The sequence below is a fragment of the Ylistrum balloti genome, unplaced genomic scaffold, assembly GCF_031769215.1.
Source record: "Ylistrum balloti isolate Yb309-2 unplaced genomic scaffold, AGI_CSIRO_Ybal_v1 Utg369626, whole genome shotgun sequence".
In the NCBI taxonomy this organism is placed as follows: domain Eukaryota; kingdom Metazoa; phylum Mollusca; class Bivalvia; order Pectinida; family Pectinidae; genus Ylistrum; species Ylistrum balloti.
Window position 1 is genome coordinate 1,511,036 of NW_026781894.1, and position 72,089 is coordinate 1,583,124.

At 35.0% G+C, this 72,089-nt stretch overlaps 3 protein-coding genes across 3 annotated transcripts in view; all 3 read right to left on the reverse strand.

Annotated features, from left to right (window-relative positions):
- Nucleotides 1–17,279: 17,279 nt before the first annotated feature.
- Nucleotides 17,280–57,872, reverse strand: LOC132551747 (WD repeat-containing protein 64-like). Its single transcript, XM_060215884.1, has 31 exons — nt 57,722–57,872; nt 40,551–40,681; nt 40,286–40,394; nt 39,850–39,956; nt 38,786–38,815; nt 35,522–35,632; nt 34,965–35,191; nt 34,564–34,704; nt 33,971–34,104; nt 32,927–33,054; nt 32,489–32,573; nt 32,075–32,223; nt 31,742–31,865; nt 31,296–31,459; nt 30,677–30,895; nt 30,209–30,333; nt 29,071–29,205; nt 28,737–28,860; nt 28,291–28,390; nt 27,898–28,106; nt 27,479–27,584; nt 26,752–26,813; nt 26,346–26,458; nt 25,786–25,903; nt 24,888–24,979; nt 24,531–24,648; nt 23,612–23,662; nt 22,441–22,521; nt 22,080–22,169; nt 20,855–20,872; nt 17,280–17,471 (listed from the first exon to the last, which is right to left on the reverse strand). Exons 1-31 carry the CDS (start codon nt 57,870–57,872, stop codon nt 17,280–17,282), a joined length of 3,744 nt encoding a protein of 1,247 aa, XP_060071867.1.
- On the reverse strand, nt 37,221–38,258 carry LOC132551027 (testis-specific serine/threonine-protein kinase 3-like). The gene has a single exon (XM_060215132.1). It carries the CDS (start codon nt 38,256–38,258, stop codon nt 37,221–37,223), a length of 1,038 nt encoding a protein of 345 aa, XP_060071115.1.
- An 8,868-nt stretch (nt 57,873–66,740) lies between the features above and the next one.
- The window catches only part of LOC132551386 (uncharacterized), a 6,060-nt gene continuing 711 nt past the window's right edge, over nt 66,741–72,089 (reverse strand). Inside the window, exons 2-7 of the mRNA XM_060215530.1 lie at nt 72,053–72,089; nt 70,603–70,650; nt 69,104–69,154; nt 67,709–67,804; nt 67,426–67,551; nt 66,741–66,905 (exon numbers count right to left, since the gene is read on the reverse strand). The exon at nt 72,053–72,089 is cut by the window's right edge and continues 60 nt beyond it. Coding sequence (XP_060071513.1) covers nt 66,741–66,905; nt 67,426–67,551; nt 67,709–67,804; nt 69,104–69,154; nt 70,603–70,650; nt 72,053–72,089 — 523 coding nt within the window. The remainder of the gene's footprint in view (nt 66,906–67,425; nt 67,552–67,708; nt 67,805–69,103; nt 69,155–70,602; nt 70,651–72,052) is intronic.

Sequence of the window (72,089 nt, forward strand, 5' to 3'; positions counted from 1 at the left end):
AAAAAATTGTTTTTTACCACATTTACACATATATGATAAATGATAAAAAAATGTTAATTTACCTTCGTTGCAAAGAAAAGTATGTCGAGAAAAATTATATAAGTATATTCCCTAAAGGAATTGAAGGTGTTTATTCATAACAGATATATGGTTTGATCAGGATGATAAAAACAATGGAGTTTATATATTTAATTGATATTCTGTGATAGGATCAGTAGACAATGTGCTGGTGTATATTGTCCTGGGTGTGACAGGGTAAGACCAGTGAAGCGTCTATGTTAAAGCTATTAAGATGAATTATTGACGGGTAACTATTCCAGGAAACATTATATCCACGTGTTATATTCTTAAAGGAAAGAACTGGGATAAAACTACATTGTTTAGTGTTAATATCTAAAACCGATGTGTGAAAACTGAGGCCGAAAACAATTTACATGTTCGGGATGAATTAAGGTAAGCTAGGAATTGATACAGGTTACCAATCAATACATTAACCAGCTCACATCAACACTGAATACACATCTAGAATTTACCATTTCTGAAAAATAATGAAATATTTGCGAACCAGGTACAAGAGACAGATACCTTGTATTTATGCCAACACTTTGAAAGAGCCTAACTTGTTATATATACAATAGATGCAACCGACAGATATGAATATACGCAATGAGTCTCAGAGGTTGTGTCTCTTTGGTCAAATATTTATACTTAAATAGACTACTGTACACATACGCCTACAAAACCATTCATTTTTATCTATAAATTCGTCGAGTGGAAAGATTGTGACAGTCTATTTCATTTCAATCAGACAATTGCAAATATCCATCGTGTGATAGTATGGTACAACATATTTTACACCGTATCGGTACCGAACAGTAAAGGCATTTTTATAATAAAGCACATCTCACTCTATATCAGTCCAGATTTACCTTACTAACTACATGTAATTGGTGAATACAGATATTCTGTCATTAGTACAGGACAGTAGCTGAGCGATAGCCTATTCTATAACTAATTTGTATAGCTACATCATACCAATTACAGAAACACTGACAAATATATGAGTTTCTCAATATACTTTTAGATTTCACAATAAAGACGAACTAGCCAAAGATATGACAAATAGCCATCGATGTGTAACAGTATAAACAATACTCAATCATTAGGTACTGGATTTGATATGTAAAAAAAATTACCGTTAACACTTAATCTTTACATATAAACACACATATTAAATGATAAAAAATGTAAAATTACCTTGCTTCCAAAGAAAAATGAGTCAATCAAAATGATATGCAAATATATCAACTGGATATGTGCTTTGAACACGATAATTTAGACAATGGATTCCATCTTTCACTTAAACACCTGTGATATGACCAGAGGACATGGAAGCCTCACACTCCGTCATGACATATGAATCGTTAGCACTGTGTGCTGGTCTATATTGTCCTGGTTGTGCTAGGGTATGATCAGCAGTGAAGCGTCTATGTCAAAGGTACCCGGATGAATTATTGAAGGGTAACTAAATCAGCAAACATTATATCCATGTGTTATATTCTAAATGGAAAGAACTGGAATAAAACTACATCGATTAGTGTTAATATCTAAAACCGATGTGTGAAAACTGAGGCCGAAAACAATCTACATGTATGGGATAAATTAAGGTAAGCTAGGGATTGATACAGGTTACAAATCAATACACTAACCAGCTCACATCAACACTGAATACACATCTAGAATTCACCATTTTAAATGACTTTTACAATCAGGAAAATCCTTAATTGTACAATTATTGAACAATATTACAGTTTTTCCTTTTAAATCCACGTCATTATTCAAAAACTTCTGTGAACTACTTTCTATTGACAAGTGCATTGTATCAGTAATAAACACTTTTAAAGTTATGAACTTGTAATGTAGATATTCATGCCGCAATATCATGTAGCAATCAGTATTATATGCTGTTGACAAGGACATCCTTTCGTATAAGAAACAAATATGATTGTATCCACATAGAATTCGCTGTGTTCCACTGCATTGAAGACGACTGTTTAGCTATGCAAAATCACGGTTTTCAAAACTATCCTCTTTAACAACGTCCAGTCGAATAGTGGCAAGGTTCAGAATATACGCTTGTGCTTGGCATTGTTTCAAATTGTTAGATATGCAGAAAAAAATGATTGGATTATAGGGCTAATGTACCTCCCAATTTAGATTTTGACTTTTCTTTCGATCACTTTGTCTATTCCTCAGTCGACAAATAGGCTTCACACTTTAGGCTTTTATCACCACTAACGAGACCTAGAAGAACGAAACAGCTGTATAATGCAGTTTAATTTATTGTTTGACTCTAATGCATCTAACTCTAACTTCGTATTAAAAGGTGCCAATCATTTCTGAGTCGTTTTAACAATCTTCTTTTTTGGCATTCAATCCTCTCTTACATGTGGCAGAAATTACATTCCCCAACATTCGGGCACTCAAAATCATCTTACTTTGATGGTTATGTCACCGTATTTTGTTATCGTGTCGGTTTACTTATTGAAAATAATAATTCCACAATTTAAACACCATCAAAGCCTGTCTGGTCTTTTGCACAATCTTGCTAAAACCTGTACACTACCGTTAATGTTGTCATTATTACGATTTTTCATCCAATGACCTTATAGATGTGTATTCAACGATTGAAATTTTGTAGATAAATGGCAAGTAGTGTTTTTATGAATTAATTACTATTTTTCTCTACATATACTGCTTTCGGTATTTTCAATTGTGTCCATAATTCTACAATTATACGACACAATTTGATAGTTCACAACGTTCAAGCATATCATCAACACTTTAACCATTAGTCGGCCACTTCGCTCAAATGAATCCTTTCAAAAATAATCTTGTTTGTCTCCATATTTCATTTTCAGATTTTGCTTGTGTCATTTGTGTTAAAATTTTGTTTTATCCAATAAGTATTTCAAGCGTTACGCCGAAGAAATGGCGTGTTTTGTATTGATAGTTATATGAACTTACATGCAGAGAAAACTCTGATAGGAATTGGGATAAGCTATCTATTAGTTTAGCTAATGACGTTAGAAAGAATTACGATTTTCTATTAATTTACTGTACGGCCATCAACTGTACTTAATATTATCCAACCAGAGTTAACTTTACAATATACACAGAACAACAAAGATGGTAATCACATATAACCAAACAATTCAAATGCTACTGGAAATATTTGGATATAACCCCCATCCACATCCATCCTACCTGTACTACAGCCTGCAAACAGTATGTATCATGTAATATTGGACTGAAAGCTACTAGATCACTAGACAAACAAAGGTAAAAAAATAATAAATTGACTGTATGAAAAGAGGTATTAAACCTATGGTTATATAATTGTTCATATCTAACATCTAGCTATAGAAAGCATCCAAATGATAAAAATAGCGAAAAGTGGTTAGCAGCTATACACTTCATTTTAAGTGCAAGTATTGCCCGAACAAATTCATGACCAGAAGTCATTTACTTTATGGTCTCACTAAGAAAATAAAGAAAAAAAAATTGTCATCATCCAATAATGCATTCATATATGTATATGCAGATACGAAATGGAATATGTTTATTCAATAACCTGTACTGAATCAGAAGTGATTTGAACCTATACGTACGTATATAAAATTTAAAGGCATATGCATTGCTAAAAGCCACTTAATCAACAGCCATGCAAAACACTATACAAATCTAGTGAGACTACTGTGAACACAGTCCTATAAGAGAAACTATAGGAATTCGGATATACATTTTGAAGGCTCAAAATTTCTATGTACCCATATTATATACTATATATATATATATGTGTGTGTATATATATATATATATATAATATTATTATTATATATATTACTCCTAGAGATTTTTCCATAGTAGCTGTAGCGACTGGTCCGATCCTAAATTCTATATAATTGTTTAAATTTTAGACCTGCCCACTTGAGAGATAACTTGGAAAGCTTGTACAAGGCAGTATTCAGGTTGTTTACAATAAGCCGACACTACATACGTACCTGACTGACAATAATGGTGTTCAAAATGTGAAATGATTATTTTCAATAAGTGAGTCGACTCGAAACAAAGTTCAATCGTATGTTAATTTTGAGAATCTTTGAATGCAAATTTGAAAAGAGAATGCAGAGCAAAAAAAAAAAAAAAAAAAGGATTAAACTGCAATATACAGGTGTTGCGTTCTTCTAGGATTCGTCAGTGGTGGTAAAAGCCTAAATTTTGAAGTTTATGAGTTGACTGAGTAAAAACCCAAAGTGATCAAAGAAAAGTCAAAATCTAGACGGAGAGGAACAATAGCTTTAAAATTCAGTATAATTAATAAATTTCTTATTTCTTATTATTTTAGAAGACAGTCCAGTACATGTTTATTAGATGTTATGTTGCTTTAAACATTTGCAATATTTTACAACAGAAGTCTGTTCAAGTTAACATTCCACCATACTTTCAAGGTAGAAACACCCATGTAACTTCCTACAGTTAATCCAAGCCCATTGCATCCAAACTTTTCAACTACAAACAAACGATGCAGCCACTGAATGCAGATGAATTTTGAACTAGTCCTCCATCAGCTAATTCTTTCTCTACTTACACTTATAGTCCAACTGGGCATATAATAACCGGTGATATAAGCATTATTCATTCGGTCTATCATTCGTAAATAATTTGCAGCTTGAAATATAAAATGAAAACAAAACTCAGGTCGCCATTCCTTCATCGTGACGTTAGATGTCGAATTCACACTTCAAGAGGTTTACATGACAGGTATGTTATTATTCTGCAGGGAAGGCGTCCAGAAACTTGATCCGTGACTACCAAGTTATTTCAAAAAGAACTTAGGAAAACCCAAATATGCAGTATGTTATCTTAAATTAAAAACTAAAAAAAATGGTTAATCGTGCTTTGACTCATGGAAGTAACAGCTAATCTAGGGGACTCAAAGTTCACCAGCAGTGTCAAACACCTTCAAAAATGAAGGCAGTACAAAGACACACATGTGAAAAGCACTTTTTAAAATCATCTAGCTCTAGCCCGAAGACGTTAGTACAGTAGTTAGATGGACAGTTGTTCCTCCTGCATAGGTACTCCTAAAGATGAAGCTACTTCATTAAATGTAAACAAGGCGTGTTTGTAATTAAAAATTACAACATATAAACAAAAACCCAGATCATCTAAAATATGAAAACAGCCTTAGACTCCACTGTATGAATGAACTGGTTGTTTCGAACAATTAAAAAGTTTAAATACAGGGGCAATGTGCGATCAAAATAAAACTGATCAACGATTTTTAATTAAAACAATTCATAACTATTGGAATGTACTGGAATGATTTTGTAGGCTTGTTCTATATCCGTTTAAGCCATTATTGAATTTTTGCCAAATATTAGTATTTTAGCCATTTAATTAATTCTTGCCAAATATTAGTAACATTTTAACTACATCGTAGATGGTCTGATAGGAGTCTGACCTACATTCTGGTGATATGCCATCAGTTATCTAATTGAAACTTGGTGTATAACTCTACCAGCTGTTACTTCCTTGTCTGCCTTCAGATAATGTACCTTAATGTTATCCCTTGGCCCATTTCAAATTTAAACAAGGAAGTTTTCATCGGGATATTTCTCTAAGAATAATCATAGTTTGTTTACATAATATAATAAGCATCTTATTCAGCATCACTTCGTTCTCCGTCCTCTTGACAATATTATTGGCTATACTAAACATTCCGAACATTTGAATGTTGCTGGTATGACCATTTACGACTTAGTTCCCTAAATACATCATTGTATGTATTCAAGATTGATTGGGTACGCCATCGAAACGTTTTGATCTTGTATGTTGATTTTGTCACTTTCAACTGAATGGGACCTTTTCCATCCGAGGCTGTTTTTATAGAATATATTTATTAAAAAGAAAACTTTATGAAGACAAGTTACATATACTTCCTTTCTTTGAATACCAAGACATTTACTAACAATGTCAATCGAACACATACCCTCTAGAATTGAAGATCAAGGACACTACAGGTTTTTCTACATCTGCCGCTCATCTCAATTTTCTCCTGCAACGGAAGCAACAATGAGAGCTTTGGACATAGGTTATCTGATAATCGTGATTAATCGCCCAGTTCAGACTCAAGTAGCAATGTTATAAACTTAAGTGTTTAAATAAAGCACAGACACCTCTAATATTTGATGTTTTGTTCATAGATCAGTCAGAAGTTACTGTGACGCCGGAAGTTATGTAATTCGAACCAAAACCGGGTTCAAACACAGCCGCCAGGCCTAGATAAGTGTTATATGTCGGTGATATCGTGTTTGGGTTCTCCTAGTATGAGCATTTCATAAAGTATCAAGGGGAAATACACATGACATATTCATACTCAAATATTAACTTTGTCTGGAATAGGAAATTATCTATGAAAACAAACTGATGGTTTTGAAAAATGACATCTTTGTGAACCGTCTACTTTTCAATTCAATACCTTCTGACGAAGAATTTCCTTGATCATGTTCATTTTGAAACGTTTCAAGGATTTATGCATGAATATGTAACAGGTTTAATTTCCTGCAATGATTCATCATGAATGTATTGATCCAAAGTACACACAAAATGGCGTCACGACGAAACTATAATACGCATTTTATAGCTATTTACTGACAAATGCAACGCGTATATTTACATGATAGTTCAATGATGTTGTAGAGTATAGCACGTTACCAAAACTAAAGGTCAGGAATTAATAATTGGTTTTTCTCAAATTGATAAACAGTTTCGTTTAGTTGCGTTGTATTTGGAAACATATGAGTTTAAATCTTCTGTTCTGTTTAAAGTATTAATTCAATGTAGTACACTAATCACTTTTTGTCGACATTTTCAATAAATGCTTAATGATTCATATAACATACATAACATATCTTTTCCGTCCCTCTCGCATCTGGTGATAACATGAACTGTTTAAACAGGAATACTTCTGATTTTATAAAAGGTCGAATTTATCAAGACGTTTAGAGTAAAAATTATCAGATCACCAGATGAACCTTGCAACCGATTCGAACTTTATAGCTTCACACACTGTCTATACTCTGAAACTTTCACAGTGTGTTTTTGTCTTCCTTTGACACTCCTTTGCAAACAACACATAATATTGTCGTTTCTATCATCAGCCGCCAACAGTACAATTAGTTTTAATATCATTATACATCTTACCTTAGTAATTCAGAGGTTTGATTGTTAAAACGCGATGTTACTTTCATTTTGTTCACAAAATATGTAACTGCCGCTTTTGTTTCGTGCTTGTTCGACTTTTGTCAATGAGCGGATCGTTATGAAAACTTGGCATTTGAAGACATTTGAATATGAATATATTTCCATATGATCAGTCTGAAAAATACAATAATTGTATGCATTCAAAATGTAGAATGATTTACTTAACAAATTCTATCATCTCTAAGACTTCGATAAGAAGAATTTTTGCCGTTGGTGGGCAGGGGGCACCGTCAGAAATTCAATCACTGAATTGAAAAAATGTAGGAACGCTCTTCAAAGCCGTATGGGTTACGCAGTGGCGTCATCGTCAAGTGATCCCCAATCAATGAAGTACAGGTATCAATGTAAACAAAAAACAATAAATCAAAATTTAAATCCGTTTCTTCAGACATGGCAGGCATTGTTGTCTGTTCTCGTATAGGATAAGCTGATATGTTAAGTCATATATCATTCTTATCATTCCACTTCATATGTAATGATTTAGTCGTTAAACGACTGTTCATGTGCTTAAAGCTGTGCATGTTACTAAGGGGACAAGTAGTTTTGACCTGAGCGTTTAAACGTTACTAGAAACTGGCACAAGGACATGTATTACTTTTCCATTCTGATGGCTATCAAAGAGTAAAATCGTGACCAGTGTTATAAGTATTTTGTACTGTAAGTAGGACTTTTTATTGTTTAAATTTATTTGGTTCTGATGGTTATTTATCTCAGTGTTACCAATTAGGTACGAAATTGACTTTCGTTTTATTCATATATGCATATACCTGTGAGATCTAACATTCTTGGATTCAGACAGATTGTAACAACATGATATGTACAATATAGGTGTTTTTACATGATATTAGTGTTTTGAGAAATGTTTAAGACATAATGATTCTCTATGAATACCTATATAATTGTGCAGCAGTGTAAACATATGAGATAGCACATCTGTCAAATCCGTTGTTTAAACAATGAAGCAAGATGGTGTCAACAGGATAACTACGGGTATATAATATTTAATGTGCAAGTTTCTTGATATTCGCCCTTCACCAAGGTAACCGGCGTCTGATTCGTTGATTTGATATGGTATTAATGTGCCAGATCCTTGACATGTGCCCTTCACCAAGGTAACCAGTGTCTGATTCGTTGATTTGACGCCGAGGTCTAGTCACATGTCCTCAGAATGTGATTTCCCCTGGATCCTACGGTATTCGCCAACATTAAGATCACCTGCACAAAGCATTGAATTATTTACATAGATTATTGATCAGATTCGTATGTAGTTTGGTTCAGACTAAAATGTGGTCGCGACAATAAGGTCAATATTGTCTTCATACAGCACAAAGATAAAACGATGTTAACATCTCCACAACAACAAGACAGGTTTTCTACAGCGGAAATACGTAGCCATTGGCAATGCTATCAGAACAGCATGAGACATTTGTGTGAAAACATAATCAAAGAAATTTTGTAATATCATCGATGTTTGATATCTTTACAAAACAAAATTCTATTATATGTCAATTTTTATTTATTTTGATTGTGCAGACCTCATCAAAAGCAAAATAAGAAAATATTTACCAGTTCAAACCAAATTCAATTAGGACTTTTTTTTCTTTTATTCGTTGAGATAGAAACAGCGATAGAAATTTTCAGTCGAGTTAACCACACATGCTGATTTTTTCTGTGACCAAACGAATTGTAAAACCTTCACAAGGCATAGTACAATGGTCAGTGACTGACCTACTTGTAAGCTGTTTTATCCTGGCGTTATCCTGTCAAATACAGCAGCCCAGATTTCTAAACTCTTTGTACACAATTTTAACAAAAAGGCCAATGTTTGCTTAGTAAAATTGAATACCAACATGGCAACATAACGATTATTCAAACGCACATTCCATAAAACTAGGGCAACATATGAACAAAAGATATCTTTACACGGAGACTCCTGATAAGTACATGGAAAATAAGACCAGGTGTTCCGGAAGAGTAAGCGTTTTCTGCTTCATCGACGACACCCGTCATGTAAACCTTGGTCAGGTTCTCAAATGAGAACAAGGTATACAACAACGGAACTAACGAGCATCAAATACATCTAGCTTCATGTCTCTCAAAGAGAATATAACATCACTACGACGACCATATATGTCCCCATGATTTTCATAAACTTGCATCTTTTGAACCCTTGTGTAACGAGTTTGTCAGTCAGTTGACAACTTCTTGCACGAAAATATCGATAATGGGAACAATGGGAACAGGCTCTTGAACATCGAACATTAACTGTGACATGTAAATAACATAGGTTGGAGATGCAAGGATATTGCACTTTAGAAATGGAAAATTCACTATAGGGAAATTGAAATCATCACATTTATCATACAACTTGATGGAAAGCTTTCCATGTTGGTTTCAGGAAAAATCGAGATAAACAAGACGCCACCAATATGATAACTTTAACATAATATATTAGAGACCTTGAACATAGCCATAGAATCAAGCCTATCATACTATTGCTGATCTGATGACTCAAAGCGTTGTATTTTGGATTTTCCTCTAACGCAATTCTGTATTACTAACAGTTTACCCTAAGCACGAGAATATAGATTTTTGAATGGCACCCATCAGCCGACATAGTTATCCAAGTAAGCATAAGATCGACCAATAAAAAAAAATGCACCCTATTTCGCATGAACGACCAAACAGGCTCTCCTCCAGCTAGACAAGTTATAATGTTGGTTTTATTATTATTATTATTATTTACACTCTTTGAATTGTACATAATACCATATTTCATTTTCAGTTTTATGACACAAGTGGTTGTCAGGAGGTGAATCCCGATGTTGTGCAATGTCATGCCACATTATTTATAAATGAAACCAGGAAAGGATTTACGGAATATGCAGATGCTGACGCATTAACACATTGTTTAGAAATGGAAAATCAGACATATATATTAAAATTATCATTTAAGGATCAATTTAAAATATACAAGTCCTTCCGACGTTTGAACGAATGGATATCTTTTAACTTCAATAGCATGATATTTTCATCATTGATGTCATATTTAAGCACAAATTAAAGACAACAAAATCTGATATATGGCAACGAAACGAAACCAAACGCTGTAATAACACGCGATGCATGTGACTTGATAAATTCATTTGACTGTCCTTTATCCATACTCTCAGCAATGCCTTACATACACAAGTCTATAAAATAAAGATTTTTAAATATTCTTACATGAAAGACAACACTTTTGCAGTCTTAATTATGCAATGTTGAAATATTATAAAACAAGGAGGATTGTATAATAAACATTATGCAATCTTTTCAAAGAAGAAAAATTGTCTAATGATGTATCAGTATTACAGTTATTTAGACTGCTTATTAAAGAAAAAAATACGGACCTACCTCGTTTATATTGAATAAGTACACTTCACAGGAGATATATACAGCGTTTTATTGCTATCAAATCTTGGTTACAGTGCTATTATGATCAAGAAGAAGCGTATTTCATAGTATATGGATTTTATAGAACTCCAAACAACTTATGATGTTCAGCTTGTTACTTCATTACTCTCGCCTAAAAAAAACATTTCTTTTACAAGAACATTTTTCCGTTACATACACCATCACACCAATTCTCAACTGAAAGAACGTTATCGTTCACTTGTTATGAGTGTTATTGTCTCCAACAAAGGTGAACGGTGGTACAAATATAGGGTTATGCACTATACTCTATAGTGGAAGAAATGATAAAAATGATTAATTTTTGTTTGACATCTTCATCAAGCTACATTCCTGCATCCCCAATTTATGGACATGGAGCTTGACTCGTTTGATGCCCGTTAGTTTGCCTGTTAGTTCCGTTGATGTATACCTTGTTCTTATTTGTGAATGTGAAATTACTTCTTGCATTGACTGAAACTTGCATGGCGGGTGTCGTCGATGGGCAGGTAATTACTCTTCTGGAACACCCGGTCATGTTATCCTTGCTCTTTTCCAATAGTCTACATGTGAATTTTTCTTTTGTTAACATGTTGCCCTAGTGTTTTTGAATTTGAGTTTTGATTATGATTATGTTCACATGTTGGTACTTTCTTGATTTTGCACTATTTGATAGTGCCTTTTATCATGACAGATATCTGCACACTTTGTGATGTGACACTTTTGTTTCTGACAAAAACACTGGAAATGGAGCATTGTTCACATTGCTGAGCCCGTTTGCTGTTTTTGTTTTAAGATATCGAAATATCTAAAGGAAATATAATAAAAAGTTACCCATTGATGAAAATCAACTAACTAGATGGCCATTTACATAGCCAGAATTCAATTATGCTTAAAATCAATATGTCCGTGCTGAAATAATTTGCCAATCGATATGCTGAAACATCATTTATCAATAGACCTCGTTCTAAATGGAAACCATGATATATCGATTTGAAACAAGGAACTTCATAGGAAATGTTTCTGAACGTTTTTACCGACATCGATTTTCAATTTGTTTGCCATCGTCCATTTTCGATGCGAATCTCTGAGTTTTCTATCTTTCTGATCGATGCTACAATCAATATGCTATAGAAATGGTTGCGCGTAACCATGAAAACGGTTAAACAAAGCAACAACACGCTTACATATTTGATTTCATTTCATAGTTATATCAAATATGAATGTCATCGAATCGTTTTATATCATTATGAGTGCAAAGTCTATAGTTAAAATACAGACTTCAATTTGGATCTGTTTGCTGTTCTTTTGACAGTACCATGTCACTCCAGGCAGGAGGAGTATGCTAATCACATACATCAAACTACGTTAAAATCCATATCTATGCCTTATGATTATATTTATAATGTGTGTAGCATTATCTCGCATAGCCACATATTCATTCCATTGCCATTTTGTATAGTACTTTTACTATTGATTTCCCTTTCTATGATCACTGATGACTATCAAACCGTTACCCGGTTCATCATAGCAGTTGATTATCCGATAATGTTGGTTTGTTGCAATACTTCAAGCTAATTGGAAATCCGTACCAAAAAAAGCAGAAGAAATAATCCTTGGCTTTATTTTACTTTATTAGTCATGTCACATTGAGATACAGAACGTCATTTTTGTCACTGTGAATTGAATAGTCATTTTATTTTGGAATATCCATACCGATGAAATATCTTCCGTATATACGTGATAAAGCAGGAAAAAATACCTTATCACTGACAATCATTTATGTGTTTCTAATCATGAACAGATAACGGACGTCAGAGTGCGGTGAATAAACAAATTAATGCACGTGTGAACAAGTCGATGGATATCTTGAAGGAAGGCTAACATTTGACCCGAAATGATGACGTTTTGATAATTCAAGACAACGATCACAAGAAACAACAAAAATAATTGTTTAAATACACTTTTGATCATATCACATACATGTGCATTTGAATGCAGTAAAGCTAAGAAAGCCTCCAATGTTTGACGTCAGTTGTACACAGCTTTATTGAGGGAAAAAAAATTGATTTCTGAACGTTATTTCAGGAAATATGATGGCAGACTATATCACCAAACGATTATAACATACTCTTCACTTTTTCAAAATAGTTCCAAATACCCAAGTTTGATTTAAAGTGCGACAAAGTTGGAGATGAATACCGGATTCACTTTTTACATATTCTGATAATATGATTTGTTTTTGTCTTTAATCACTGTTATGTTTTTATTTTTTTCCATAAATGAGTTTTTACATTCATTTCAAATAACTGTAGATGATTAGTTGAGTTCCTGTTCAAACCATCATCTGTTATGAAACGTCACCTTGGTATCACATATTTACGAGGTAATTTTTATATTCTGGTTTTCTGTAAGTCCGGTTTATGGCAAGCACGATGAACAGTCAAAAAGGCAGTTTAAAATCTTATCCAGATATTAGCTACTGAAAAAAAAGCTAAAGGTAATATGTTTAGTTGGAGGAGCAACACAAACCAATCATCGTTAGATGGTCACTGTAACCCTGAATGTATTCATTACTAATTATATAACAATAAATTACATGAAAGTACTCAAGATAGGTCTATGTTAAACGTTACAAGTATACGATGGTTTTTGTATACAAATAAGAATAAAAAAAAATAAATTTAGCACAGTTTAGAAATAAAAAAGTATTGTGTTGTCAGTGTTAAATAAAATAAACAATCATTTCACGATCAATTAGTGTAAAATAATATATCACAGTTTGCTTTTTTCACCTCGGTATAAATAATAACTATTTACAAATTTATTATTTAACATATAGTAATCAATGCAAATGCATACACTTGATAACTTATAGTTACAAGCATAATTTGCACTGTACAAAAATTATTTTATACAAATGTCATACTTTAAGTATAAATATCATTACATAAACATGTGTAAACACCATGTACAAAAAGCAAAAAGTTCAAATATGAATATCATTATTATACACATTTTCTATACACGTCCTACTTACATACTGGCTTATGTACAAACAGATCGTGGTGGTACACACATTAAATGAATGAAGTATCATAAACTTTTAGATATTTTTTTATATGACAGATATATACATATCAAACAAACCTTTGAATCTTTATACAACTTAAATCAACATTAGAGCAGATGTAAACAATCATACTGTACATATTTGAACATACAAACACTATTCCGAAACAATAAATAATCATATCTTAAATCACAAAATAATACTTTTTAATGTATTTCCAAGTGTTACCATCACTCACACGTCGTCAAAGTCACCGATCCATTAGTACGTACTGTATCAGTCCAAATAAAATACACTGTATTTCAGTGTGAAATCGATGTTATGTCCAAATTATATTCATCGTTATTTACATAAATATCAAGTTACTCCAGTTACTTCTGTTGTTTTCTTTCTTCAATATTTTCAAATAATCTTGTAATCTTGTAATGAAGCGTTTGCACGGGTTTCATATGTTCAGCTATATGGGAAGTTTATCACTTCGCTTTTCTCCATTCGAAAGGACATGAAAATGTCGTACACTTGTCTTATAAAGCTAAAAAGTTTACGTAGGTCAATTCTCTATAACTGAATCATGATACGGCCATATGCAATATATTGAAACAACATTACGTGTTTGATTATTCTGATGTTTAGAGCTGGAAGTGATGTGAAGCATCTGTATGTTTCATATTTGTACTATTGGTATAAGTGAAACCTATATATTTATTTTCATATTTAATAGATTTTCATAGATAAAATTTCATGGACAGCTATTAAACAATGTCTATATCTGTCAAAAAAGGTAAAGATATGTGTTTTATTGTCAGTATGCTACATCATTCATCTTCCATCATATACTTGAGGGGGAATAGTGATTTGAAAAATATATTAAGTCTTATCGATCAAATTTAATGTTGATCTTGATAACAGAAACCTCATTTTTGAACTTAAGATCATTGCCCGTGGAAAATGAAACCTTTATATCCTCTGGAAATGGCACAAGGAAATTTCCTTCCAAAAAGGAATATGCTTATGGTTTAAAGCGCTGGATATTTCAGTTGGCCATTTGTCCATTTGGTGGGTAACTGTTTTCGTTATTAAAAAGTCTTTGGATGTGTCACCGCTTTTTGGGTATTGATGAAGCATCACTTGAACTCTGCTCTGAATGCCGAGACAAAGCAAAGCTGGTACCTGTTCCAGACTTGAATATCGTACTTCGGCGCGGTCCTATTTTCATCTTATTTACTGGCGCAGGTGGTGCAGCTTCCTGTGTGATAAAAATGTCAATAAATATTAATGTGTTCTGTTGCCGAGAAGAAAAAGGTATATATCTGTAATTTACAATAGAGGATACAACACAATAGTTGATGATTGCCTCATCAAGGCTGGCCGGTCTGTTTTGATCATATCTTACCAAATTGTTTATGTTTGATATGGATTTTTTCTCACAAGTATATTGTAAAAATTACTACGAATATTGATAAAGGTGTATTACGAAATGTTATGAAACGAAACTAATTGAAATTGTTTACAACATGTGATATCACAACAGTATGTATGCAAGGAAATAATGACAACATTTAAACACTATTATAATTTTAGATAGAAAGCTATTATGCACCTTAGTTCCAGGCATAAATACATCATTAATATTTTATTATGTCATTCTATTCATTACAATACCGAATCTGTATTACACTAATGATTTTTCAGAATTGTAAACAACACAGCCAGTTATTTGTTTTCTTTTTCTTGTCATCACCATACCCACATACCATTCAACACCATATCTTTGACTAAATGGTCTAGCAAATGACTGTTACTTCAATTATAGTGTGAGGGAGTCGGATAACTTACTGGTTACAACTTAGGTGATAATTTTCCTATTGTGACATTTATGAAAATATCTAAGTGTATATATATGTACTCTAACATTATTGAGTTGACAATGTAAGTATGTACGTAACATCTACCATTCTAAGCTGAAACAAAATCCTTCCACGTTAAAGCAAGATACACTGTCAGGTTACCATGATGTTCATCAATATGGTTAGAGAGAGCCATCAAATGAAATTAGTATTACACTGATATTATGCAAATATATTTGTAGTGATATAGTTAAGTTCGGTACTTGTTTAAGCTGTTAGTATTGTCAAACCTTTGGAAAGCTGTCAAAATAAGTATTTTGGTATTGCCTCACATATTTATTTCATTTGTCTCCAACTGACAAATGCAATGGATTAAAGCGTCCAAAATAAACAGACACTTAAAGTATCAAACATTATTTGGTTAATCAACGGACATGACATCAACATAACGAAACATTTTGATGTACTCTAGAAAGCAGAAATAATTAAAGGTCACATGTATTAAAAGTTGATCCTACTTTGTAAACATGACGGCATATAGGACGATATAATAGTTGGTTATATATCTATAGGAAAACATACCAATACAGATCCTCTGCTGTTCACATTCATGCACAGAAATGGTATGGTTTTTATTTTGGTATTCTAGAACTGTGTAAACGTAACATATTGATATTGTGCCAAAAGTATCATTTAAATATTAGACATTAAACAGGGTTTTTGGAGCCTGTAGAAATTACGATATTTCGTAGACAACATCTAGACATATACAAGGTATATTGAGCAGAAACAAAATTCGTATTCTCGAGGCAAGGTAGAACCGCGTTTACCTGGCCCTTAATACGTAATGAAAAGCAATCCTGATAAACTACAAATTGCCCTATTCCATTTATTGAATGCTCGGTAATTTTCTTTAAATATTAATGACGGCGGCTTTGGCCTTAAAACCCTCAATTAAAAAAATATCCGATGTATTGGATTAACTTACCGTTGTATCTAAGCTTGATTAAATGCGGAAATGAAGTCGCTAGAATAATTAGCATACATTGATTCAAAACGGGACAGGACGGAATGGGACGGGACGAGACAGGACAGGACGGGACAGCATGGGGCATGAAGGACGGGACGGACTACCGGACTGGACATAATGGATACGATTAACAATCTGTCCCCCATTCTGCTCCCCGTAAATGGCTAAATTGGCGTCTATAAATATGAGATGAATATAAATCTCACTAAAATCATCTACACAAGCTAAAATTAAAACAAACAAATATAAAACTAATGAAAATGATAAAAATCTCATAGCTTCTGTGTATACACGTGCATACCTAAATTTTTCAAGCGAATTCTTTTGTGTAATTCACATTGTCTAGCAACTGTAAATGTAAGCCATCACCACGGAATGTTACGTAACCTATCACTTAAGGCTTATATTAATAAAACAGAGGGAAAGCTAGGAGATCTTTGCTGACAGGGGTACTAGGAAACACATGCACCATGGGTGTAGTAGACTACATGCAAATATTGTCTAGAGTGGATAAGTACGTTATATCTCCGATAAATATCATCTACGTTATCACATTTACCAAGACTCATCAAGACTTTTTAGGCGATTTACGAACGTCATACAAGGAGTTGTTGGACTGTAGAGAGTTATAGACAGACGTCATTCGCGGGACTCTGTCTGTTCGCCGGCCGCTAGTGGATGATGTACTAGCCGACATCTTGAAGGAGCTCATCCTTCGGGCCTTGGATTCACGCCGAGTCATCTTAATCTGTGGCAGGGGCTGGGTATTAGAGCATGGCAACAGGTCAACAAACACACATATAAAATATATTAGCAAAAAGTATATATCATGTTAGACACAGATCAGGAATAAAGATAACATCAACAGACGTAAAGACAAAGCATGCCACATCACCACAAGTAAACAAGTCAATAAATGCACAGATAAGACATATCACACCAACAAAACTCAGTGAAAACAAAATATCATAAAGATTTAAGAATATAGAATGCCACCCATGTTTTGATTTGTGGTAAAACTTTAGTTTTCATTTGAGGTTAATGAAACGGTTGATATTTATTTTCATTTAATGATATTCAATTACTTATTCAAGTTAGTTTAACAATCTAATTTTGCATCCATCCGTTTTTGTGACGTCATGGCGGTAACGATAGTCTCTGAATGCATGACGTTTTCTTACACTCATAACTGTAACGTAAAAGCGGAAACCACAGCGGTCGTATTAATATTTTAAATATGTAGTATGTCATTAACATGATGACTGCAATAACACTTGAAACATTTCATGTAAAATAATTCAAAACCTCATGTGCTCTGATGAGCAGCACCTAAACGTTTTTCAGGAAGCAATCCATTTTGATATATATTTACACGTGAATAGGAACAATGGAGATAAATTCCATCACCACATCAAAAACGGTGCTAATAAAGATAGGTAAACAATACAATTCGCTGAAACAATATATTTCTCAATCTACCAAGATGAAATCACATTTTACTTAGAATTCATAGGTGGATTCGATATATCTAACAACTAATGGTACATTCGTGAGCGAGACCAGATGAAACACAATACTTCACTTTATCTACTCTAACTTGTTTTAACATGACATCACTTGACCTCTGTACCCTAGCTAATACTGTACCAACGCAGCATTCTCTCAGAGTAAGAGTTCCAACATGGTGACGAAATAAAAGACGGAAGACATGCTAATAGGTCAATTGTCTGATATAAAAAACTTTGTTGATAGACTAACATGAAAAATGGTAAGATATATTTCACTTAACTTATGGCAATCGTGATATATGTACAAGTATGGCTTATTTTGTCTAGGGTTACCTAATTTCACCATAATGTATATTATAAGTTACAGATCAACAATAGAAAAAATTGACGTGCGGCGGCCATCAGTACACAGAAATCTTATTAATCGGTCGAAAAGGTCTTTTTTTCAAATTTAATCAGGCTTCATTCCAAAAACCTATCTTCCTAAGATAATGCTTCTATGTCTTTTGGATAACACGAAGCGAAGCTTTTTAGTAGCTTTAACAACAATACCACTGTGGTCTTGAAAATGAGCCAAGGTCATTTCTTTTTGCAAATCTTGTCTGGTTTCATTCAAGGATGCCATCAACCATATATCATAACGAAATCGTTTTGTATATTTTCATTTCTTTAGACAAACTATATGGAGCTTCATCCTAGTAATCTACAGATGAAATTCTGCATCTGAGATGTGTTGGTATGGCCGTACATACATGTAAGTACATTCCTGGTCTGGATATAACAGCTTATGTACTTCGAGCGAATAAAGTTCAATGCAAAGCTAAACAGAAGACTTTAATATGGCACAACTTATGCATAAAGTCCAATTAACAATTCACTGTAGGTTTAAATCAGAATCGTAAATGTGCTTTGAAATGGTTAAACTAGATGTAAGTACATTCCAAATTTCGTAATGAAAACGTATGTACTTAAAGAGAAATAAGACTCGTTGTGGAGCTAAGTGCAAAAATTTACATGATACAATTAATGAAGAAATTCCAAGTAAATGTAAACTATATGTTAGAAGAGTAATTGCTCGCTCTTGCTTATATGTACCCATAAAGCAATTCTGGTGATGATATTTTAGCAAACAACACAGCTTTTGACGACGACGCAGCCACTCGAAAAAGTAACACCCATGTCTCACCTCGCGACTTTGTGTTTTGATTGTTAGCCGATAGCGATGAAAGATGGGTTTGCATAACTAGTTAAATAGAAACTTCAAATATCGAAGTTAACAAACTGTGAATTAATAAAAGTGAAAATAATGAATAGAGGAAGCAATAAAAGCAGAAGCAAAAACAGGTTGTTACCATATAATATTTGCTTCAAATTACTTCGTTTACATATATGAATAATTGAAAGTGTAATGGTTCAATGAACTGGATCAATAGTGAATAGCTAGTATCCGACCACTGACATAGATAATACCGAAGATAAAAGAACGCTTCATTGGCGTAGTCACTCGTGATTATTATAAATAAGTAAGTTCCTCGACAAGTCCCTGCGACTAACCAACGAGTCAATAAATAGAATTAATTATTTCAATGACGTATGAAAATCAGATGACGGACAGTGATGGCAGAACATTACCAGGTCACACTGTATTGTTCCTATACAGACAGGTAGACTATTTCTACTTTTGTTATTTGCTCACTGTCATTTCCTTCACAACAAAATCAATCTGCATCAATTTACAGAACATTTTCCAATTATGAGATAACAAACAGGACAAAAGGAACCGTAAAAATGTCTTGTTAGCACGGTACCATTTGAACGTGTTAGTAAACAGGCAATATAATCCTAATCATCATGGCAGCACCAGTATCAGTATAATTTAACATGGACAGAAAATCGAAATAAAACATATCAATATAAAACAAGAGTAATTGAAGACCTATGTTAAGCTGTTAGAAGCGAAACTACTATCGAGGTTATCCTGGAGTGGTATTGTATAGAGATGGGTTTCCAATATACGTTAACAGAACGAGTTTATCTTCAGGCTGTCTAAAAGGATCATCAATCAATCAGGCGACACCAGGTGCAGATCAATAACATGCTTGATAGGATTATGTTTACATCTTTGAAATTGATTTTTAGGATTGTGTCATCCTGAAGGATAATTACGTAATTGCAGTATATGAAAAGCTATCCGGACAAATATTATTAACATTAATGAAGAAGCGTTTACGATTCATGCGGTGATAATATCGGAAATCCTTATCACATGTCTGTCATAAAATGCAGGTACACAATGACATCATTTGAAATGATGTTATCATTGCAAAACAAGTGCCGTCAGAGACAGATGAGGAGCATAAATATCTCCAATAAATTAAGATATGCTGTTGTTTTTTAATATAACCAAAGGTATTCATAAATATACATATACGTATCAAGATTATTTATATGTAGATTAATTGTTCCGAGTTATATTTAACACAGTTACAATAAATAATTAAAGTAATGTATTTGTTTTTCTATTAATTAATTAATTAATTATTATTAATGGTTAAATGTATAATAATGAAAATGTCTCTAATTGATAAGTAGACAGCATGATGATAGAAAAATAATCAATCATTATATAAATTACCTGTTCAGACTGGGTTTTCTGAAACAGTTAAATTTAATACTTTTCCAAACATTTAACTAATATTATTAAAACACTACATATTGATGTATTATGGTCATAACAAAACTTTGGTAGTGTTACGTTAGGGGATGTCGTCAAAACATTGACAGAACTGCATAAACATTTGTACGTTCACACCATAGCAACCGTAGCCATAGAACATACAAATATATAAACATCAAGCATGAACGCGGAAAACTGGCACGGATTAAGACAAAAATTATACACAGCAATATGGCTACATGTAAAATAGTGAACCCAAACAAAATAAATCCTCACAAACATATACACAAATGTTTTCGTATTTCAGCACTGCTATATATCAAATCTGAACGATAAAATTGTTATAGTTAATCAGTTATGTAGCCTTCCACCGTAACATGAAAACAGGACAATTACACGTAAATTTACCCTCTTTAATTGTTCTGCTAAACGTTAATCCTAAAAACAAAATATATGTTGTCGTTTTCATACATGATTTAGAAGAAAATTAAACTACCAAAAGTCAAACATACAAGTAACAACTTATTAGTGTAAATATCATAACAGTGTTTAATGTTTGATATCAATATCTAATTTTAAAACAAAAACCGGATATTGATTTTGACCCATAAGCATTGCTACATATACACATGTATTTACATATGATGATAAATGTTGAAGGAATCTTGCTAAAGCAGTTAAAAATATTCTTTAAAAAAAATGATTATCGATATAAAAATTATTTGCCATGCTTCAGGCAATGCAGGATACATGATGTCATTTATCTGGACTGTAATGTATAACGTCTTTCGGCTAAACAGCGCCGGTAGGGAAAAGAACTGCAAATTCGTCATTTAAAAATTAACGGTATGTTAAAGCTATTTACTTTCATCGTATAACTCTATCTTGCCAACATCTTCAAAGAAAACCTGTATGCGGTGTGCAAGATGAATATTTAATTTGTTGTGTAAAACCACTCGTGTGCATGCAAGTTTGATCATGCAAATTCAGATAGCAGTTAAAATGCATGCCTGCTTGATTCAAATCACACATAGCTAAACTATCTGCATTGCTGTTTCATAGTATAAGTTTAGATACCAGTGTGTCAAATGTCTAGAAATATGTTTAGCCACACGTGAGACTCACATAAACAATCTGCACATTTCGGATTCATGCACAACGTATTTGATTTCACAATACTCACTTTATTTGTTCCGAAGAGAAAATTTGACTCGTTATCTGTCGGAACATGATAACTGGCCTCGGGAGTTTTCATTCGTTTTGGTGTTCGGATCTTCAATAAAATAATAAAATAATGTAAAATATATTTATAAATGCAGTGACAAGCAGAAACGTAGAAAACGCTCGACTTTGGAACACTTGTTTTCTTATTGCTCAAGATTGCCAACTATATTTTATATAGATGCTATATTATTATCGTTAACAGTCAGTCTTCAATGAAAGATCGGATGTATGAAATTGAAAACATGAAATTTGAGGTGTGTTTTGATGATCGATAACATAATTTCGTTGTTGTGACGTCAAGCGAGACAACTCTTGCTTACCCTATAGACTGGCAGTGCCCGATATATTGCTCCTTGGTTTCTATCCCCGGGAGTGAAGCTTTCCAGGTGATGGTTGTAGGCCTACGATTGTATACAAGATGATCTGTTATAATACGTTTGTTATCTAAGAAAACATGATAGGCAATATGTTTCAGATTGATTTATTTTTAAGTTCAGATATTCATGGACATAAACAATATCAAATAATATTACGTCAATTAAGACGTCCAAACTAGACAATGTATATTAAGCATGAATTGATACGTACAGACAATGGTGATTTAATGAAATGAAGAGATAGATGAAACAATCTTCTTGCATTGTTTTATTGATTTCATCTTGATAATTAACCGAAATATCTATCGGAAGCAGTGACATATCTTAAACCATGTGTTTGAAACCATCGACACAGAATTCTAGTTTCAAACCTTGTCATGTTTCAACGAATTCTGTCCGAATTTTTTGAATTTTTTGTAACGCCAGCAGTTATTTCACTACTAAATACATTGGCATTAAATGTTTCACTACGACTGGAAATTTCAGTTTGGTATTTCTTTAAACAAAAGGCAATATTTTATTGGTAGTTGATGGATCGTTAAAACTACTTAACCTCTTTCTAATTTCGACAACCTTGCCATGTCATGGAAAGGAATAGAAATTTACAAAGCGGATCATGCAAAATGAGAACAGCAATAACCATATGCAGCATGAAAATTTGTAATAAACTGAATGCATCACTCGTATCAGTCTCGAATCAGTAGCAAATATGCATAGACTTAACCATATATATTACGTCAAACAGTGTCTCTCAAACAAAGCCATGCTACGCCATCACCGCTCAAGTATGTTAACGTAGTGACAAGCAATTCACGCTTTGTGTCACCTATCTACTTCAACCCAGCTGTTGGACTATACAAACAATATTGATTAATTTAGCATGTAAAAGGCAAATATCCTTCATTAGTAAGAACTGTGAACCATTACAAATACATTTATTCTCTTCATTTCAGTTGGTGTGACTTTGTTGAATGGTTCAAAATGCTATATTACATGTTACTAGATAAACAATGTGAGTGAATTACATAATTGTAATATCATAGTTATGTACTACATTAGTACTGTATTACGGTTTATGCTACATTGAAAACCATGCCGCGACCAAACTGTTTACCCCTTCTATCTCATTCGAGTTCCTGATCCCCAGCTTTCGGTCTAAGCTGCCCTGTTGAAATTGCATGTTAAAATAAACAAAAGGTTGAACATCTGCTAATGTTTTACATACTTTTGTGTCGTTAGGATTTTTTTCATTAAGTGATGACAAAACAGTGTTGTCATCTGTGTATGTATATGTTTCCTATCACCGTTTAAAATACAATTGAAATCCAGCGTTTATAATTCAATACACTGATCATCCTTATTTATGTAAGGAAACTTTTTTATAAGCTAAAAATTGGGAGAATGTATTCCTGTTAATCTACTGTGCTCGTTTGTAAAAGATGGCTTAAATATCGGTTACTTTTCCACGACCTTTGGCAAATACAGGCGAAAACAAATAGCAAATTCTAAACCACACAGCCAACAGCTACAAGGCCTACACAAATACATGCTTGCAGTGTTTTAGGACGAAAGTGTGTCTTAAGAAGTTAACTTTGAGGCAGTAATCAAGAATCATTAGGTGCAAATACGATCATAATACACCAACTTTTAAAGATGTCTTAACGTGTCAGTTTCTATACGAGTTCTAGGAGTTTGTTTGAATGTCTGTGATTATATACATTTGATATAATGTAACAATAGAAGGCAAATAGGAAGCCAACAAGTATCTTGCCTACTGACTGAATACTGCCATAATATCATAATTCATATAGTTCTTGATTATCTGCACTTTCAGAATTACATGTCAATTAAAGTAGTACCAGTAAAACAAACCTTGGATAACGAAAGATATAATATTTGTAAGGTTTTTGGACACATTTAACATTTCGAGGTAAACAAGTCGATGTGCAGAAGAGTACTAGAGCTAATAATAGTTTGCATATGATTTTCATAGAACTTTCCAAGCATAAGGAATTTCGGAATTTTGATCATACCTTTGGCTTCATCAGAGCGGTAAAGAACTTTTTGTCCTCTACTAAATTGTTCTTCTTAGTCTGAGGAATGGTATTTTCTTTCTGTCTCATGTATGCTGACCGACGGAATGGTTCCCACCTGTGGATTATATATTATGAACGGAATGTTTTAATGATAAACACGTGCTGCAATCCTATAATGGTACTTCTATACTTCTGAAAAAAAAATTCTGTTGGTATACATAATTCTCTATTTAGAATTACAAAATTAAAATCAATTAATACAGATTATACAAACTTCCGCTTCTGATTTTCTTATGTTACATAAGGTTTTAACATCAGATGAGATGTATAAAGTAATATTAATGCAAGACTTACCTATCATTGTCAAATATAAGTGGATACTCATACATTTCGACCGTCCTGACGGTCTGCTTAGCACCTTTGTTCTTTACCGGGGCCAGGGGAGACTGTACCATTTAAAATAAAAACATGGCTGTATTTAGACTGGAAATCTCTTTCACGTTCTCTTTCCTTTTCATTTTGTTATCGAGGATGCAGATTTGATATATAAGATACATGAATGAAGATAAGAGAGAATTGCATATGCACTACATTTAAGTTTACATTTGAAAAGTCACAAATCAATGTACTATGTATGTCACTTTAATCTAATCTAAATTCTGCTGTTCCCTAACATCCCATCAAAACATGGACGACTGTACCAAGACACACAAGTGATCGGCACATTAACACAATTATAAAGTAAGATACAGTGGATCCAAACAGTGTTAGTAATGTCACGATCCCAAATGTGATTGTAAATGTAGGAAACAATACAAAAGAACCAAATTTTGAATTAAACTGCACCACTCAGCTTTGTCGTCCTTCTCGGACTCGTCAGTAATGCTAAAGGCCTAAATTTTGAAACCTAGAAAAACCCAAATTGACTGGAAGAAATATCAGCATCTAGACTGGAACATACTGTTACACTAACCTTGACTATTAACTTAACCGTTACACGGTATGACCGACTATTAACTAAATCGTTACACGGTATGACCGACTATTAACTAAATCGTTACGTGGTATGACCGACTATTAACTAAATCGTTACGTGGTATGACCGACTATTAACTAAACCGTGACATGGTATGACCGACTATTAACTAAACCGTTAGTTGGTGTAACCTTCTATCAACTAATTCGTTACATGGTATGAACTTCTGATAAACTATTTCAGGCAAATACAATACATGATTGTATGTTGTAGTACCTCAGTAATATCGTACGGTAACACGGCAGGGCCTGCCTTTTCCTCAGATTCTGGCCACACAAAGGCTCTGTGCTGACTGAAGAAACCAACGAACCTCCCTTTGGAACCCCACCATACTCTGTAATAAAGCAGTTGGCATGTATCTCTAGCTTTAAATGAATATACAATGTGTAAAGGAGTTATGAAATATCCCATAGCTGATTCCAGATAAGATCTTGTTAAAAATCACAATCAGTGTTTTATCTTTCTACATGTTTATGAAATATGAAAGATTGAAAAAAATGACATACACGGGAATATCACCGTTCAATAATTAACTGTTAGATACAGTAGAGCCAAACAATGAGGTAAATTGTATCATATAACAGTTTCGTCATTCTAGGACTCGTTCGTGATGCTAAGATCTTCAATTTTGAAGACTAGGAGGCGACTGTTGAAAATCCAAAGTGATCGAAAGAATATAAAAATATATCGTTATTTTTTTTTTTGTAATCTGCATCCGCCTTATCAATTGTTGACAGCTGTAGTGTCTAACATACGAAGAGAAGAGACATACGCACCTCACAGATCCATCCATCGATCCCGAAAATATCGCCTTCAGTGAGTTAATATATGCAAGGGAGACAACTTTCATCAAATGAGCTCGCCAGTATATCACTTGTTTTAAAACAGACTGAAAAAATAATTCAGTTGCTTTTTACTTCCCTGTCCAATAAAACATCGTGGACGTCGGTTTAAAAATAACGTGTGTTGCGATGTGTTTCAACACCTATTATCTTGGCAAATGATTCAAAGTTAAAAATAAAATCGATCATATTACCAAAATATAAGTAATATATCCAATATGTAGGTAATTGTTAGTAATAGAATGTACAAGAAAAAAACTTTTTTATGTGTTTTTATTTAAGAAATTCTTTGTTAAAGTATAATAATTAAGATAAGTAAACCAGTGTTAACATCACATACCTGGTCAGTAGATGTAGGGTTCTTCAGAAACTTGGCCACATCCCACAATGTTAGATAACCCTCTGAAATGAGTACAACGAATACTTGTTTTCTAATTCTATAAATACATAAAGCCTATCTGACAAAATAATGAAGTGGTTAGATAATGTCATAAGACTGGTGATAAAATACATATGTAGGTAAGATATACAAATTTAAATCGATTCTATGGATGCAATTCTTAGTTATTAAGGTAAACATGAATTCGGTAACAACCTTTATATTTCACAGACAAGCTAGGGTAATGATGCTTGGATTTAGCATTATACACCACTGATCCTTGGGTTCAGTCGTAACAATGTCCGTGTGTTTAATTACATATCTTTAATCCTTGAATTCAGGAATATATAGCAGCAGCCTTGGGTTATGTGGAATATTAAAGCTAGATCTGTCTATGAATTGAATACTAGGAGTGACTATACACAAGTAATTGTTTGGTGAATAAATCTATCATATTGATCCTTGGGTTAAGCAATGTGTAGCAGCAACCATGTGGCTCAATAACATTGCTATTGTCTGGAACATATTTTAAGAAAGGCTCGGTAAAGAATTCTTGAATTTAGCAGTGGTGCTTATGATAAGTGTTCTACAGCATTAGTCTTTTACAGAACTATCTATCAGCGACCTTGCGTTAGATATAATATGAAATACATGTTACAACCGCCACAGTGTATGGTACAATTCTTACTCTGGTCCCCCGTAATGAGTATGTTACAGTTTTCGTCATGGCAGACTGCTGTCACTGGCGTCCCTTGTCTTCGAGTGATGGCCGACACCTCCCTCACCAACTGTCCCTGCAATGGCCAATGACACCGTGTTTAACATGTACACATCAACGTAAACATCTAATTGAGTATCGAAGACAGCTATCGTTTATTTTCAATTTCTGGTGTGGTGAAATAAAATCTACCTAGTACCTGAAGTATAAAATTGTGAGATTATATTAGTCTGGAACAGGATGTTGCATTGCAGCATTTTTTTTATGTGTATCATGATTCTTATTGTAATCCATACGTTGTTGTATTCTAAATTACAATGCCATTTGATTTATCATTGAACTGATAGGATACTCAAAGTCAGGCAAAATGTGTAGTAGGGGATACGTACAGACATTGTCCAGAACCGAATATAGGAGTCTTGATGGACACTGACGATGATAGGATCATACACTTCCGTTATATACCGACTTTCAATGTCATCGTCTTCTTCCTCGTCATTATCTTCATCCTTTTCCTCTTCTTTCTGATTTTCGTCTTCCTCACCTTCCTCTTTTTCTGGGTCTTTCTTTTCCTCTTCTACTGTTTCTTCTTTCTTTGCTGAAATCATCGAAAATAGATATATTTTCAAATCACGTAGACCTGACATGAATTCGGGTTGTAAGTTACATTACAAAATTTGAATTTTTAAAAGTTTATTTCATTTTTGTGCCGTTTTGCATTAATAAGTCTATACTGTACATTTCAAAACAGGCATGTAGCAAGAACGAGTCGAAACCTTTACCGTCTGTTGTATCTCCTGTGTTGTCCTCTACGCCTTCAATTTTCGCCGTAAGTTTGTCCATCAACTCCTTTTGTTCTTTCTCATCTACCTTAATATCAGCCTGTAATAGTGTTAGCATATGGTTTAGCGTCTTGTGGTTTAATACACTTCATGTTACCAGAATTCATACACGTTTGATGAATTAAAAATGTGTCAATACCATCACAGACTTGGGTATTACAAATACTGTTATTTTTTAAGAAAGATTAAAATCGCGGAAACTATTTTGGTGGAAAACAAAACTGATAGAAATTGATAGAATAAACTACATTCCGTTTTTCGACATTTGTGAAGAACACATCCTTTCACCTTTGGTGAAAATTTGAAACATCGAAGAGAACCTTCCACAGCAAATATGGTATATTTTTTTTTTAAACATCTCTCAACTTCAACATAAGGTTACTGACCTGTTGATGAATATTTGAGGTTCGAGATAAGCGTGAGTTTGATCGAGATACTTTTTTACTCATTCGAGATCTGGACATGACAGAAGCTGTCTCCATTTTCTCATCATTATCCTCCACAACACGCCTACGAAGGGGAACAGAAATGAAAATAATGGTTCTATTTAGGACATATTCATACACATCGCTATAAGTCTTGGCACAATATTTAAATACAACTATAAAACAGCTTTCACATAATTGAAAAAAAAATTAAAAAATCAGTTTATACAAGGATTGGAATTTTATCCCTAGTTGTGAATACGTAATTGTACATTTCTTTGTGTGATATACATACTTCAGGTATGCTGGGTCTAGTTTCTTTTCTTTGTGAATGAGCACTTTAATCATGTTGACCCTTTTTTCTTGGTTCTGTTTCTGCTTCTGGCGTGAAGGACTTGGCGCTGACCCATCAGGACCGGGAAGTTCAAATCTGATAATTTGTGTAGAACATAGTATTGAACAATGTGACGACATCAATATTCTTCAAACAATGAATATAGTTTCCTGAATATCAAATTGACTATTCGTGTGTTAAATATGAATACTTTAGCCTTCCTTGGCCTTCTACAGATTACCAGTTCGTTAAGAATTACCTAGCATAACAACTTCCCATTTTCAAACTTCCATAAAACACTTAACATCAGAGCAAAATTATAAATATCAGAAAGCTGGATCTTCCGCGCCTTCATATTACTAGCATCCATTCCATCTCCTAAGACAGTTTCCAGTGATCTACCGTTAGTATAAATAATAAACATTACGTTACGCTCTACACTAAGATAACTGTCGGAGTATTCATCTTATCATGTTTTTGTTTTCAATGAAATTTTGTGAAGAGCCTCTCCTAACCTACTACAGTAAGAGTATTGAAACTGTTCAGCATTCAACATTCCCCAAGCACGCCTGTGGAAATTGAAATACGACAGAAGCAAGAAGATCTTCAGTTACATGTTGCGGTTTGTGAAGTACATGCTGATTCACGCCTTGCAGGTGTGACCTCAACCAGAGGGGAAAGATTATAAGGTTGTATAACCACGAGACTTGCCTCACAGAAACAAAGTATTGCATATAAACCAACGAGGGACTCATTCAAACAAGAACGTAAACATCTGAAAGCAGGCAGTATTTGGCAAAAACGCCATCAAAACACGTCTACTATTGCATAAAAACGTAACGGCATATCACATGTCATCAGTGCTCGGTAATTTCCGTAATTTTTCGGATCAAGTTGTTGCAAATAAAAAAAATATTCTAGCATTTCAACCTTCCAATACTTCACATCTAGTAAACGGTCGATATTCATTTAAAACTATATTTTCACAGAGTTCGTTATTCGTGAAGTTTCTATATAACTGAGTACGCTAGAGAATACGTTTGGAACTTATTCCACAGTTGTTGTTTTTTTTCCATAAAGCTGTTTCAAGTATACGTACATCTTTTCGATCATGGATCTCTCTATATCCCACAGGACAATGTTACCGTTGGAACATCCTGTCAATAAGATGTTTGGCTGAAGACTATCTATACATGTAACTTCGTGTGACATCAGAATATAATCCTACAACATAAATGGCATTATGACGTCATAAATCTATCTCAAAGAACAACTTCAATACAATTCCAGCAAGACGTCATCAGGCATTTCAATGTGAATGTATGTATATGTCGAAAACCTGATGACCTCGGGTTAAGCGATATCCAAGGAAATACCTATGTCCTAGGAAGTTAAGAATATAGTTAATATATTAATAAGTAATGGTTGTGTTACCTACTTCGTAATGTTAAATATAATGTGCATATTTCAATACACAACTTATTGTGATATACACGTTATGTAAGCTATGTTGTAGAACTACTCGTAACACTCCAGAAACAGAACACGCGATAGTGCATAAACTTACTTTTTTGAACACATTTGTGATTTGAGCGTTATTGTCTGACAACGTTGAATGACGTTTGGAACCCAGTGACGTATGTGACGGCTGACCGATATCTGGTAGTGGATCTGCCTTGAAGGGGTCAGCTGAGGAATTGGAAGGGGTTAGCTTCACCTCTTGTGTCCAATAGTATACATCCGAAAACTCCCGAACAATTGGAAGATCGTAATTCTCGTTTGTATCCTGTTGAATAAAAGTAATACCGAAATGATAGGCGTTTGTTTTTAGTCCCTACATCTATTAAAGGATGGCGATGTGTGGACGGATGATAGGGACATTCGATGATTCCTTAAATGCTCGGGACCGCCATATTGTGCATGAAAGCAAGATGAACTTGCAACCTCTTGCAATCCAAACGAGAATAATATGAAAATCTAGGGAAGAAATCCGAGACTGTTCCCGTAATTTCGATACAATTTCTGTCCCTTAGTATAAAACCCGTTCCGGCAGAAGTAAACAGAAAATATAGTGAGAATAAAACAAACACAAACAACGAAATGAAATGAAGAGATTAAGTTTCGACACCATGCAGTTTTCCGATTAGAGATATATACATTGTATGATATAGTAATAAGTTTAGTACCAGTATAAGCCTTATTTTGTTGTTCCAGCCGGCCGCCAGAATGACCCTGTCCCCTGTCAGGTGAGTATACAGCATCCCCGTAATGCTGTAGTCCTCGTCTGAGCCCCGACCTGTCCGACATTTAATCTCCTGTCCAGATCCAAAGTCCCACACCTTCACAGAACCTAAAGCCACAAACAGTTTGTCACTTTTCTCACACAGATATAGACACTCTAACAGTTCTGTTAACAGTACGTTCAGCAGTAGCTGCGTTAGACATACTTAGCAATCAAACCAATTTTATAATTGTTGCGTCTAAATGAACTCCGGCTGATTTTGGTATTAAACAAGATGGAAGCATCGTTAAACACGTAACCCAATGTAAAATTATAATTACTCAAGTAGTTATTGGGATTTGTCTTTCCAGATAAAAAAATATTAAAGTGCTTATAATCTAGGAATCTTACCATCAAAAGCTCCCGTTGCCAACCTGTATCCAGACTTATCCAGACATAATGCCGTCACTTCCACATTGGGACCGTGTGCATCAGCTATCATGTACACCCGCTTACCTGTTTCCATTTCCCATACCTGAAATGTAATGGATGAGTTATCCCCCTTGATAGGTAGCAGCGTCAACCGATTCTGTCAGGAAATTATGCATATTGTTAAAGCTGTATATTTATTTCAAAAAATCTTTATTTAAATATCCAAATCGTGCGAATAAATGATACGTGTATCATATATTTTCGATTGTTAAGATGATAAGACATTTCACAAGGTGTTTGTCAGGTGTCTACCTTGATGACGGATTCAGAGCACACGGTGATGACCTGGTTGAGGTCGAGGTTGATCACGATCTGGCTGATTGGTCGGTCATGCGAATGCGGAACCTGCATCGTATCTTGTACCGCCCGGGTCAAAGGCCATGAGTCTATTACGCTTGACCCTGAGATATAGAATACGTAATTTACAACAAACGAAATTATGCAAGTTCAAATACGTTTGATTAATTGCAGTACATGTGTAGGCTAGCTTAAAAAAGCTTAATGTTTTCTTTTAGCAATTGTTTACTACCAAGTTGTTTCATGTCGGACTAAAATGTATTTCACGTACATTTGTATCTGCATTAAAGTCATTTAAGGTAGTTTTTCAGAGTCTTTTAAGGTAGTTTTTCAAAGCCATTTAAGGTTGCGTACAAAGTCATTCGTTACCTGTTATTAGTCGTTCATGTTTACTGTCAAATATCATTGAATATATTCGTTTCTCGCCTGGTCGTTCTTCATTATCTGTAAATACCTACAACAAAGGTATAAAAAAAAATCCATTACGGAAGTATAACTAGACACAAAAAAAAAGGCAAGGGAAATGATCACGAGATATTTTCTAATTTGCATCCGGATTAAGAAAGAAATAGAAATAGTGAACAGATGAATGATGTCGAATCTCGATATAAACTAAAAGGGAAATAACTCCTTTATAATTAAAAATTAAAGAAGATTTGATTACCTTACAAGACAGACTAGGGTGTGGTAAACTCAGCCATTTTTGAAGTTTTTATTACAAATCACTAGACATGATCTCGGTAGTATGTACTGACTGAAGAAGATTGAATACAACAAGCGCAAAACCTTTTCTTATATAATTTTTACCTGTAAACATGTTAAAGTGTGAATGTCCCACACTCGGAACACCCTCGCCGTCGATAGACTGATCAAGTGTTGATCTCGCTCATTACAACAGATGTCTACTATCGTAAATAAATGACCCATCAGTTTCCCTGTAAAAGAACAATGAAAATAAGACTTAGACATTAAAAAAGAAGAAAGTCAATTTCAGAGCAGTTGAATATTTTTGTTAATTTTGATGTTGATGTTTTCGCTTAAAATGTCATTTTGATAATATCTGGAATAGCATCATATACATATGATGTACCGAAGAAGTCTACTAGTTGGTACATAAGAAAACTGTGGATGACATGTGAGATGTCACAGTGAAATATTACTGTTAGAAGAAATGAAATACACACATGCAATAATATCCCCTTGTTTGATGTGAGAACATGCATCTTGTCTAATCGTAATTTTCCATATATCAGGGTTTCGGAAAATATTGCTAACATTTTTTAATTTGTGTTGCACAAGTATCAACATGTACCATTGAGATGATACGGTCGGCGTACCTTCTAACTGGAAAATGTGAGACTCCTTTCTCTAGCACTATGTACCTGCCTTGCGTTAGAAGATGTTGAATGCTTGTGTATGATACTACTAACTTGCAGGACGTGATAATATTCAAAACATGAGATGAGCATGAGATGTATAAATGCCTTCAGATTTGATTGACGTGAAAAGAGAGCATTGAGCTTGTCCCAATTTAACGAAATCTGAATATTTTAGTCTTGATGCGGAATACCTGCATGTAACACTTTCGGCTTTAAAGGCGCGAGAAGATGTGGGGAACCTGTCTTAGATACATACATTGGGAGGTACATTGTAAGAAGATGTGTGATGTCTCTCTATGATACTACCTACCTGGTGGACGCGAGAAGATGCACGGTGTCATCAGTGACACTACCTACTTATATAACATGAGAAACATGTGACACTACCTACGTGTAGGACGTGAGAGGATGCATGGTGTCATCAGTGACACTACCTACCTATATAACATGAGATACATGTGACACTACCTACCTGTTGGACGTGAGAAGATGTGAGGATGCCACACCCTGATGACTTTGTCTACTCCACCAGTTGCAATGATATTAGCTTTGGCACAATACGAGAAGCAGTTAACTCCCTTTGGTATGTTTACGCCCCTGATTTCCCTACGAAAATAAATACCTTGTATTTACTATCAAGAGTGGTCTTGAATATATAACATTTAAACACCTTTGTCACGTGCTTGCATTTATTTATCGGGCTTAACGTTCATTAAGTTTAAATGTTACACATGTCGCATTACATTAAAAAATTTCATTTAAATAATAGATAAATGCAGTTACATGGCAAAGATACAAGATTAATATGTTGCACGCTTCCCGTTTGTCGGGAGACAAAAACACGTGAATATCCATGTACGAGTGATACTCAGTAAGGACTTCCAGTATTTAATCAATGCGTTCATTAGAATCCTTCGCTTGTAAAAGAATACAGTGTTTGATAGCACGAGGACACAAAAAGGAAAACTGAAGACTGAGTATGAATGTATAGTGTAGAGATAAGTATCATTCCGTTATTCGGGAAAGGTGTTTTGTAAATGTGTGGGAGTACTTTCTGTTACGTACTGATCATCATACAGCCGCTCTACCTCCTCCAACACAAACGACTGTCGACTATGAGGTGAGCAGGAACCGAAACATCGAAGTTCCGGAAAGTACTTGACGCTCAGTACCCAGTCGTGATGTAGCTTTCTTTTTACTATAGGACTGCAACGAATAATTACAAGCTTTGAAAAAACTCTGTAAAATCGAATATATACAAAATGTATATTAGTTAAATGAACAGTCAAAGATGGTCTTAAATATGAATATTTTAATCTGATTCCCTGTGAAAAGACATAAAACGAGGAAAAAGAACAATTTCCGAAAAAAAAGTTTACTAACTACAATTATACCGACAAGTACATTATACCGAAAATCACATTATACCGACTTCTATGTTATTCTGCCAACTACGTTATACTGACTATGTGAGTTTATCAGGGTCGATTGGGTAGTTCTGTGGAAGATTGATGTTGCCACGCTTGTCGTTTTTGGTACTCTTGGTGTTGAGGTCCTTGGCCACCAGCCTCATAGCGTTTATATAACCCTGATCGTCGCCGAACAGGACTAGGTCCTCGTGCGCAGGAGACGTACTGGTCACGTGAGTAATGCATTGAGGAGAATTTTCAAAGGGTTTTATTGAGTATATTTGCTGAAATAAAATTTGAACACAATTTTTCATAGCTGTTCTGAGGCTATAACGCATGATATGTATAGATAAATTTAATTCAATTGAAATATACCTAGTTGATTGAGCATTCTTTGCTCTTTAGGACTCTTTCCAGAAAACGATAGGTGTTCTGTAATAAGAACGACATAAAATCTTTGATATGATAGAATACTTGACTTACCGGTGATTCATAACTATACATTCGAGTAACCAGATAATTCCATCACGATTTAAAATCTGAAATATCTTATTTACAATACAGTGACTGCAAGTGCATTAATAAAGACAGGGATCTGTTTCTTGAGAGCTTACCTGATTTTTGCCCTTTGACCTACTGTCCCAAATAACGATGCTCCGTTCCGTACATGTAACGGTTCGCCGTATACCTGGGAGATAGTCACACCCTGTCACCCATGCGGGCTCCTGCAAAATATAGAGTGTTACCCGTTTTCATCAGTAAGATGATTTGTCCGACCCACGGAATTAGTAGGATTTTCCATTGCCCCAACCCAAGGGAATAGTTCAGGTTTATACCTATACAAGAACATTATAACCGATGTTACAGTTGCATACCAAAAATCCTTACTTACAAGATTGGTCATTTGTATTCGTAGAATATGTCCTATCCATGAGATTAGTAACATGTTTACAGAAATTTAGTCCGGACCTTGGGATTGTAACTCGCTAGTAATGATATATATGGAACCAGTACTTGGTAGTCAGTAAAACAATCAGTCCGCCCTACGGAATCTAGGACGACAATCAGTCCTACCCATGAGATTAGTAAGAACAGACAGTTAGGCATTCGGAATCAGTAAACTTGATAAATAAAGGATCGTCATTTCTTGTTCTGAAATTATACACAATTTGTATCTAGGAGTGGATTTCTTACATGTAAATTTCCCAGTCCTCTGTGACACCCTCAATTCTGTATCCTGGTCATGAAGTATGTATGATTAACACTTGTACCAGTAATCACTGCACATTCCGAAACATTGCAAACACATACATGAAATAACACTTCCCACCTTTCATGTTATCGCTACAAAATTGGTTCCGCCTGCTCAGGTTGTGACGTTATAATCGCTGTGACGTCATAATGGTAACAATGATTACCGCAAACAAACATAAAGAATGTAGTTTCAGCAAAGCGATAATGCAACCCCAAGGTTTGTCAAAATTTACTGATAACTGATATTGCCATTATCTACAAGAAATCAAATACCTCATGTATATCAGGATTTTATAGACACTATCTAAGTTTGATAAATCAGGTCTCATTTATATTTAGTCTGAATCCGAACATCCTAAATGAATATCTAACCAAACAAACAACACAAGTTTAAGTTTGTTTTCCTATACAATTTTTCTCTTGGCCTGTACCGTACAAATACCTTGGCTAAGGATAAATATCGTAACTAATACGTAAGGATTTTACACGCACAGAACGTATGTATTTGATTTAATCGAAATATCTTTTCTTAAAATACATTAATATATTATTATATATTAGTTTATTGGCCAGTTATGGAAGAATTTTGTTGACGCCCTTTAGTTTTGGCAAGATGACAAAATCATAACGTAGAAATCTGCAAATTCAACATTCATATTCGCCATACGTCAACAACTGAAAGATCGATTATCAATCGTTTGTGTTGTGTAATCCTTATGTAGGCCCGCCACTTCATAATTACCGTAGCAATTGTTCAAATACCGGTGATTCTTGCTATTCAGTTTTGAGAGTACACGTTTAAATACATGAATAAATTAAAGAAGAAGAAAAGAAGGAACTTATAACATATCCATTAAGTTTTAATATCAGTTGTGATAAAGGTAATAAATTGCAGGACCGTTCATTTTTTTTAAATAGGGAGCTTATAAAGACATATATAATAACAATTTATATATTAAATTTATCCATTATATAGAACGCTGTGATCCAAAACACAAAATATAGTATTATATTGAAAACATTATGCCGGAAAATATTGTTCCAAAGTAACAGTGGATGTCATCCGGACGTTTCCACTGGTGGTTCAACGCTGTCCTTTTTCCGCTTTGGTTTTGGGGCAATTTCCTCAAGTTCTGCATCAGTAATGGTCATCCATGGTTGATTCTTCACTTCGGAAATAGACGGCCGTTCTTCAAATAAGTAGGTGAAGAGATACAAGATAAGTTCTCGACACTTTTCTGTTGCACCTTTCCACGAGAACTCCAATCTCTTGTGTTCAGCTAGCATTGCCTTGTTTCCGCGTGCTTCGTCAAATGGCATCGTTCCCGTTACCATTATGAAGAGAACCGCGCCCAATGCCCACACGTCTGATTTCCGGGGGTCGTACGGTCGCCCTTTCAATATCTCGGGGGCAACGTAAGACTTAGACCCACAAAACGTTTTACTCAGATGGTTTGGTCCAAGGTTATCCTTCACAAACCCGAGGTCGCCGATTTTAACACTGTAGTTCGAATCGAGCAATATGTTTTCGAGTTTAAGATCCCTGTGCGCAATAGCTTGTGAATGCAGATATTCCACTGCTTTGCATGATTGGTCGAACCAGTGACGTGCTAACACTTCGTGTAAAGGTCCATACCTTTGAACATAGCGCAATAAGTCTCCACGAGCAGCGTATTCCATGATGAAATAGGTCCTTGAGGTATCTTCAAACATCTCATATATCTTTATGACATGAGGATGGTCTAACCTAGGCCATACAGTCTTCTCCTTGGGCAGAAACCTCAGTAGGTAGTCTTTAGGAGCTACCTTCTGACTCAGAACTTTCACAGCTACACGTTTTTCCTGGCGATGAAGGCTAAAGGCTAATTTGACGGTGGAGTAACTGCCGGAACCGAGTGTTTTCTTCACAAGGAATCCTCTCTGAGCCAGAACAGCGCGGTATGTGAGTTTCCGTGTACCTTCTTCCGTCTGCCCAAGAAGCTTACTTCCCGGCTTTACTCGTTCCACTTCGTTTTTGAGTTTGTCAAGTTCCGCTAAGAGGATAGCATCATCATTTTCGGCAGTCGGGCCGTAGCAGTTCTCATCTGCCATCGCCATGACTATGCCCTGGCCTGGGTCACGACCGTATCCCTGCCGGTAACCAACCGCGGCTCTAAATAAACATTTTCGCTATCGAAATCAACCACGAAAATTCAGCCGACACCTATTCCCAGCCAAATCGCTAAGGACATTAAATCTATGACGTCACAATGCACGATATCAAGATGACGTCATAAAGGTCTTAAGACACATTTCGTTTTTGGCGTCTTCTATTCATTAAATATGGGAAAGCATATTCAGTTTAAAATGTATTACAGCAGCTCCGGAAGTTTCTCCTATAGAAGGACTTCCGTCCCCCACGCCTACCCACTTCCAAGACACAAAACCTCCTCCACCTAGAATCTAAATGCCTCTCTTCGCTCTATCGGGTGAGAAATCGACAGAATCCATGTTTGTAGACATTTGTAATTTCATTCGATTTACTTAACTCTGTGTATTTGTTACGTATGTATATAACACGAAAACCAATAACTAACAGTATATATTTACACAGTTACAAGCTAATTGATTAAAGATATACTCACGTTAATATCGATACAGCTAACTAGTCGTAACTGAAATTAAAATAGAATACGCCTCATTAAATCGTCTTATTGCGTTATCTTAGAAACAATATTATGAAATGCAAAATAATTCCTTTTTCTGATGAGGATAAAAACAATTGCCGTATTATGATTTTTTTCTCAATCTGTTGTTTTATCTAAAAAAAGTTCAAGATATATGCGTAGACTAATATCGTTGGCTTTAAACGAAAGGTGAATAATATCTTTGGTCCTAAGGAGATACCCCGATTCTTATGTCCTAGGATCTCGTACATTTCAATAAGTTATGCTGGATATATTTCCTATATTCGTGCCAACAAGAAAATACCTTAACGAGGACGTGGCGTAGCAATATAAGGCGTTTCTGTGATGATATGGTGTAGCTTTACTACTTTGCTACTCTACACTGATATAGTGGGACGTTATTTATCTATACCCATCTCACTTATCCACACTGATACAGCACCTTTCTGTGGGACGTTATGTTGGTATACCAACCTCACTTATCCACGCTGATACAGCACCTGTCTGTGGGACGTTATGTTGGTATACCAACCTCACAAATCCACACGGATACATCACCTTTCTGTGGGACGTTATGTTGGTATACCAACCTCACTAATCCACACTGATACAGCACCTTTATGTGGGACGTTATGTACCTATATACCCACCTCACTAATCCATACTAATACAACACCTTTCTGTGGGACGTTATGTATCTGATTCAACACCTTTCTGTGGGACGTTATGTACCTATATACCCACCTCACTAATTCACACTGATACAACACCTTTCTGTGGGACGTTATGTTGGTATACCAACCTCACTAATCCACACTGATACAACACCTTTCTGTGGGACGTTATGTTGGTATACCAACCTCACTAATCCACTCTGATACAGCACCTTTCTGTGGGACGTTATGTTGGTATACCAACCTCACTAATCCACACTGATACAGCACCTTTCTGTGGGACCTTATGTATCTATACCCACCTCACTAATTCACACTGATACAGCACCTTTCTGTAGTTGTACCTACCTTACTACTCCATACTGCTATAGCGCCTTTCTGTGAAGATGAGATATAACTATCGAGTGAGGGTATATATCGTATGCATTGCACTGTGTCCCTTCGTGTCTTGTCACCTATAAATGTGAAAAATACAGATTACAACGCATTTGTCAAATTAGAACTAAGCCGAAATAATGTGGAAATGGGATGAAAACCCGTTGACAAAACAGAAAGAAAAGCATATTTATCTTATGCCAATATGGAAATATTTCATCCAAGATGCCAATTTAATCTTTGTTGATATTACAATAAATCAACGTCACCAAAAAGTTTATAACGTTGCACAAAAAAAGTCTGTTTATAAAGCTTAATATGACCTAAATGTCCTGTGGTTTTCGTCCTCTTTCATTAAATCTGATAATAAAATATTCATTTATAATTTGTAAATAATGCGTAAATTTACCGGCCGCTTCGCCGACCCGTCGACGTTTTGAGACGGTGAATACACTAACTTCTTCCCCAAGTACGATTTCCTCACTCTCTTCCGCACTCGATTGGAAGTATCCGAACAGCTGCAAAGAACACATAACATACACAAAGTGTATACAAATTATGTCAGTTATGTTATGAAAATAGATAATGGTAAGTATATGTTTTTAAGTTACTTAACGCTAGGGCCAAGGATGATTTAATACATGTTTATAGGATGTGTCTGTTAAAATGCCTACCTCGCTCCAGTCGACCTTTGCGTCCGGATTAGTGGAAATCTTACGGTAAATAGCCTTTAAGTCCGCATTCTTTACATCAGTGCCGAACAGGGAACGGATTGCATCACAAAACTGATCGAAACGGAGGCTCTCTGGAAAACAAAAGAACACCGATGAATTTTCAAGAATTTTGAAACTAGTTACTAGTATTGAAAAATTTGTGGAGTCGAACTGTGTTATGAATATGAGAAACTGAGAGGAGGACCAAGTGACGGGATTTCACATATTACCAGGAGTTTCTGAAACGTTTTTCTTGACTTTAAGCATAAAACTAAAGCTTCTAATTTGTGAATTGAGTGGAACGCTGGTTGGGATTGGGGGAGGGAGATATCGGCCGGAAGTGTGCACGATATACTAATTTACTAGACTTATACGAATACGAATTTGACAGTTCAAACAGTTTTAGATTGATCGTAATGAACTTAGATAGTAACAAGTAGAGGCTGGATCGACAACAAACGCAACTCGATTAGGAATGACCGATGGGGACTGACCATATGGTGGAAGAATCCTGAATAGGAATCTATTTTAGACTTGGCAGCGTTCCTTAAAACCTGCTTACCTTTCGTGAACTGATATACCCCCGTATAAGTCGATCATCCAGCGACATGGGTAATGTAAAGGGATTTAATGGTAATCCAACTCTTACATTATCATTAGGTATTATGTATTATCTTGACCGAATCGTTATATCGACGTTGGTGGACCTCAAGGAGGTAAAAGTAATTCGTACACTAGTAACACTAACGATGACGTCATTGGTACTGGGCTAACACGGACACACGATCGTTTGTGGCCCATACATCAGATCAACTGGGCGTAATAAGTTGGACCAGCTACTCCAGGCTATCAGAACAATTGCATTCTATCGATATGCCAAATCCCCATTGATTTTTACTTCACACCTGGCCAGGCGAAAACAGGTAGACGACTGGCATGTAAATAGAGATACACAACATGGTCGCAGGTTGGAGAAAATGAACAAGAAAAATCTTTTGTATTCCTAACTGTCTGCACAAGTCAAACATTGGTCGCCTGACACGATACTGTTCTGACGACTTTGACGTAACACAAATAAGCTATGTCTTGAAAACTGTACGCCACATTATAAAAAAAACTTCTATATTAGCTAAAACAGCCATGAATGTCAAAGTAAAAGACACCTGTGATTGAACATGTGGTAAAACCTGGTGAAAAAAAACCCAACTCATTTTCAATGATATTTTGTAAGTCCTGTATACACGTAGCTTTCGTTGATAGGGTATAATTGGTATCCATCAGTAGCTTCAAATCATACATTTCAATACGAGAATACCCTGCTACCATTAGATTTCAAGTATTGTCCGTTACAAGTAACTCCTAAATTCATACAAACTTGGGGGTATTATGATACATACAATACATAAACTGGTAATCGCCAGTTCATGGCGTAAGAAATGCTTATGGGGTTTATACCTTGTTATTCATTAACATATCGATACTTTATTTAACAGCTGTCTGAATATGGTTAAACTCGTATTGAGTATGCAATAATATTCAAGTGTACATGTATAACGATAAGTTAAAATCAGCATAAGCGCCGCCAGAGCTTCATGATGTGTGTGTAAAGTCGAAATGGTTGTGAAAAAATAGGAACAAAAAATAAAACCAACTACATATGTGATACGCCATGGAAACTTGGATCGTTGAGGGAAAGAGAACTGCCGATCTATGAAATAGTTAAAACTATCTCGACATACAAAGTATTCTTTCAAGTTGCCTTGTCGCTATCGAAAACAAACTAAATGTCTTAAATTATTCAAATATAATGAACAAATATAAACATTAAAGGTTTGAAACACAAGTTGCCGAACTTGTTGGAAAAAACTATCAAGGCTATTCATTTCACGTTATTTCCGGTTTAAGGCTCAGAAACCTTTCAATTTCCGTAAGCGAGAAAATGTGTCGTTTCTTTCCAGAAGGTACCGAAGAGTCTCAAACTTATATGACAGATATGGCATGCTTATACTAAAATGTCAGTTTTAATTTAACTCTATTTGAATTTTTTTTTTTCTTTTAAAATGACGTAGAAACCACTTGAGTGAAGCCATGAAGCAGACAATTCAAAATGATGTATTGAACATGTATATATGAATATGTATTTTTTTATCTAATTGCACTCGATTTTAGACAGTGCCTAAACTATGTTTTTTCAACATATACCATTTCGTACAACTACAACGTACAACTAAGAAGATACAGACACATTACCTCAATAATCTAAACTCGCAAAGAGACTCCCTAAAAAGTGAAGGAGAAAAAGAACAGGTGTTACGGAAGAGTAAGCGTCTTCTGCTTCATTGAAGACACTCGCCATGGAAACCTTGGTCAATCCATGTAAGCAATGTCACGTTCGCAAATGAGAACAGGGTATACAACGGAATCAACAAGCAAGCTAACGAGCATAAAACAGGTCAGGCAAAATGATATAAGCGATTTATCATCTTATTAACGTCAGTCAATATGACTTGTTTTTAGTTTTATACGACATTTAAAAATACCTCAAAATGAGAACGTTGATTTCTAAATATTTTTTTCATGTAATACAATGGGCGTAATTCAACATTGTAGAAATATTTGAAAGTGAATGTTTTAGAATAGATTACAGTAATCACAAAATAGAAAAAGCATTTCTTATTCAACCAGTCATTAAACAAATTAATTAGGTACTGATATACTTAAAATTGCGTTATACTTATCTCACAAACACGACCGTGACTTCCAACAACAGATAACAATCCGAACCACAAACACGATTACACTTTCTCCATCCACATAGAATTTAGGCAAAAACAACATCTGTTGATTTTGATTTTTCTTATATCCTTAAATTCACCAGAACCAATAAATCACTGGCATAAACACAGACACGTCTAACGGAAGTGAACCTTACTGATGGAGTCTAAATGCTCTCGCAGAGCATGTCCCTTCTCACGACGTGCTCGGCGTTCCCTCTTCCGAGGACTGTGGAATCGTGAAGTGTCCATCCACAACATTTGCATTGTCGGACAAAACGTCCACGTCCGGCGGATGGTCTGGTACTGACTGACGAACTGGTCCTAAGTAGTTGTACTACGTCTATCCTATCCATCTAGCCATGGTTCGTGGGGAGCTCCCCAGGATCGTCTAGAACTATACAGCTATTCACTCAAGGTCGCTGTTTATCCATCTCCCCAATTCGATATGCATTAATATACTGTAGGGGGTGCTTTATTTTAAATCAGACCCACCTGGTTTTTTCTTCTACTAGAGATTCACATGTATTGAATATCTGAATGGAGTGTGTTCGTACAGAGTATAGGGACAATAGTATGCGAGGCATTGCTCTGTCAGAAACAGTGTTAAACACACGCCAATTGAATTGAATTAAAGTTCTGTGTACAAACTTTGAAAGACCTCTCGAGCATACGACACGGCTAAACGTAGAGGTTTGGCACTAGGACACAAAGACATGCCCCCCTGCAAACTATCTATCGCAGTGATAGCGTAGACGGGTGGAGGTCCTTCGATAAACAATCTGTTCGCGCCGTGCACGTAACAAAGACCCCAACAGACGACGCGACGTGGGGGACACAGTAGTGACGATAGACCACGCCCCATGGAAAGCAGAACTTTGGTCAATATGCGTGGATATTAATGGTCAACCTTGCTAGATGGACTTTTTTCGGAAATTTAAGTATCGGTTATTTTGGATTTAAATGAAAAGAAATACTCAGCTTTTCATAACAATGTCACCAAAACATGTTGACGAATGTTATTCAGTTTTGTTCCAAAAGTTATTTTGAAATTAAATCTTGCAATCTTTTTATATCAAAGGTCTCGACGCTTCAGCTGGTCGATCACGAAAATATTCCAGACGTGTTCATGGATCGTATACAATTATTGTTTAAGATTTTAAGTCAAACATATCAGGTGTATACAGAGATATTATCCTACACTATTTGGTTATAAATATACTGTTGGGTGTCTATATAATAGCACTGCATCGCCTTTCATCATAACATATAAGGCATGCACCAATTGTAATAGCTGATAACCAAACTGGGTTCTATTGGGTGCAACGTTGGTAGACGTGCTTCCATAGAGAACCAGATCGAGGCTGGGAAAACCTAGCGCACCGTAAAAGTTACAAAGGCACATGTATAAGAGAAAGGCTTGTACCGGTACAAAAACTACAAGATTTCTGAAAGCAGTATAATCCTCTCAGCGTGTATGGTAGATAATAATTGACCTTGCAAGAAATTTAAAACAAAACCATAAAGATTTTGAAATCACAAACTTAGAACATAAATTACGCAAACATCAGTAGAAAGTTGTCACCAGCCGGTTTAACAGCCAACCAATATCGGTAGACCAGAAAATAACGTGACTACAATAACATATTTGCTTACAAATTATACTGAAGATCCAAGACAATCTCTAGTTGTGTCCGTTACTGATATTGGACAAACATCCAAAGGTAACATGTTAAAACAAGAAAAGGTACATCAATTATGTCATGTGACAGCCACGCTTTACAACACTATATGCATATATAAACTATGAATTATTTTAAAAGGCGATCGCAACGGTCATTTGCTGACTCAGAAATGGACATAACATGCAGATCAGACCAGGCCCATTCTTCTTGAAATCCGATTGAATTCTAGCAACCTAAATATAATTCAAACCATCACATTACTTCACTAGATAACATAATTTATTTTTAAACTTCATTTTTTTAGTTATATTTTTGTGAATATATATTTTCTGGAAAAAGATTGTTTGATTATGATAATAGAGTTTTCAATGTAAATAAAATATCTTAACCACATGGTAATGCTAATTCATTACAACAGTTTTTTACACAGAACTAAAATAATCGATATTAAAACGTCACAGCTCTCCCTAAAATCACACGCAATACGGAAGAAATAACGTGTAAATACATTTTGTAAATGCATGTGCCACCTAAACGTGTGACTCTGAGTCTCGGTTGCCTATGTAATCAGTGTCGAGAACCCTTGACTACTCGATTTTTAAAATACCCAACTGACATGTATGTCCATTAATCGATTCTCAATATGTTCATTCCAAACACATTTTGTATACCAGCGTCACAATGCGTATAAATTGGTTTTTAAATTCACACAATACACAAAACTATGTACATGTGTAATAGCTTGTGTACATATTTCAATAAGCCGTACTTATCTGACAATAAGTTGCCCCGTGGCCGTAATAAAATGAAATGGTAATCAATTTTGGAAAGATATTAATTCGTTTATCAGTTTGAACGAAGGTCTACCTTTCAGTCGTTATTATTTGATTCGCTGTGGATGTGTTTAATGTGGTTGTTATTACCAAAGCAGCATAGGTAAGTCAATGGGTAAAGATATGAAATTAGAATATTCACGAATAGTCCTATTCCCACTTCCGGTTTTCGAGGAACATGTGAGCACATGTAGAACACCTTCAGACTTTTTCACTTTTTCCAAAGGAACGATTTGAATGATTCAAATGAGGATGGAGGAGCTGAACAATTAACAAATAGATTAAAGAGTTGATCAAACAAGGTAAAGCACATGCGATGTAAACTAAGATTTCTCAATTACGTTTTATTTTTAGATAAAAACAACCAAAAGAAAAAAAAAAGAAAAAGAAAAAAAAAGAAAAAGAAAAACAGATGAATAGCATATTTCAAAGAGTTATATGCAGTTTACCTATATAATGACGTGGATTCCATGTATGTAATGGTACGCTCTGACTAAGGATTACCTGACTTAACAAAAATATTGACCCTTGACCTTAGCTTTAGCAGCAGTCTGAATTATATATCAGATAGGTGTTCAGTAAAATTATGCATGTATTGACAAATATCCTGTCTTGACCTTCGACCTTATCACAGAGACAAAACAATACAGATACATGATGCACATTTTGTGTTATTTCTATACATGTAACTTTCCATGTCCATGTAACACTTCCTCTCATGTTTAACTCTATCTATTCAATACCTAGAACAATCAAAATTATAAAAACATGGAAAACGATATACAACTAGACATTCGTAAAGAAAAGACCATTACCATAAACAAATTTTTAATGAATGTGGAAATTAGACAAAAATAAAAGTGCAAAGAACAGGTTTAACGGATCTGTAGTTCTTTGCAAAGGTATTTACTACGTAACAGTTCTTTTGAAATAAAGATGATGCATTGCAAAGCTAGGCGAAAACCCAAATCCATATTTCTTTGACGATCAGCAGAATGAATTAAAGACTTTTTAAAATAGAACCACCATCAAATGTTAAGAATCCCAATTATTATTAGCTTCACTTTTGAAATGACTACACTTGTTTAATCAACAAGGGAAAATCTTTGGAGAGTCCCTTTTCGCGTAGAACTAAATACAAGAAGCAGTTGTGTCCTTCGTATTGTCCTTCCCAAGAATTTAGAAATTCTAGATCAGAAGTTTACTGACCTTAGCATTAGGCACAGCAAAAGTGCATTTCTACATTAAAGTAGGTGCAACACAAATACTCCTATATCAGTGTACTACCACGCACACCCAGATAACACAGCTTTCGAAAGGAGCATATACATGGCGTCTAACACAGCCAGAAGAAAGAAGTTTACGGTGATCTACAGTGCTCCAACATGTCATCTCAACAACGTTGTATAAGGGTATGTGGCCAAAACAAACCACTCGTCTTACCTTATGGTAGTTTGTATGTCTGCATCTCGACAACACCACTTCTGAGATCTTTACACATGTCAATCCTTTCAAGGGTAATTTCTTCGGTTTTATTTAATTTCTTGTGAATCAATTCAATATTTCATCATTTAGACGTTATAATAGATGAAAATGGTTTTCATTATCATTTCTTTGTTCCGAAGTCATTCATGAAAGTGCTATCATTTCACTTCTGGCTCCCCTTGGACGTTCAATAGGTTGCACAGTAGAGTGATCTAGAATATACTGAAAAGCCACAATACACAATTTACCCGAAAAGACTTTTACATAGCCTTACCACGGTATATGACGATAAGACTACCACACCATATGTTTGCAGCAGTGAAACATTTTAACCATCAGCTCAAAAACTTTCTTTTTATGCCCCCAGATCGAAAGATCGGGGACATCTTGTTTGTGCTGTTGGCTTGATGTCAACATTAACCTTGCCCATAACTAATGCATCATAAGAGGTAGGGCTTTCATATTTGGCATGTGTGTTACTTGTTACAAATATTTCTGGTGCTACAAAACGTTTTGACCATGGGACCTTGACCGTGACCTTTGAACTACATTTGAAAATAAACAAATCATTAACATAATGAAGAAATAAGTGTTTTACAAAATGTTTATGCAATAAGCACATGACTTAAACAGTACAGTTTTAATGTGTCGTTTCTGATTTTGTTGCAACTGGGAGCATACTGTTTCATTAACACATATTGTTTTGCCGTTCTGTGCTACAAGCAAAATTTCTGACAAGCTGTCTGGTATACATGAATATAAAATACAATAATAGATAATTCCGTTCTTTCTTGTTGAATGTTCTATGTACTGTTACACTGTGTTGGTGATATCTGAACCTTATATGGTATATGCACTTACATGCATTTATCAGGTAAACTTATAATGTAGGCAGCACCGTATCACGCTGCACTCTCGCATCTTTATAATCTGCTGAAAATTTCCAGAAAGGCCTGTATTTGACTATACTCAGGCACGAGTGCCTTTTTTCTTTTATCTTGAATCTAAATATCTCTTCAATTTTCAGCGAATATTCAGAAGAATCAAAATCCGTCTATCCTCAAGACTGCCATTCATAGTCTTGTGGGAATCTGTCACAGTTTTGAGCCTTCAAACTGTACTTTAACATCCACCTCCCAATCCATTTTGCAGTTACACAGAAAGACTTTTCCTACTGTGTCCGTTTTTAGTTACCATTGAGTCAATTAAATTTAGTCTCTTTTCCGAAAGGGAAGCTTTTTCGGCAAATTCTGTTTAAGAAACATAGAGGAAGCCAAAACCGACACGTTGTATCTTTCAATAAGATTGCAGTGCTGGGCTTATTTATCTAATTCCATTCAAGGCATCTACTAATATGTCTCTTTAAGGTGGGACATTAATATGAAGACGTTTACTCCAAACATAAACCAGCAAACAAAATAATATTTCTGGAGCAGAAAAAATCATATTTTCGTTATCTTACGCTCACAGAAGTTGATGTCTTCAGAGGACGGCGTATAAGAATGACCTGATTATTGTGAAGTACGTACCTTGACCATGAAATGTCATAACCATGACTCGTTACATGACACATCCTGCGGATTAATCAGTACAATTTTCTCTTCGAAATTTTGTTTGTCGAAGTCAGAGACAGCCCATAAACTTCCCTGATATGACCAGAGTGACAACTAAATCATACGATGAAAAATATCACAGTAAAGAGTCGAGAGTTAGAGTGACTAATCCAGGCTCCAACATTCATTTCCAACAAGAGGTGCTGATAACGCATTATTTAAATGGAGCTTTTAAAGACAGTTGACGCCGAAATTCATAATCTAAGTACCAATATAGAATCATGTACGCCGTTATCATCAACAATCTCTCAATAATTTGTCAACGAATATATAAATTATGAATATTGAGTAGTGTTAACACTTGTTCCGTAACCTTGTCATTACCTTGCTCAATGACAATGTGTCTTTGAAGATAGTTTAGATTTCTCCATTTCTATACCTTTTTTCCCAGGTTGGTCATAAAGGTATTCTAGTGAAGATAAAATGGTGTCGTTCGGGCGTGTATATAACAATTCTGTAAGTATACATATGTACTTACAACAGTCAACCTATAAGAAGCTTTGATAATTTGTGATAATTTAAAAGCTTTCATTGAACCCCAGATTTCGTCTGTGACCTAACAGTAAAGGTGTTGTTATGTGGAATGTTTTTCAGTAATATTTTGTTATATAATCAACATATTTTTTCATAACTTTTTATATGAAATGATATCATATGATGGGATCTAGGTAGATCAGTCTAGAAAATCAGACACTGGAGATCCACACTTTGGCGCGGTTCATACTAAGCTTTCTCAGGAATATGATATCGCGTACTATATAGTGATGTTCCTTGAGTATCAGCTATAAGAACGCTATATCCAGCAAATAAACACACAAACGAAAATCCCCCTTCATGAAATATTTATGCTCAAAATGATAATGACAATTTTTGCAAATGAAAACCATTGTATTTCAGGCGGGTCTGTATGTTAGGACACGTGTCATTACTTTGATATGATAATGAGTCCTGGCTCACCAATCGATTGGTATGTTCACCGTTCGTGTTTTAGCTGTAGACTTTCTGGTGATAAATGACAATATGGACTCGGAATCAGTAGTCGCCAACATGAATTATACATATATCAAGATTTGGAAATGCAAAAAGCGTTCTAGCATACGGACCTCCAGGCTGGAAATTCAAAAGGTTTTTAAGTGCCTGCGTGTCTAATGTTTATGTCAATATAGTACTAGGTTTGTGCCAGGTAATGTGTGAGATTGAGCGCTGAGGAATTCCGAACAGCTTGTCTTGGAATTTTAATTCGATTGTACTTCTCTGCAACCAAAATGGTCCCATTCAAAGCCATGGTGGTATTTTGTACATTTTATCAATCACAATCATGTTACTTAAAAGCCATAGTCTAATTTTTCGAAACACATATGTGATCTATCTAGATGCATCCTTCACATGTGAGAACAGGTGATATCAGCACAAAGAACATCGCTCCAGTGTTAACTGACACAACTAGTTTGGTGTCCTTCACAATGTGCATCACAGCATCCAGAGGCGTATTTAGATATTGTTCATAGAATATCTAGTACACCATTAGGGCCCTTTCAGTACTTTGACTTTGACTTGATACTCCCGTTTTCAAAAGGCTGATTCTAATAAAAGAAAATACCCCAATGAGCTAAACGAATGACATCACAGATGTTCATCTTTTGGACGAATAAATGACTTATTGATTGATTGAATGAATGAATGAATGAATGAATGAATGAATGAATGAATGAATGAATGTCATTTGTTCTCTATAGATATATATATGATTATAATTATTTCAAGCTCAACGTCGCTTCTTAAGGTAAATGTAGCCGATAAATTTCTGGAAAAACTTCCGAATTGTTTTTAGGCTTCGCAATATTGACTTTTTTTTCAAACGTACATATGTTCTTGTGCATGATGAAGCGTTTTAAACAAAATGGCGGTGTTGACGGACAAAGTAAATTGGAATTAAATAGCAAATATTGCATTAATTAAACCCTATACAATGTCACCTTGTAGTCAGATCTTCTAATCTAGTCAACATGTAATCGGTCATTTGTTGTATAGTCGCTCAGGTCATTAACTTGAAAATTAATATTAATATATAAGTCCTTATGTAAATGATTATTTAACTTTTACGAGCTAACCAAGTAATAAATTTTGATATATTGGTTCATTTAATGTATAATGCATAGAATATGCAATTGTGAAACTTTAGGATCTTTTCAATACGACTTCTGCAATATACCGACAGTTTAATAGCCCATATTTCGGCATGTAAACCTTGTAAAATGTCCCTATGTGGTCAGACCAACTAATTCAGTTACATTATACTCAGGTCAGTTGTTGCATAATCGGATTATCATGTAAATACTTATTTAATCATGTTCTGCACAGATTCACTCTGGAGATGATGAAGAAATTAACCCCTATCCCATGCCTATTCTAGCATCTAGAATTTATATATCTTCATATATTCTTTCTGATGATAATTACAGAGCACTTTGATGTTTTGGGGATGTAAACAAGCAAACCAAACTTAACCAAACTAGTAAAACCTTAAAAATGGAATAAATAGTGATAACAGAGTACATGTAACATTATCTGCTTCTGGCCTTTCAACATGATTAATACCGTTATCATTCATGTCTTATTGGTTTCGGGTCTCTAGTATTGAGCAAAGAAAGATGGAGATCTAAGCTTCAAATTTGAAACTTATCTTATCCTCTCCCAAATAGCTACAGTTAAATGTGTCAACAATTCCTTGCTCTCACATAAACTGCTTTAAATAGTTTATACATTTGAAGAGCAACAAGCTGAGAACCTGAAAATGGATTTCCTTAAGACTTCTTCGTCAATGTGTCGTGTTTTCAAGGGACATCGATATATTATAGACCGCTGAAGTACCTTTGTGAGCGAGTGTTAGTGCCGCCCTGGTGGAGATATTGAGCTGATATCGAGACATTACATTCATAAACATTCTCTTCACATCATACAGCCACAAGAACTGTTGTGCGAAATAAGTTCACCGGAAGTAGTCATGAAAGGTATGTGTATTCTAGATTATACACGTGGACACCTTTCGAAATCAAGTCTTTCTTGAATGTAATCCATGCGAATTTTATTGGAGGTCAAGATCGCGGCTATAACACTGGATATACAGAGGGTATTAGGCGTTGATAAATATTTTATAAATTACGTTCAGGAACATACACATTTAGAATATATATGCTGCAATCGTGTGAGGAGAGAATCGATTCTTCTGTATTTCTAGGGACCAGAAGTTTTTTTTTTTTTTTTTTCGTATTTCCCCAAGAGTAGCAAACGTAATTTTTCTTCCATTAATTAGCCATGCCATCGTTGACAATCTATTATGAGTGCCTCTTCAGTTCATGTGGTAATATGGTGGTGTGACTTGGTACGCACGAACCATAATGCTTCAACAAATGTTAGACCACTTGAAACAACCTTACCTTATACTTGGTCATGTTTGTATTTTGTGATATTCTTGTATTATACAAGTATTGGCATATCTAACTAAGCATTGGTAGCAGGCGAATACGTTTTCAATTAAAAGATTGTACAGAAAGCCCTCTTGTATGGGGATACATAATGTTAACTTTTCATTTGCCTTTGGTTAAATAAATATCTCTGAAAAAAAGAAGATTGTGCATCATAGTTTAGATTGAGATACAGTAGAGCCAAACAATAAATTAAACTACAACATACAGCTGTTCCATGCTTCTAGGACTCGTCAGTGACGCTAAGGGCCTAAATTTTGAAGCCTAGGAGGCGACAAAGGTAATTTATTTTAATATATATATTTGCTTGGATGACTTTTCTTAACCGTCAAAACCATGAATTTTGTAGACTCATTGATATATGTATATTCTGTAGCTTGTATCGTGTATCTATGTCTTTTTTTCTCCTGGTGTTATGTTCACATGTTAGTTATCATTTTAAGGAGCCTTGTTATATATCACTGCGGATGATCCTTCCCTTACGAATTACTTATTTATTACATATCTCTATTTGTATAGAATGTATTACTCCACAGTAAACACCATTAGATGTTACTTACATCCATGTCAATCTGATGTTTTATAAAAAAAAAAAAAAAAAAAAACATCAAAAACTACCAACATGTCAACATAATCATACTTCAAACTCAAATTCCATAAAACTAGGGCAGAAATTAACAATGGAAAAATTTACACTGAAAAAATACAAAGAGAATAAGACCAGGTGTTTCGGAAGAGTTAGCGTCTTCTGATTCATCGACGACATGTAAACCTTGGTCAGTCCAAATACGCTATGTACAAAGTTATCATATCATTTCCAATTCAACATTCGTTAAAAGGAGAATTCGTTTCTAACTTTACTACTATTTTGTTCTTATATAACGTTTAATAACGTAGTTACAATTTTAATAACACATTTTCATACGGTATGTTTGACACACTAAGCTGTTGATGTGAACACAGTTATTGGTGTGTTTGGTCGCTATGTGTGCATTTATTTCATAAAAACATCCCTGTCTCAAATATCGTAATAAAGTATTAAAATATTTCATGTTAAAAAATCGGCCTGCACAGTTCCTTTGTCCGGTTGCTGTACGAATACAAACTGTTATTGTTGTATAGAACACTGATATACTCCCTCATCGACAATGAAAACTTCATCGCGATTTTAAAAAACAGACAGACTATTTACCAAAGCATGGCAATTTGTCAAAATGTCGTCCGCCTTCTTATTGTTCTGTTGTGAAACAGTTTAAATGTAAACACATAATAAAAATGTACACACAACATATTATGTCTGTGCTCAGCATTATAGACGTTTAAAACGTAGGCATTGTTATAGATAGTGTATAGATTTCATCTCGACTTAAAAGTGGCAATAGATTTTGTCTCGACTTGACGTGTCAATAATAATACATGGCGAGTGGACTATTTACCATTGCTACTTTACTTAAGTGTTATAATTATCCGCGCCGTTTTCTCCATACTATTATCTACCGAACGACCTCTATTGTGACAATACAGTGTCAATTTTCTAAAAGTTACACGGCTGTTAAACCTATTCTCTCCGATCGGTCGAAACGCATATTAGGGAAAGTGTTTCGCACTGAAAACAAGTATTATATACGAACAGGTACCGTCTATTTAAACAACTTACTGATGTCGTCTGATTCCACACAACTGAGCATTCTCAACAACTCGTGTCATTCATCAAACTCCGAAATTGTGACAGAGACGTCAAAACAAACGTTTACATAGTCTGTGAATGTGACTATTTTACTGAATCTCTGACAGTTTGTCAGTCAATAAATTCAGACAGTGAAAAAATATACTTGTCAATGTACCTGGATTTATAATGACCAAGATACAATTCGTTGTGAGTTCATGGATAGCCATTGCCCAGTTTCGGGTCAACATAAATTACAAGCAAGTGGTATTTTAGTAAACATGTTTTGCTTTCTGACCATATCCTCAGACACTGAGTTTATATCTGGTATCAGTTGGGGGACCAGCGACTGTAAGGAACATTTCAGTATGCGGTAAAATAGTAAAACCGAGTCGGACAACAAATAGAGTCACTTCAGAAAAGATTAAGATCGTTTTTATCAAAATGGACGGCGTGTTCTGTAAAGTATATTGTTATTTGGCCAGGTCATAAATCTATGACGCACGAGCAAATACACTATTTTGACGTCATCAATAGATAAGGTCAGATGATGGTCTCGGTAGTTCAAAGCATTTCTGTTCTGAACTAAACTCTCTCGATTTCAAACGAGTGTTCTGTTTCATTTTCTTGGGATTATAAGCTCCTGTCCAGAACCTTAAGGTTTATGATATCCATTATACTTTAGAATTCGTGACTCATATTGCGTTCATATTTATAAGATTTACAGAGACGCTTAAAACACGATACTTGTGATTTGAATGTTTCACAAATAATCAACAGACAAGACACTTCAGAATTTTGTATTGATGTAAGTGTTGATCAAGTGTGTGTGTATTGGTTGTAATAAAAATATAAAATCTGAACAACATTATTATATAATCGATCATTTATCTCTGACAGCAATACCCACGCATTACAAACATGCGAACTAGGACAACGTTCAGCATATTCACTTCTGAAAACGGAAAAAACAACTCAACTCGTTAGGACTAGAGGCATAGTCACATTGCTGCTGTGACGATACAAAACTACAGAACAGATTTAACATTTGAATTTCGATATAACGATTATTGGGTGATATTACTGAGAAAGATCACTCGACCAAGTTAGATAAGGCTGTTTTCTCTCCTGTTTGACTCGCTTTTTGATTCTGTCAGGAGGAGACCCCGGGATTACTTCGGGTATGTACAGCTTAACGACCTGTGAGAACTTGATAACATCAGATAGTGCTGTCAAGAAGACACAGTCAGGAACGGTAGTGACTTACCGGGATTTATGACAGGGATATCAGACTAGTAGACAATATATACAATGTATCCGTCATTTACGTAACTTGTAAACAAGATATATACCAGGGATATCAGGCTACTAGACAATACATACAATATACCGTCTACCAGTCATTTAAGTAACTACTGGACGAGATATACGTGGGGTGGCAGACTACTAGACAATATAAACAATGTACCGTCTACCAGTCATTTAAGTAACTACAGGACGAGATATACGTGGGGTGGCAGACTACTAGACAATATAAACAATGTAACTACTAAACAAGATATATACCAGGGATATCAGGCTACTAGACAATACATACAATATACCGTCTACCAGTCATTTAAGTAACTACTGGACGAGATATACATGGGGTGGCAGACTACTAGACAATATAAACAATGTTCTCGTCTTTGATGTAGCTACTAAACAAGATATATACCAGGGATATCAGGCTACTAGACAATACATACAATATACCGTCTACCAGTCATTTAAGTAACTACTGGACGAGATATACGTGGGGTGGCAGACTACTAGACAATATAAACAATGTAACTACTAAACAAGATATATACCAGGGATATCAGGCTACTAGACAATACAAACAATGTACCGTCTACCAGTCATTTAAGTAACTACTGGACGAGATATACGTGGGGTGGCAGACTACTAGACAATATAAACAATGTAACTACTAAACAAGATATATACCAGGGATATCAGGCTACTAGACAATACATACAATATACCGTCTACCAGTCATTTAAGTAACTACTGGACGAGATATACATGGGGTGGCAGACTACTAGACAACATAAACAATGTTCTCGTCTTTGATGTAGCTACTAAACAAGATATATACCAGGGATACCAGGCTGATAGACAATATGTAAAAATGCATCCGTCACTGAAGTAGCCACGAAACAAAACATACCGGTGATATCACCAAGCTACTTAACGCAACATATACCACAGGTATAAGGCTTCTAGATTTTCTAAGCAATGCCCCTTGGATGATGTATATTCTTCAGCGGAGAGACATGATGTTCTCGAATTATATAGCTTATAGATGTCATAGGAAGGACCAAACTCTGATAATGTGATGCCTACGTTTCAATACATATTCGAGATACAAATCGACACTCGACACTGAGAAACTACTTTACAAATTGTATTTTTAAATTAATAAAGGTCTTCAATACATTTAGCACATTTAAACGGCCGTGTCTATTGAATTTTACCATAATTAGATATGTCTAAATATGGTAATATGCCACCAAGCGAGTCGTGCTATATTGACCATGTAATATATATCTTTAATGTCATTTTTAACTTTCCGGACTTTAACGTACATATCCCCAGAAGGAAATAAGGTTTTGAGTTTATCTATGACATATTAAAAGTAGGATATTATGTGATAACACAAAATTAACTAAAACCACAGTTGTTCTTGAAACTAATAGGAAGAAGTGACAAGTTTGAAATGAAGAATTGATATTTAAAGAAAGAAATACAACATATTCTGCCTTACAAAATATGAAATTTGTGTTGGTGGTTGGGGGGGCGGGGGGGGAGGAGAGATCCCGTTACCTCTGGTGGTAATGGGGAAGGAGAGATCCTGTTACCTCTGGGAGGTGTTGGGGAAGGAGAGATCGCGTTACCTTTGGTGTTGATGGTGGGGGGGGGGGGGGGGGGGGGGAGGAGTGATCCCGTTACCTCTGGGTGGTAAAGGGAAAGGAGAGATCCCGTTACCTCTGGGAGGTGTTGGGGAAGGAGAGATCACGTTACCTTTGGGTGTTGATTGGGGGGGGGGGGGGGGGGGGAGGGGGAGGAGAGATCCCGTTACCTCAGGGTGGTGATAGGAACGGAGAGATCCTGTTACATCTTGGTGGTTATGGGGAAGGAGGGATCCCGTTACCTCTAGGTGGTAAATGGGAAGGAGAGATCCCGTTACCTCTGTGTTGTAGAGATTTAGGTTCTTTATGACATTTTTATGTCAAAGCAACTTGCCGACTGGGACCAAGAATTCTCAAAATACTGTTAATGTTAAGTTAGCTGTCATCGGTTCTTTTGTTTAATAAATCTGTGTGCTTTAATTAGTAAGTAAGAGTTCCGTGTGATCATTCATCTCATTTTTTATCGTTTGTTGATGGGTATGATATCATATATACCAGTCCACTGTACATAGTGATACAGTAATAGCACCTGTAATTGACATCAAGTAAGTGTTAACTTGTCAATAAATAAGTTTCGGCGAGTTTATATCACTATATCATTTTGATATACCTGTACTGATTACCTGTCAGTTCTTACCTGTAATCATCTGTCGCCTTTCTTCAGGTGTTGCCTCTACATCCTGGAACGTGATTTCTTTAATGAAATGTTGGAACTCGTTGAGTCGGGTCTGAAAGGTCCCTACTGTATAGGGCCTGGCCAGACTGTCCCCCTGTTCTAGTTCCGACATCACGGATCGTAATCCAAATAACAAATAAAAAAATCACATAGATTGACGATAAAACGCCATTATTAATGTACAGAACCGTGATTCAACACACATATACTTTACACATTTACTTCCACGATCAGTACCGGTGTCCTTTATAAATCTTGCGTGTGGTTAAATCCCATTTTTGTATCCTTAATATATACAGGTAAAATAGATCCGGAAAAATTACACATGCTTTGTAGTAACGTTGTGTTCATTGCCACTGTGGGACTTTTACACCTGCACACAGAAGTCTACAGGTATGCTATCCAGGTACGGCCATGTTGTCGTCGCCAGGTACATTCCAACCCTTCAAGTGGGTAATCCCAGTCACAAAGCGTCGTAGCAACTATTGTGTAAAGGGATCGGTCCACGACGGACGAGGGGTGATCAGGGACCGGGGTAGAGACAAGACCGCTATTGATAAGGTACACATACAATCGTACGTATGAGGAGTGAGCTTTAAGCTTGAAAAGGTCAACATAATTGTCGTGGTAATCACTTCGTCATAAATACACTTTTAAGTGATCAATATATGTATTCATTGTACAAGTGTTACAGAGTGTCAACTGACTGGTATATTGACACTGAATCCAAGTCTTTCAAACTTTTGATGGGATTATTTATAAAGCTATAAAAACTTTATCTAAACACACACGTGAATGGAAGCATAGGTAAAGTACATCTTGACTTATACCACAATCATGATATATATTTCAAATTCAACCTCAAGTTGGTAACAATATTTATCTAATTTGGATAATAATTTCTACTCTTTAATTACTAAAAGGTGCTATTCACATATGTGTTTTTGTTCAGTCTTTTATTGAGCAGTATACAAATTTGAAAAAAAAAATTGAATTAAAAAATCGGCAAAGAGTCGCAATATGATATTATACTCTGCGATACATTGGCCTCATACGAAAAAAATCCCTTTTTCCCACATCACCTTTTCATGTGAAATACCATTTAATTTTGCAATAACTTCCAGAAAATTAGAGGTTACTCTAATACTATCATCATGTCGGGGGCGTTCATGATTTATTGTTTTTTTTTTTTTTTTTTTGGTTTTTTGTTTTTTTCTATATCAAAAATACATTATTTCTTGCTTTTTCATTTCTTTAACATTGTCGTACATGTATCTGATAAGCTCTCCTACTTGAGAGAAACACAATCTATTAATCGCCGTTACTTACTTACTACGGTAGTGTTATTTTCATATGTCAGTCCTAATACACATGTTGCACGTTGTACATATATCGCACCTGATATATTTCACTTTTAAAAGATTACATATTAAGTAATGATCAGCTTAAGTCGTATTTGTCGAGGTCATAGGCAGAAGAAATACATACACCATATATATCCTGAATAGTGATAAATAGGTTATCAAAAAAGGGGGAAGCCAATTCAATCTTATCAGGATATAGGAAAAGAAATATGACGGATATCTGTTTCTGTAAGACTTGACCGGTTTATTCTCATTCTTTACCGTGGTATATATTTCCTTATCACCTACCCTGGACATGTGAATCTATACTGTACAGTTGTGACAGATCATTTTTCTCTTACCCTGGACACGTGAATCTATACTATACAGTTGTGAGAGATCATTTTTCTCTTACCCTGGACATGTGAATCTATACTGTACAGTTGTGAGAGATCATTTTTCTCTTAACCTGGACATGTGAATCTATACTGTACAGTTGTGAGAGATCGCTTTTCTCTTACATTGGACATGTGAATCTATACAGTACAGTTGTGAGAGATCATTTTTCGCTTACCCTGGACATGTGAATCTATACAGTACAGTTGTGAGAGATCATTTTTCTCTTACCCTGGACACGTGAATCTATACTGTACAGTTGTGAGAGATCATTTTTCTCTTGCCCTGGACACGTGAATCTATACTGTACAGTTGTGAGAGATCGCTTTTCTCTTACAATGGACATGTGAATCTATACAGTACAGTTGTGAGAGATCATTTTTCGCTTACCCTGGACATGTGAATCTATACAGTACAGTTGTGAGAGATCATTTTTCTCTTACCCTGGACACGTGAATCTATACTGTACAGTTGTGAGAGATCACTTTTCTCTTACAATGGACATGTGAATCTATACTATACAGTTGTGAGAGATCATTTTTCTCTTACCCTGGACACGTGAATCTATACTATACAGTTGTGAGAGATCGCTTTTCTCTTACCCTGGACACGTGAATCTATACTATACAGTTGTGAGAGATCATTTTTCTCTTACCCTGGACACGTGAATCTATACTATACAGTTGTGAGAGATCGCTTTTCTCTTACCCTGGACATGTGAATCTATACTGTACAGTTGTGAGAGATCATTTTTCTCTTACCCTGGACACGTGAATCTATACTATACAGTTGTGAGAGATCGATTTTCTCACTTCTATACTGTACAGTTGTGAGAGATCACTTTTCTCTTACCCTGGACATGTGAATCTATACTGTACAGTTGTGAGAGATCATTTTTCTCTTACCCTGGACATGTGAATCTATACAGTACACCCTGGACATGTGAATCTATACTGTACAGTTGTGAGAGATCATTTTTCTCTTACCCTGGACATGTGAATCTATACTGTACAGTTGTGAGAGATCATTTTTCTCTTACCCTGGACACGTGAATCTATACTGTACAGTTGTGAGAGATCATTTTTCTCTTACCCTGGACACGTGAATCTATACTATACAGTTGTGAGAGATCACTTTTCTCTTACAATGGACATGTGAATCTATACTATACAGTTGTGAGAGATCATTTTTCTCTTACAATGGACATGTGAATCTATACTGTACCGTTGTGAGAGATCACTTTTCTCTTACCCTGGACATGTGAATCTATACTGTACAGTTGTGAGAGTCACTTTTCTCTTACCCTGGACACGTGAATCTATACTATACAGTTGTGAGAGATCGCTTTTCTCTTACCCTGGACATGTGAATCTATACTGTACAGTTGTGAGAGATCATTTTTCTCTTACCCTCGACACGTGAATCTATACAGTACAGTTGTGAGAGATCACTTTTCTCTTACCCTGGACATGTGAATCTATACTGTACAGTTGTGAGAGATCATTTTTCTCTTACCCTGGACATGTGAATCTATACTGTACAGTTGTGAGAGATCGCTTTTCTCTTACCCTGGACATGTGAATCTATACTGTACAGTTGTGAGAGATCACTTTTCTCTTACCCTGGACATGTGGTACAGTTGTGAGAGATCACTTTTTTTCTCTTACCCTGGACCCTCTATACTATACTGTACAGTTGTGAGAGATCACTTTTCTCTTACCCTGGACACGTGAATCTATACTTTACAGTTGTGAGAGATTGCTTTTCTCTTACCCTGGACATGTGAATCTATACTGTACAGTTGTGAGAGATCATTTTTCTCTTACCCTCGACACGTGAATCTATACTGTACAGTTGTGAGAGATCACTTTTCTCTTACCCTGGACATGTGAATCTATACTGTACAGTTGTGAGAGATCACTTTTCTCTTACCCTGGACATGTGAATCTATACTGTACAGTTGTGAGAGATCATTTTTCTCTTACCCTGGACACGTGAATCTATACTGTACAGTTGTGAGAGATCGCTTTTCTCTTACCCTGGACATGTGAATCTATACTGTACAGTTGTGAGAGATCATTTTTCTCTTACCCTGGACATGTGAATCTATACTGTACAGTTGTGAGAGATCATTTTTCTCTTACCCTGGACATGTGAATCTATACTATACAGTTGTGAGAGATCACTTTTCTCTTACCCTGGACATGTGAATCTATACTGTACAGTTGTGAGAGATCATTTTTCTCTTACAATGGACATGTGAATCTATACTGTACCGTTGTGAGAGATCACTTTTCTCTTACCCTGGACATGTGAATCTATACTGTACAGTTGTGAGAGATCACTTTTCTCTTACCCTGGACATGTGAATCTATACTGTACAGTTGTGAGAGATCGCTTTTCTCTTACCCTGGACATGTGAATCTATACTGTACAGTTGTGAGAGATCACTTTTCTCTTACCCTGGACATGTGAATCTATACTGTACAGTTGTGAGAGATCACTTTTCTCTTACCCTGGACATGTGAATCTATACTGTACAGTTGTGAGAGTCACTTTTCTCTTACCCTGGACACGTGAATCTATACTGTACAGTTGTGAGAGATACCCTGGACATTTTTCTGTGAGAGATCACTTTTCTCTTTTCTCTTACCCTGGACATGTGAATCTATACTGTACAGTTGTGAGAGATCATTTTTCTCTTTGGACATGTGAATGGTACAGTTGTGAGAGTGGACATGTGAATCTATATGTACAGTTGTGAGATGGACTGTGAATCTATACTGTACAGTTGTGAGAGATCACTTTTCTCTTACCCTGGACATGTGAATCTATACTGTACAGTTGTGAGAGATCACTTTTCTCTTACCCTGGACATGTGAATCTATACTGTACAGTTGTGAGAGATCATTTTTCTCTTACAATGGACACGTGAATCTATACTATACAGTTGTGAGAGATCATTTTTCTCTTACCCTGGAAACGTGAATCTATACTGTACAGTTGTGAGAGAGACAGATACATTTTTCTCTTACCCTGGACATGTGAATCTATACTGTACAGTTGTGAGAGATCACTTTTCTCTTACCCTGGACATGTGAATCTATACTGTACAGTTGTGAGAGATCGCTTTTCTCTTACCCTGGACATGTGAATCTATACTATACAGTTGTGAGAGATAATTTTTCTCTTACCCTCGACACGTGAATCTATACTGTACAGTTGTGAGAGATCACTTTTCTCTTACAATGGACATGTGAATCTATACTGTACAGTTGTGAGAGATCACTTTTCTCTTACCCTGGACACGTCAATCTATACTGTACAGTTGTGAGAGATCATTTTTCTCTTACCCTGGACACGTCAATCTATACAGTACAATTGTGAGAGATCATTTTTCTCTTACCCTGGACATGTGAATCTATACTGTACAGTTGTGAGAGATCATTTTTCTCTTACTCTGGACACGTGAATTTATACTGTACAGTTGTGAGAGATCATTTTTCTCTTACCCTGGACATGTGAATCTATACTGTACAGTTGTGAGAGATCACTTTTCTCTTACCCTGGACATGTGAATCTATACTGTACAGTTGTGAGAGATCACTTTTCTCTTACCCTGGACATGTGAATCTATATACTGGACATGTACAGTTGTGAGAGATCATTTTTCTCTTACCCTGGACATGTGAATCTATACTATACAGTTGTGAGAGATCACTTTTCTCTTACCCTGGACATGTGAATCTATACTGTACAGTTGTGAGAGATCACGTTTCTCTTACCCTGGACACGTGAATCTATACTGTACAATTGTGAGAGATCATTTTTCTCTTACCCTGGACATGTGAATCTATACTGTACAGTTGTGAGAGATCATTTTTCTCTTACCTTGGACATGTGAATCTATACTGTACAGTTGTGAGAGATCAATTTTCTATTACCCTGGACATGTTTAACCACACTTTACAGATACGAGGTATCTCCTTTCTCTTACCCTGGGCAAGTGTATCCAGACAATCGTGAGATATCGTTCTTCTCCTTCCTTGGTCATGCGAATCCGCTCTTTACAATTGTACGATATCCATTTCTACTACCCTAGACAGGTGTATCCACACTTCACAATGGTCCCTTTCCTCTTTCCCTAGACAGGTGTATCCGCTAATTACAGTTGTGAAATGTCCTTTTTTCTCTGACCAAGGCGAGGTGTATCTACACTTCACAATTTTCACCTTTTTTGCTATTATAACTGCTTTCTTACAACAGTAAAAGTAATGGCAATGTGTTTTTGCGTTGCAAAGATGTTTTCTAAAACGCAGTAAATGTTGACAGCATTCTGATATAACTGTTTTCCACGCGTAAATCTGAATTTAGTGAAGACGTTATGACAACACATTTCGTTCTTCCTAGAATTCAGCTTAATAAGAAAACAAATACATCGTCCAGTTAAAATTTGACTAAAATGCTTGATGTCGCTGATGAAAACATGATATATATATGGTACAGGTAATATTAAATACGGATAAATTCATTTTTCATTGCATTCCCATGTCAATCATTCCTAAGATATCCAAAACATGAGTATTGATAATGTAATTTGAAAAGAAAATGTCACCGAATTTGATTCATGTGAAAGCTTGTTGACCCTAAACTTTTCGCTTCCTCGCGAATCAAAGTCACATACTGCAATTAATTTTATAATAAACTTAAAACAAATAAACCTTTGGTGCATGTATATTTGATTCTGATTCATAAGTGTTTAAGAGTTTAGATACTGACAATTATTGAGTGAAATCTTCAACCAAATTATTAGCTATATCACAAATCAATTTTAGAATGGTGTTGGTTGACTTTTTTCTGTATCGGCCGGATTACTGCGGTTGCCCATGTCATACAATAAGCTTCATTGTAAAGGAGAACCCAGTGCGGGATGACAGTTCGTAGCTCAACCTCCCACTATCAGCCAAACACGCACATGCACACTTAATTATCTTTGACCAAGTGTGAAGTAATTTGAATCACAACATACGCACTTATCCCATCAGCACATAAAACGTCTCGAGGATTTCAAAATTAGTAATATTATTTAGATTTCTCATCGCCACATTCTCTCAATTAGCAAATTGATAATAATAATAAAACGAAGTAAATGCAAATTTCACGGAAAATCTTCAAAACATAATGGATGCATTTGCATGTATCGAACAAAGACCACAGCTTTCAAATTCCAGTTTAACGGTCCGCAAGAACGACCTGTCAATATGCTCTTCTTGATCAAGTCCAACGGCTAGCGGGCTAACCAAAGAAGAGTAAAACACTTGCTTTCAGACTGATATCCATACAATTTTCATCATCATCACAATGTTCAACAATTTCGAGTGTTTTGCGTCGTAGTCTAATTTGAAGACCGAAAATATATTATCTCATTCTTGTTCGCAATGATGAGATGACAAAGTACTTTATATACATCACTAGATCTTTTCGCCTGCTCTCCTGGTAACAAAGCGATAAATATATTCATATATGATTCAGTCTTCAAGCTGAAAAAAATTCCTGAAATGATTATTTGTTTCAAATGTAACAGTGTCTTGAAAATTCATTTTAACAGTAAATTGAGATAATTGGTTTCGGCAGCTTTTCCTTTAACGAATAGTTACATAAAACATAACAATATTAACATTCTTTAGCAAAGGGGCTTGTATTTAAAGTACTGATATCGATCTTCCGTTTATTCCGAAAATGTTGATTACCAATGCGTTTTATAACTGAATGAGAGTGTTTATTTCTAAGGTTTGATGATACAGAACCAGGCATGGTGATGAAGCATATCAATTTTATCAAAATTTCCCGAGACTTCGCACGATCAAAGATGATAAGGTAATTAGGCTGAGTTGAGTAGCTCATGATTAGTTTTTCTGATGTTTTCTAAAATGTTATTTTGACGAAGTGGTCGTGTCTGAATTGAAATTCTTTTGTATTCCTAACACTCCAAACGAATTGTCTTTGTAACAAAATACTTTTCTTCGAGATGTAAGTTCCAAAATGAACTATTAAATACACTGTTTTTATATTTAAAACATTGAAATGTTCTTGATATTCTCTAGCTGGGTTCTACCCATTGAAAACGCAAAAGGCAGTCTCGAATTCCACCTCTGAGTAAAAGAACAGTTTACACGTGTCGAAAGCACTCGAGCAAAGTTATTAAACGTGAGAGATATGCATCCATGAAACCAGTGTTACTTCCCTTTCCATTTGTTACCCTTGGAACTCGTAGGATACACCATTCCGGTAATAGATCACATAGGATATCATAAACATACCCTTGAACTAAAGAGGCACATAATGCCTCCAAATAGCTTCAGCTCTAATTGTTATTTTTCTACAATTCTTTTTACAAACAACAGAGACACATTTCCAAAATTGCTGTTAAATAACTTGACAGCTGATTTTAAAACACTGTTTCAAAAGAAACTAGTTGACTAGAAACCATGGTGAAGTTTTGTGGTCGAATTTTTGTTTCAAGAGAAAGTAGTACGTAAAAATTATGGAGAAGTCTTGTTGTCGACACCATGTTTACACTGGGTAAATTGCAATTATTTCTGTAATATGAAATTGGACTTGTCTAATGCCAGGTGGTTTCGTCAATGTCATCCCTGTTCCTATTTTAAACGTCATATCATTTACACGTATTAGGATTATATTGTTGTTAATATAAGTAAACGTATATTGCCGCTTTTGAATGTAGGTGTTTCGTGTGAAGTTTGTAGGTCATGACAAGTGAATCTGTCTTCACATTCGAAGTGTTATTCCCTCAAACTTACATTTCTAAATGTGAAGCAAAATATAGTTTCTGTCTGCATTAGGAATGAACAAACGAAAATGCATACTGAACACTTTCGTTTCAACCAAGCCTATAAAATATAGACAACAATACAGAAACCATCTTGGGTTTTGTGTTTATTTACAATTTGATGTGAATAAGACAATGACATGAAGTTTTTACAACATAGTACTTGAGATCATTCAGGTAGTTATATAAAAAACAAAAGTAAACAAAAACTAAGATCATAATTGCAATAATCAATGTGGACACTACAATTTGTTCTTTTATCCGCTGGTGAATACACGTGTTCGTCGTATAACCGTGCTGATCATTGTGTTATCAATATACGCAATTTGTAATCAGCCTTACGTTAAGTTTCTGTAATGTGTGAGGTATTGTTTTTTATTATTCCCGATATTCACTTTCTGAAAAATTTGGATGCCGACCCTGTCCAACCAAGACTTGATCCCGGATTTTTCTGTCTGTAAATCGCTTTGGCGACGGAAATAAATAGATTATCCACACCTGTGTCACTGGCAGCGCTAACTTCCCTAAACTCGTATCCCTTTTCATCCGCAAATGCCTGAAATATGGAAAATATATTATTTATTCATCGATTTCATTATGAATAAATGCGAATATGAGTAGACTAATTCATTTTTTCCTGTTTATCAGAATACATAGATTTACACTGAGAATTAAATGTTGTACAAGGAAGTCAGGTGTTGCGACCAACCAAAAATATTTACAGGCAGCAACGATCAAAATCTGATCCATAAGAATAGAATTTGCTTTGTATACTGATGGCTATATATCACATATTGATTACATTGGAAACCATATAAAAAACCAACATGGCAACAAAATCATAATTCAATTTCAAATTCCATAAAACCAGGGCAAAATATGAACAAAGAAAGATTTACACTCAAACTCCTGAAGAAGTACAAGGAGAATTAACCAGGTGTCCGGATGAGTAAGCGTTTTCTGCTTCATCGACAACACCTGCCATGTAAGCCTTGGTCAATCAAAGTAAGTAATGTCATGTTCTCAAATGAGATCAAGGTATACAACAAAGGAACCAACGAGCATATTACTTTTACCTTTCCTTCGTCAAATGTCACCTGCCGTTCTTCATCCTTTTCACATTTGTTTCCAACAATGAATTTCACTACTTCTGGATTTTCCGTTTCAGGGGATAAATGGTTGTGTAGGTTTTTAAATGTACTCTAAAATAGAAAAAAAACAACTTCAATTAACATTCATTATATTGATCTTCGACGTTAAATTAATTGATTCACAGATAAATATGAAAAAGAAGAATGTTCATACACACATTCCAGCTTTTATAAAGTTAACATAGAATGAAGATTATTGATTTCTTACCGATTTTGTGACATCATACACCAAACAAATCGCTGATGCCCCCCTCACATAAGCCTTGGATATGTTTCTGAATCGTTCTTGACCTGCTGTATCCCACTGCATCAGTAAAAACCAAAGTTTCCAAGCATTAAGTAAACTTCATATGACATTGATTACCTAGTACCCACGTATCATCAGTTGAAATTAAATTTTTTGGTGTTCTTTACAAGTATTGTGAAACATGTTTTCTTTGGGTAGGTAAGTTAATATTATTTTAAGGAAGTCTATGATGTTTTGGAAATGGAGCTGTGTGCGTTTACATCAGGATCTGTGACATAGAGTGCATTGTCACTCTATGATCGGTCGTGTTGGTACAACAACACATAAAAGGAATTCTCTATCCTTTTGATGACTGCAAGGTCGTCGAGTTTTTGGACGTGATACTCCAATTTCCTCAATAGGGAACAATGCCCAGGCATTAGACAAAGTGTTACCGAATCGAAATCGATAGGCAGTTTTTATACTATTTTCCAGTTTAATGTACAAGACTGTAAATATGGGAATAATACCGCTAAAGAGTTAATTATAATATCGTATTCTGTATACTTCAGCACCATTTACATAAGTCATCCATCTGATGACGGCGATACTGTAGTCATCGACGCGTCATATATAATTGTCTTATTGGCTGTAACATAAGTGCTTGTATTGTTTACAAATAGCCTTGTCCTTAATGGCAAATATAAAATAATGTATTCAACACGATGACCACACACTGGTTCTGATGTGTTTGCATTTCTATCAAGCTACTAAATGTATACTTCAAATACGTCGACACTAGTTAATCTGCTGTTATTTATGAAATATTTGAAAGGTTGTACTAGACACAAAAGTGAATAGCACCTTTAAATGCAAAGTTTGAGTTAAATACAGCAGAGTCAAACAATGAATTCAACTGCACCATACAATTGTTTTTCCCCTTCTAGGACTCGTCAGTGATGCTAAGTGATATCTAGACTTAAAACAAAATGAGAAGTTATAATATAATATAATAAAAACAATTTTTCATTTCCTTTGAATTTTCGCAATTTTCAATTGAAAGTTATTATGTGGTAAGATTTTTTTCATTATACGGTCTCGATTTTCGTCAGCTATCTTTTCATCCATGTTCATTGTCATCAACTTCTACAAGAACAGTATGCCTTACAATTACTCTTGCTGTTGATGTAGTGATAGCCTATAGATCTATTGAACAAAGATATGTTAATTTTTTCTGAAGGAAATACGTCATAACAACAAAACACTAATAATGAGAATAACACATAGATGTAAACATATTCTACAGCAAAGATTTCCTCGCATGTCTAAGTTACTAGACAGACTAAGTAGAAGAGCTCTTTCAGGATATATACTTACGACCTGAAGCTTCATTTCCACTTGATTCGACAAAAACATGCGCTTTATTCGCTGCAAAATAAAGTTATAATTACAAGGAAAGTCGGTCAAATTTTGGGTCCGTGTTCTTCAAATCGTTCTCGAGTTAAATGCACATTCTGTGCTAAGGATCATATACATTTGGTGATAAATCTGAATTCTTTATATGTTTCAAAGGTTTGAAGAAATTTCGGGAACAAGTTAAGTATGTTAGGTTGAGCACAGATTTCAGGCTTGAGTATTGGTATAGGTCAGTAAATACAGACCATTGCATGGATAAAATATCCCTATCATGTATGTTTCACAGTATTCTCAGTCTGTCTTAAAGGAATGAGCGAACCGTCGCATAATTGGTTTAGGTGTTTCCTCAAAAATGATTCATTCTTCGGCTAAAAGGAGAATTGAATTATAGGCATATTTTAGGTTTGAGTAAAAAAGACATGTTTTGGCACTGCTGAGCAGCTATTGGGGATCAGCTAATATCAATAAGTCCATACCACCAAAATGTCTTGATATACAATGAATGATTTCGAACGGAAATAAAGCTAAATACGCATACGGAAATAATGTTTCTTTAAACTGTAGTAAGCTTAAATCCCTCTTCCTACTAAATATGAATTTGTTAAAGCTTCATAGCTTCTTGTTAAATTTCCAGGAAGAATATTTATCTCTGGGTTTTGAGAAGAAGCGTTTTGATGGTTTTTTTCTCATTTAACTTCGCTACGTCCCTGGGGTCACCCAATGTCAATATATACAAAAAAAATATAAGCTATGGGGTTATCTGGGAGACCTTTGAAGACTAGAAATTTCGGATGAGATACTGTTGAGCAAATAATGTATTCCACTGCCTCATACATCTGTTTCGACCATCTTGCAACAGCTCAATAGATAAAATAGCTGTGTGATGCAGTTTGGTTCATTATGTTGCTATACTGTATGTACTTGAGTCCAAATTTGTATGCAAATATAATCTAATCAGCAAAAAAAAAAAAAATAATAATAATAAGAAGAAGAAGAAGAAGAAAATGGATTTGGATCTTTTAATTATCTAATGTCATTATAGCGAAGTACTTTAATCTGTTGACCTTTATGTAGATCTCTTGGTGGCATAATAAATGTCAATCTAACTATAAGTCTGTTGATCAATGGAGAAGATCATTAGTTCAGAAACAAATATTGGCATGCTAACTAAATCTTATTGAAAAATAGTAAAATCCATTAATTCAAGGCCAAGTATATTCATAAAAAGTCATTTAGATTTATCACTAACATTCCTATACGAATTTTCTTCTATCCATGAAATCAATGTCATGTTCTCAAACGGAGAATGTAGGTTATTGTTATTTATCCGAGGACAAATAAAAGCATTCCGATTCCAGACATTTATCAAATATTCAGACCCAGATATAACAGAATGACAGGTGTGCCACGTGAACTATAAAAATGAGACAAGAATTAATGTTAGATAAATGTTTACTTACGAAGTCAATTCCGATTGTCGTTTTGTACTCTGTCGAAAAACTATCGTCCTGAATAGAAATAGATAAAGCAGACAAATTAAATTTTGTTGTAGTGTTTTGATATCAGAATTTATTACGTTGAACAAAACGAATATGAAATACTAAATTAATCTGAGACACAAAACAAACCCCCAAAAAACCAGAAGCATTAATCCTTGAATATTCGTCTGAATGTATTATTGACAATATTGATGCAATCTGAGTGACAGATACATTGAAGGGGGTCAATTTCTGTTGCAATCGTATTGACAATAAATCTGAACTGACAATCGTTCAATAGCTGCATTTTACATTTTAGATATCATCCTGTTATTACCGTGACAAGATAACAACGTAAAAGTTTTCTCCGTGCATTTATTTACTGGACAAGCTTCCTGAAATCACAGTCATCTTCATTATCTATGCAAATGTACAATGATGAGAATAAAATGCAGATGGACACTGAGTAACTGGAGCTAAAATGCAAAATGTAAAAAAGTACATTTATTTGATAAAAGTGGTTTCCACATTTCAATTGAAATAGTTGTATCGTAAAAGTTACTAAAACACGGCCTTCTGCAAAATCATGAAAGTGAAAGAAAACATACAAAACAACCACGAGTTTGTGTAACCTGTTTCAAAAAAGGATAAAAGTGCTAATAGGAAATGTTCTCTACCCTCGCGCGTTATGATTTGCAGTGGAAGGCTGCTAACTAATATCCAAATTTGATAATTTTATATATTTCATATATTCATACATTATAATGATCTACCAATGTTAACATGTCAATTGTGAGTTTATTTCATCCAAAACAATAGATTACAAAAAAAATAAGAAATTAATTTTGACCGTGACACCAAATCATTGCATTTAGAGTTTTTGTTCTACATAAGGTTTAAACAACGAATGTAATGATTAATAATTGAGGCATCAACAGTTCAATATTACCGATCTATTAGGGTAGACACATTATCAATAATCATCATGAACATGGTTTACGAAAAAGGAAACTTATTTGGAACAAACTCCATTTAAAAATTTAGAGTTTTATTTCAATCCAGGAAAGAATAGTTATTTTTCTGTATTTCATAATTAAGTTTATATTACATCGTTCTACCCACAAAGGTAAATACTTTCCGTCATATCACACAAATTGATGACTTCAGTGCTTAGTTGAAAGTGTTGTACACTTTAGTAGCTCTTTCTTTGTCTAACAAGCACAATGTCGCAATATGAAGAACTTCATTGATCAAGATTCATAAAGAAAAAAAAAAAAAAACATTGGAATGATCTGTTGTGAGGTTTACTGCCTATATCTGTGATCTGCTTTTAAGGAAATATGGTATATTAACACTTTTCTCTTTAGAAGTATTGAGTAAAGAGCTTTATACATTGTTCGATGTTCATTCCAGATTTATTTTATCATCTTACCGTATATCTTGTCAGCAGACATGTTTTCCCAACTTCT

Coding starts and splice junctions, on each gene's coding strand:
- LOC132551747 (XM_060215884.1), bottom strand. CDS start 57,872: ATGTCGGAACTAGAACAGGGGGACAGTCTGGCCAGGCCCTATACAGTA. Junction 35,192..35,521: donor GGTCAAAGGGCAAAAATCAG/GTAAGCTCTCAA, acceptor ATTTTATTTCAG/CAAATATACTCAATAAAACC. Junction 30,896..31,295: donor ACAAAATAAGGCTTATACTG/GTACTAAACTTA, acceptor TTTATTCAACAG/GATACAAACGAGAATTACGA.
- LOC132551027 (XM_060215132.1), bottom strand. CDS start 38,258: ATGGCGATGGCAGATGAGAACTGCTACGGCCCGACTGCCGAAAATGAT.